Consider the following 71,926-nt stretch of genomic DNA (forward strand, 5'->3'; position numbering starts at 1 on the left):
CCAAAAGTGCATGCATTTTGCATCACGTGTCGTATATTGCGTCAAGCTATGCAGAGAGCAATGGGCTCATTGGAAAACTTGCCTCTTTTTACAAAACTCCAAAAATGTTACTAGCCTATACAAACAGTTCACTGCAGTACCCAGCCGAAATTATCACTAGAGGAGGTGAAATTGCAACAACCTTTATTCCTTTTCACAAAGATTTTGATTACAGGGGCAGATTATTAATTAATAAAGACTTGTGGTTTCTTACATAGTATTATGTTATCACTTCAAAACATCTATAGCCTTCCATAATTCATGATTTGTAAACTAACACATTTTGATATTTTCACCACAACCTTCATTCCTTTTCACAAAGATTTTGATTACAGGGGCAGATTATCGATTAATAAAGACTTGTGGTTTCTTACATAGTATTATGTTATCTCTTCAAAACATCTATAGCCTTCCATAATTCATGATTTGTAAACTAACACATTTTGATATTTTCACCACATAGTAAACTTGCTTGGTAGCTTACAGCATTCAATAAGCTCTCTAGTTATGGTAAAAGAGATCAAGATTTTGTAGAAGCAAGCTAAAATTGCATGGTTGCTTCAGCAATTGTGTTTGTGTCTTGCATTTGTTAATGCTGGTTGCAATCTGAAAGCACGTTTAGCGCCACTCAGTGGACATTTCACTTTGAAAGTGCCTCAAAACAAGCAAGAATCATTGTAATATTGCTTAAAGGCACACGCTGTAAGTCCCCAAGTCAAAAATTTCAAGTGACCGATAACATCTAAATTTTTCAATTAGTCTGACGTATTATTTCTCATTGAGCCAATGTTAACAGACTATTGCAACAAGAATTTCACTTGGGCCAATTGAAAAATTTAGATGTTATCGGTCACGTGAAATTTTTGATTTGGGAGGGTTAGAAATTTTTTACAGTGCACTATGCAGTTTCCGTTTTTCTCAAACAGCGACCCCTAGAGTCATTGTGGAGTACTTGTATTTAACGTTACTGTCGTAAATACCACTCGCGCAGAGCCGTCTCTGCACTCTTCCGACCGCGCTTTCTTCGTTTTCTTCGTCGACTCTGCCATGATTCACGTCTGAAACGCGTGCTAGTGTCTTCCATAGAGGCTGTTCATATGTTGTTGATGTATGTGACGTCGTGCCGTAAAGCTAGTTGATGATTCTCGCGAGATTTGCCTCTCAAACTTGCATTGCTGGTTTCGAAGCTGTTATATTAAGGTACAAATCTTGCATAGTGTGCCTTTAACAGAAGTGTCGGCGCACACACACTTTTCCAGTGAGCCTGGGCTGCAGCAGAGATTGGCAGATGGTTCCCGACTTTTGTTTTCAGTCTTATACGTTTCATTTTCAAGGTAGAAAGAACTTAAAGGTTTAGACCTGGAGATAACTTCACATTTCAGTGTACATGACCAACTATTTATGGGGTTTTGAGTCATTCTGTATCTCTCTTTTCTCTTTATTATAAATGGCTTGAGGTAAAAAATGACAAAAAAGTTAATTCTCTTAATGAGATTTACAAAGCTATTAATCTAAGAGAGGGTCTCTGGCATTTTGTTCTGTGAGTGTCTGTGTATTGTGTTTCTGCTTTAGAACATAAAAAGGGTTCAGAAGACTTTATGAACACTCAGAACTCCACATGGACCAACAGTGCCATCTACTGGTGTGATGATAGACTATAAATTGTAGATAAAAAGAACTTTCTGCTGCACAATTGTATTTTGCTTATTTTGTGGTTTTACCCCTATTGCATCATCTATTTGTAAAAGAGATTTGTTTTGCTTTCTTTTTATTCACCTCTCACTTGTCTCTCTGTTCTTTACTGTAGAGCCCAGTAATGAAACACTTATTGTCCAGTGTGAAGAAAGACACTGTCCTCAACTTTATAAATAACATGCACAGAGGGGGAAAACAAGAGGACTTTTTTTTTGCAAACAAATGATTGCCTATACTGAACATGAATAAGATCAAATATCGAAAATCTTTGAGGTGTAAGATTAGTTAGTTAAACAGACCACTGAGTTATTACAGAAATGACTGGATCCTCATGCTGATCACCAAATTGTAATGTCTGTACCTGCACTATGCACTATGTCACTACTATGCATGTTCAGATGGCCCTCGTTTCATTGAAGCACTCAGAACGAGCACTTGAAATTCGACAAATGCTGCACTTAGTCTCATTATACAAACCAGTCATAATGAGATTTTATAATGGAATTGTCAACTGGAGAAAGAAAGTAAAATGGCCCACTTGAGTTATGCCAGATATCAGGTCAAGCGCATGGAAGCTCTTAAGTTTATAATCACAGCATGCTGCATGGACTCATGCACATTTGTTGAGTGTTTCCTTTTTTCTTTAATCAGGAAAGAGTGATTGTGTGCATGAACGATGGAGCAAGAATGCAAGAGGAAGAGATACAGCAAACAAGGGGACACATGGACGTTGAGGATAAGAACAGTGTTTAAATGTGAGTGAGAGATCTTCAGAAACTGTGGTAAAAATAAGTGGATCAGAAGTTGAAAGGCAAAATAGAAGGCTTATCAGCAAGCGACTCTCAACATGAGGTAGATCAGGGGAAGGAAAAGTGTAGATGGAGGACACAGGAGGGGGTTTGTTGGGGTTGAGATTAAAGCTCTGTAAAGCTCTTCCCATATTTGCCATACTTTTACTTTCTGATGGACAGAGAGAGAGACACTTGTCACCTTTGAACCCAGCATGTGAAGCTAAGACTATCTAAACCATGAGAGTGACTCTTGTATACCAGAATTGAAACACATACACACACACACAGGATTGCCACTGTCCCTTTCTTCACTTTTTCAGCCAATCATCGTAAGCGTGTAATTTATTTTCTTCTCTGTTTTTTTATGGATTACACATATATTTATATATTTCTTCACACACACACATACAGAGGGAGGGAGATATTTCTACACACAAACACACACACACACACACACACACACATATATATATATATATATATATATATATATATATATATATATATATTTGATTTCTGGAGGGTCATGTGACACTGAAGACTGGAGTAATGATGCTGAAAATTCAGTGTTGCCGTCACAGGGATAAAGCATATTTTAAAATATATTTTTTTAAAAATAGAAAACAGTTATTTTAAAAATATTTCACAATATTACTATTCTTTCTGTATTTTTTATCCAATAAATGCATCCTTGGTGAGCATGAGACACAATTTTGATTTGTTATATTTAACAAAAGTGTGTCCAGATGTAGCACATACAGAAGCATCCAACATTTTATGTTTCACTTATGTTAACGTGATAAACAGTGTATTTTGATAAGAGCATTTTCTGTCTGGCTGGACTTTTGCTTTTAAACATGCACAGACACACACTGCAGAGATTTCAATCTTCAAGTCTCTCTTATCTGCGCTTCAAATATCTTAACCTGATTTAGCCTGCGTTCCCTCTCTTCTCTCTGTCTCAAGTCGAGAAACGTGATGCTTAGATGTTTTTTTTTTTTTTACAAATGCATGCATCATTGTGGTAGAGAACATTTCATGCCATCTCATGCCATCAATCAGTTGCGTACTTTTAAAAATGACAGCGGGTCCTGTCACAACCACAGCCAGGACTGCTCATTCTCTACATTACACAACATTAGCTCACAAAGCCCAGGTAGAAAGATGCCTTTGTCTGGGGATTTTCGTCTCTGTGATCCAAGGTTTCTCTCAGGTGGTCTTGGTGGGAACTCTGTCAATATTTACCAATGCTGTGACAATTGGGATCAGTCTGCAATCAAACCCAAGGTTTTAAATGCCTTCAAACAGCTCAAATGATTGTGTTCACCTGCTAGTTTTGACATCATCTTTTCAATGTGTCTATGCGCTGTATTGCGGCAGAGTTTCAATCGAACATGTCAGGAGAGCAGACAATTCCTTTCACCGAATGTCTAGTCAGCCTTGTGTGATTTGTGTTACTGAAAAACCTCTGCAAAGCATTTTATACACCATTGTAGGCCTAACTGTGAAAACACCAGACAATCAAATATAACGTGTTTATAAGGTGCTGAGCCATGCAAGCACTTGCTGAGAGTCGTAAAACTCCAAAGCTCCAAACTTTTAGGCGATCCAAAAAGCAAGAGGAGAAAACAGCATGAGACCAGAGAGGAAATGAGCCAGACTCTCCTATGGCTACAAAGCACGTTAAATCACCTCCCACCATCAGACTCCAGAGTGGGTGGATGCTGAGGACATCTTCATCCCAGATATCTGAGCAGGACTGCCAGGGGGCCACGGGGGTGGTGGGAGACCTATGTGAGGTTCCTCATCCAGTGCCAGATCGCTCTGGGAATCCGCATCATGTGCAAGGAGGAGAAGAAACCGTAAGCCCCCCAGGAGTTTCTGCACACCACAGAATCTCATTTTTGATTCATGAAGAGGTTGCAGTGACATCAAATTGCACAGCTACGGAGATAGAAATGGAGCGAACCAGTTGAAAATAACAGTTCTTGAAAAGTAAGCCACAGTTGTGTATTTCTTCAGTCAGTGGAACATAAAAGAAGACATTTTTGAGAATTTTAAAATACATCTAGCTATTAGGACACCCCAGGAACCTGAAATTTAATGTCTTTTGATGGGAAGGGAATTCTGATGGAGATTAGAGAAATCAAACATACTTAGAGTACCATCTAGTGGCTGAGAGGTGTAATAAACTGGAAACCAAGCCTACTCTGCCTCAGAAAATATTTAAGAGGTGGAGATTCGTGCGTTAGGCTGCATCCGTTAGGCATACTTCCTTACTATACTGTAGTAGGTGACCTACTGTGCACGTGATGGACACTTTACTATCCCATGAGGCCACGAGAGCGATGTCACTGACGCTGGTGGATCACATGATAATGACAACATGGTGAATGTAGTACGTCCAGATTACATTCATACTACACACATGCATACTATATAAAACATACTTTTTAGCAGCCGTGAAGTAATTACTTTTTCCAATTAAGTACCTACTCAAGACAAGAGAGTATGCGATTTCAGATACAGCCATAGTGTTAGGTTTGAACAAGTAGGCCAAGAGGGTCAAAGGTCAGATAGTAAAAAAAAATCTGAAATAAAATAATTATTAAACTGAGATATATATATAGAGAGAGAGAGAGAGAGAGAGAGAGAGAGATTCTAATGAGCCTTTTGACCCTTCACCAGGGTTTACCTTTAAATATGTATAAATAGTAAGTTTAAGATGTTTTATACATGTTTAAAATGCAACAGATAATTTAAACCATCGAAGTAGTATAAAATTACGTTTTTTTTTATTAGAGCACAACCTTGAACCATTACTTCTTGCTACTTGATTGCAGGTGGTATTAGGGTGTGGGACCTTCATTCAAAAGAAAAAGAAAAAGAAAAAAGAAAAATAGGTAGTGCAGCTTTTATATTTATTTGTTTGTTTGTTGTATTCAATTATTTGGTAAAACTTAGAAAATATGTTGCATAATTATCTGTAATCCTCTGAGTTCTGCATAATCCTCTATAAATTGTTAACGGATTAGTATGTTTTCTAGTCTGATGAATATTAATTGCCATGGCTATGCCTTCTCTACAGGTTGTTGTGGAGTTGCGTTGTATCTGTTCGCATACAGGGGGCGCTCGAGTGTAATTTCTGCTGGTCTCCAGCTGTTGGGCTCGTAGGAGCGCTGCTGTGATTCACAGCTGTAGAGCTTCAGTTCTCTCCACGGTCAGGGATGCTGACGGGTCATGTCAAGAGAAGAGGCGAGTGGAACCTAACTATTCCTGAACTTTTCTTCTCCTGGACAATATATTAATACATCTGAAGTCATTTCAAAGAAGACCTTGCTGCTCAAGAGTGTTCGTCTCATCTTTCTATAAGAAACTGATTCATTCGCAATATTAAATCCCTTTCGGCGGACATGTAAGTAGTTAATTACAGTAACACTGCTTGTACAGATTAGCTGTCTACTTTATTAGGCTATAGGCTAATTGAACCACATTTACTCTGCAAACGAACGCCATGACACGACGCGACCATTATTATTAGGAAAAGTTGCTGTTGAGTTTTAGACTAATTTGTCGCGTTGGGTTGCTGGCAGTGTGTATGTTGTGTAAAACTTAGAATCGTTTTGATTCTCATTGTTTCTTTTAGTGGCGTGTCATCATAAAATGTTTCCAAAGAGAGGAAGCTTGACTTTTCTCACTGGGATTTTGATCGTGGCGCTGTCATGTGAAGCGAGAGGTGAGTCGTGTTGTCTTTTATTCATTCATTAGGGCATAATTAGAGAGCTTTTCCTTTGACGATACAAAAAAATAGTTAGCCGTCTTTTATATTATTGGCTCATAAATAACAGCTTGAACCTTTGTTCATCTAAATTTAGAAAGAAATTCAAGGATAAATGTTCAAAACCAATTATCACAAATAAATAAATGCTTTTTATGAATTGTGGGTGTATTTTACCAAAATCACTTAGTTTAATTGCTGCCTTAATGTAATATATATATATAAATTAAAGTGATAACAGTGAGAAGTTCAGTGCATTTTTTCCTTTTTCAGCCTCTTTGAATTTAATTGCAGAGTTAAATGTTTATGCTGAAATTACTAAAGCTACTGTTTCAATTTAATCTTACAAGCTCAAAGATGATGTTATAGCATAACTACAAGAAAAGTGTTACTGTGGTACTGAACCTATTTTAGTTTGTTAGCCTATAAGGTTAACATTAACATTAAAAAGCAACATTTTGCAGCCCAGTATGTTTATTGACTGCTTTAAGCACATTAGGGAACGGCCCGGCCATGTGCCGTGTTTACTGACACAGCAGACTAACCGCACACACACATAAAGTCATTCTTTTGAAGTCCTACATCTATATCTGCGCTGGGGTGTCTCAGACCAAACAAGAGGTCCCTGTTCCTTGAACTGTAACAGAAATTTAGAGGTACATAATTCAGTGTTCCCTGCCAAGTTGAAAAGCAATTTACATAACTCAAACTAATGACACCTACTGTGCTGGAGATTGTGTATCGGAGAGTTGAGTCAGAAAGGTGTTTAACTTCTCCACATGGGCCATCTCCCTGCTGTGAGCCCAAAGGACATTTTTCTGTCTCCCAGAGGAAATAAATGAATGTGTTTGCAAGATAAAGCCATTTCTAGGTAATGCTATAGATTCATCTTTTATTATCCTTGGTTAAAAGTCTTTTAAACTGAATACATTAATTATAGAACTCATGCTGGGAAACCAGACTTTTTTATCCTTTATGATGGCTTAGCCATTTATGGTCTATTATGGTCTGTAGATATGGCCATTTATGTCACTGTTATCTAAAACAACATTATTGGGTCTAGCATAATAAATCTGGATGAGTTAACTCCGGTATTTACTCTGTTCAAGGTGATTACTGATTACTATTATTGCGCCCATAAGAATGCCAGGTTAACCCACAAGTCAGAGCCTGACCTCTACTAAGTAAACAATCCATTGTCTTCTCTGTTTATTGGTCCATTTGTTGACTCTATTCCTCATTGTGTGCTATAAGCCCTTCTTGAGGAGGGGTTCCCAATTCATGTTGTCCTTGGATTGCTCTTTTTTCCCCCTGTCAGCCATTCTTGGAATGCTGGATCCTTGTTCTCCCACTATCTGTGTGTTAAAAGCAGGGAATGAGGAAACAGGAGTGCGATATATGGCGTGTGTGTAAACAGCTTCTCAGTAACATCCACTTTGGTTCTGACCAACAAAGGGGAAAAAAGCATTGCAGTAAATCGCGCTGATTAAATCTAACGATCACTTATCATATCACGTCAAACCGTGCAAATTATACTTTGTTCTCAAATTGTTAATATTAACAACATCAGCATTGCATGACTACATTTAATGCCTTTCCGATATTTATCCGTGTTTTCACATGGGACAGGTTGCAGTCTCTTTTTTTCTGTAGCCACTCCGAAGTCCGAAGTCTTTTGCATTTTTACAATGGGTGAATCTCTAGTTGTCACTGGTGATTGTCGTTTGAACCTTTCTGGATCCGCCATCAAATTGATAAGTTTAATTATATCAAGTGCTGTGAGAAAAGGCTATAAATCTCCACCTTCAACATCCTCACACGCAATATAGCCTACTAGCCGGGACTCCTTCTTTATGTGTACAGATGTGACGTAATGACGCAAAGCCATGCTCGAATTTCCCGCGTAAATCCACCTGTACCGCTGGAATTAAAAACATTATTACAACTTACCATTTTGAATTGAGCTAAGGCAAGTAGATAGTTTTGAACACTGGCTGGTTATGTATTTGCTCAAAAATGTATTTTGGATAATTTTTAACCCAAAAAAGTTACGGACTGCAGCTTTAAATAAACAATAGGGAAATTGCTTTTCTGAAATTGGTTCAATAGATTGTGTCAGACACAAGTGCACTTGGTTCATTTAACAGGGTTCATTGTTGGGTGAAGTGACTATTATGTTGTAGAGCAATACGATATGGAGCTTAAGGCAAGACAGTTACTGGATGTGTTTCCAATGAGACTTAGGTACAATGCGTCAAGAGCATTACTCTGTGACACAAACACTTGTTTCCCTAGAATTCTGGAAGAGCAGGGGCGTGACTTCACTGTAGAGAAGAAACTAGATTGATCAGAGCAGGTCTTTCTTGATTACATTCAACTTTTAATATACTTTATTTGCCAGTTTTCTTTTACTTTTCCAAAGTTTCAATAAAAGTTTGAGAAATTTAGAATTTAAGCATCAACTCTAGCATCCTCACCTAGAATTAATGTGGATTTTCTTCATCAATTTTATTTTATTTCGGTCAGACTATCATTCTGTGTATTAAAGAGATAGTTCATCCAAAAAAAATGTATTCTGTCATCATTTCTTTCACCCTTGTGTCACTACAAATCCATAGGACTTTTGTTCACTTTGGAACATATGATATTTTTCATAAAAATCTTAGAGATTTCTGTCTTTCCATTGAAAGTATATTCACCCAAAACTCTGATGCTGCAAAACATTCATAAAGGGATCATAAAATAAATCCATATGAATCAGATGATTTTATCCAAGTCTTCGGAAGAGACACAATCACTTTATATGATGAAAAGATTTAATTTAGGCTTTTATTCAAATATAAACATTGATGCCTGTACACTAAGTGTAGGCTACTTGTTTAAATCTCATTATCTCATTAGTTTCTATGAGTATGGACAGCTTAGGTTAGCATGACACTCCTCCAGCAAGCAACCCGTGCCTTACACACATAAACCCACTAGTCATCTCAGACAAAGTGTGAACACAGCAGTCCGAGAAATGCTCTTGCTTTCCTATTCTCTTGTGGTCAGATATTTCCTGTTTCTCACTAACCTTGCTGGTGGAAAGAAGCTGACTGCTTTCGCCCAAGAAAAAGTTTAGGTTCCTGTGGCACCAGGCCTGGCCGTTATGAGCAGCGCAGCTTAATGTTTGGCTGGTTTTTTTATGTTTGTTCTGATCTGGCAGATGACTGCCGCTGCAGAGCGTGTACTTGAAGTTTAAGCGAAACAAACTGTATCCATGCTAATAAATATAGCTCTGTGATTTATGCATTCTACCGGTTGTAGAATTTGATGAAAGACAGAAATGTGTATCCAACAGTCATGGCAGTTACCAGCTGTTTAGAGTGGCACATGCATCAAAGGCCTGGGTTATGCTCTTTAAAGAGGTCAGATACGGTAACACGTGGTATATTTTTTGTTTTCAGCCACAGGAAAAGACTTTCGCTCTTTCTTTTAAGGGTTTCTTTTTTCCTCTCCTCAGATATTTAAATCAGTTCCAGATTCTGGGTTGTAAGCAGGAGATGTTGGCCCTCATGCTCCATTTACCTCAATGATCTACCTTTTAAAGTAGAAATAGCTTTGATAAGAACAGGGAAAACAGGCTTCAGTTATGCAGCGCTCCCTTCAGCTGGCTTCTCAGCAGGTGTCAGGATCTCTGGGTTTATTAGACAGATAATGCAGCTCTGCAGGCAGGCCCTGCTTATCAAACAAATGATAATGGAGCAGCTCTGTTGGAGCCATGCTGTGTCTGTGATCTGCCTCTGCAGGACAACGGTAATGCAGGCGTCAGTCTCTGGCCGCTTTGGCCAAGTTAGAGAGAAGCCAAATGCAATGGAAAAGCATTGGCTGCTTCATATACTAAGCTTTGGATGATTAGTAGGCATGTGCCTATATTATAATGGAGAGTTCTAATGGATATCATTTGCAAAGTTCTACAAATCCCCTGCAACTTATGTGTTTGCTTGTGAAATATTGGGTTAATTTGATCTATCTGTCAGTTACTAATGCGAGTAAGAGCATAGTACTCTCAACTCTTAAAAAACTTAAAACTTTAAAAAGTGTGAAAGTTGTTGCAAACCTGTATGACTATATTCTTGAATAGTAGTTTCAGACACAAGAGGGTCTTTGGGACACCGCTTGGTTGGGACTTACTTATTGAGATACTTGTCCATCTTTCTTTCTTTTTTTTTTTCTTTTTCCTTTTTTACAGATTCTTGGTTGAGCTGTTGTATAACAGCCTGCTATTTTTTCTAAACAAAAAATATCCCTGTGTGTAATTCATATAATTATAAAATATGGAAAGAAGCTTTGATATAGCTTTTGATTTTCTGTCATTATTCTGTCATTGTCATTTCTGTCATTAACTAAATTGTGAAAATGCACAAATTTACATAGAATATTTCATTTAACCGAGAATTTTGCTTTAATGACTTCATTTAAAAATGGTATCAGACTTATTTTATATTCAGCAAATATTTAAAGGTACACTGCATGCATTTTGCGGAAGAACATTATTTTGGTTGTGCTTTCGCTTTGTGCCTGAATATGGTTTTCCTACTGCTCATAAAACATTTATGCTGAAGAGTTATAACCAGTTTAGAGGGAAATGATTTTAAGCTGACTAGCTGAAGACATTACTGTATCTATACTCTTTAGTAGACACAATACAAACTTGAAAATAATTCCATCACAGCGCTACAACAACCACAATGAAATGACTCTTCACAGTATAATGCTTTACAATGAACTATGTTAGAGAGCTACAATAAAATACCTTACTCACCTGTTGAGTGATAAAAGCGGCATCAGGCCACGTCATATTTTTTTTTGATATTTCACCTAAAATTGATCACTGATCAATTTCTTCATGTTGTTCAAAACCTGTATAATTATTCTTTGAAAAGGAAAAGTTTAGCAGAATATGAATGGCGACCAGAGACTGCCAAGCGCAAAAGAAATGACAAAAAGCACTATAATAGTCAATATAACTTGTTTGCATTGTTCCAAGCCTTCTGAAGCCATAAGATATTAGGAAGAGAGCAAAGTTTAATTCTTGTAAACCAGACATCATGGCCTGTGCTTATGGGTCTTGTAACCAGTCTTAGTGTGTCAAATTTAAATGTGTGAATATTAAAATTGAATATATAAGATTTGAAAGATAAAGGGATAGTTCGCCCAAAATTAAAATGTGGTCATCATTTACTCACCCTTAAGTTGTTCCAAACATGTATGAATTTCTTTGTTATGTGGAACATAAAAGAAGATAGTTTGAAGAATGTTTGTAACCAAACAGTTGACGATAGCCATTGACTTCCATAGTATTTTTTTCCCATACTATGGAAGTCAATGGGGCCCCACATTCTGTTTGGTTACCCATATTCTTTAAAATATCTTATTTTGTGTTCAGCAGAAGAAACAAACTCATACAGGTTTGGAACCACTTGAGGATGAGTAAATGATGACGAAATTTTCATTTTGAAGTGAACTATCCCTTTAAGATTTGAGGACAGAATTTTCCCACCTGCTGCCTGCGACGCTGGGATAGTTACAGCATTGTGGAAGTTTTTCAGCAAAAAAACAAAGTTGGGTCTGCTCTTCACACATATATTGTGTATCTTTAGAAGACAAGGAATAAAGATTACTTATTTGTTATACCTAATGATGGTGTTTTTTGTCTATTCTGGAGCTTGACAGTCCCTGGTCACCATTAAAATGTATTGTATGAAAAAGAGCTGTGAAGAACTTTATTTGCATGTACTATAAGATGCAAATTTATGCAGTTTCAATGAGCTACACTTATCATTGAACTCTGCATCTAACATGTCCTGTGTTAGAGAAATTATGTACCTGGCACGGAGTTGAAAATGCCTAAGGATACAAACAGCTGTAACCAGAGCTGTTCTTATCTGCCTGTCTGTCTGCATGCACTGGAGACAGAGTTATTGTCTGCCTGTCTGTCTGAAAGAGCTGCAAACTGTATCTGCTAAATGCACCACTCTCGTTGAAGAGATCTATCTGGAAATGTCAGTATGTAGTTCACAGACAGGGTGATGCTTTTGAGAGGAACATTTTGTTACATGTGTGTGTTAGCATGCATGTGTACATGTGTTTCTAATTTGGCTGGGATTCAAAGATAGTTATGTTGACGGCGGTGATTTCACTATTAACACATTTTCTTGCTGAACTTTGTCTTGCCACAGGAAGTGTGAGTCGTTTAAGTGTACCTATGTGGCAGTTGAGTTTTCAAAAAATAATTATTTAGCAAATACCTCTATTTGCGTGTGTGCGCACATGTGCGTGTGTTCCTTGGCACTGTAAATGCTGAGCAAGTTATCCAGCACATTTCAATGGGAAATAGTGCAGTTGTTAAATCTGAACATGATGTTCGTAATATCAGGTCCTGCAGTGAGTCCAAACACACATGCACACGCTAGAACATTAATGTCAGGGCAGCATGAACCCAGCCTGGCAAAAACGAATGCTGTATTTTACCCCATATTTTTAATCCCAGATGAAAACCAGAACCATTAGCCCATTATTCTCCTCTGAAGTCTGAGGGCTTTTCTTTGTAGTTTGTGATCTATGTTAAACGTGTGCTCACATCACAAATGCCGTCGGTTTTGTGGGTGAAAAGTCAGTTTACGTAAACAAAGCAGCTAATGAGCTGCATTTGTCGGTGCTGTATTGCGTCGACGCGGCTCTTTAAGTGTCGGTATTTATAGAGGAGGTATTAAAACTCAAAGGAAGCACGCCAAGCCTTTGAACATTTTTTTATAATCTGAGCTTAGTTAAAAGTTTCAGCGCTTGAATAGTTCTCAGAGTTCAACCATGTTTCATCCCCTGCTTGTCTAGGTACCTGTGACATGCCGAGTTGGAGTGTTTGCACAGGTGGGAGAGGGCAACACTGAGAGAGACTGAATGAGAGATTGAGACCTGCAATACCACTTTTGTTCTCTCCATTCCAGTGGACTGAGCTTGTCAGAGCAGTGTCCTCATGCAAGACCAGGCCAATGCGTTTGTCATGTGCAATTTGCTGTGAATGGGAGGTTCCCTGTTTCAATATAGGAGGCTTCTTGGGTGTTTCTTTATCCTCTGTTTAAAAGAAGGATTAGCTTGTGTTTCACAGGATTACAGGTGTCTAACACAGCCAGGATCAACCTCTCATTGTCAGCTGTGAGAGATGCACTTCACTGTCGCAAAGTGAATCCAACATCCCATTTTGTGTGCTCTATAGCATTCTAGGAATTTAAAACCTGGATGGAAGGGCCTCTTTTCTCACCTTTATTGGTAACTCAGGTCCACTTTTCCTAGGGTCGTTGCAATAGGTCAAATGCCATGGATAGAAAAAGCACAGAGAGAAGGATTATAAACAAGGATCGGTGTCATAAAACAGGCCTTAAGCTTATTTCTGCATCTGAGAAAGAAAAGGGAAGATAAAAGTAAATGGGTGAACTCTTCGTGTTCTTGGTGTAACATAGGGTCAAAAGTGATTAATAGCATCAGTTTGGCAAATGCGTTTTGTGCAGTCTTGTCTTTTTGCGAACAGCTGTGCCTGCTCTGGCACGCGATTCTGCCAGTGTCATTGCTACAGCAGTAGCTCACGCTGCAAGGCATAACTCAATAAGTAAACACTCATGAGAAAGAAAGAAGAGAGAGAAATAGATTAAAAAAAAGAAGCAGCAAAAAGAGAGCCAAAGCAGGATTAGAGGCCTTGCGTGTGATGGCTGTCGGCTGGGATTTTTGACACAAAGGCCGAGTTTAATAGGCAGGTGCTCATTACAGTGCTGGAGACCAGGTTACTCAACATTACCCCCGAAACCATGCAGAGCTGCTGGTCTATTTACGAGGGCGGGTTTGGCGCACTGCAGTGCCCTTTCCCTGTGGTCTAAATTGCTGGTGGTCCATATGAGGAAACAAATAGGGAATGCTGTCCTACACTGAAGAAATTGGAGATGATGTCCTACATTGGGTTTCTGAGGTTGTTAGATCACAACCTCACTTTGGGGGGTCTGGAATACTGAATAAAAAAGCAGAAAACCATCATAATTTCCAACAGCATGAGCGAGATAAATCTCAGATATGCTTATGATGAATCGTAATGTATACTGGTTCCCTGTAATTACAGTCGACAATGAAACACCAGTCATACTTGAATAGGGCCTTCTATGTATATGCCTTTGCAATCCGCAGTTTGAAACCATTAGCTAATATAACATATCCTCCATTTTAGATCATTTCGTTGAACTTCGGACTGGAGAACCATGGCAGCTTGATGACAGACAGGGACACTTTGTGCATTTACTGCAATGTAATACAGCAATTTTTGTGCATTTAGAGCAATGGAAGCTACTTGTATCTCATCTCAAGCTCTCAAAATATCTCTATCGGGGTGAGGGTTGGGCGAGGTTGATGAAGCTGGACACGTTGAACCAAATGCCCCAGCTGGCAGTTTAAATGTCAGGGGTTCATCTGAAATCCTTGGCATCATCCCTTCTTTAGCAAGTGGGGTTAACATGATTATTAATGTAAGCTAAAGTAAAGCTATCATTAAGTTAAAGGAGAAGTTCACTTTCAAAAAAACTTTTGCTGATAATTTACTCACCCCCATGTCATCCAAGATGTCCATGTCTTTCTTTCTTCAGTCGCAAAGAAATTAAGGTTTTTGATGAAAACATTCCAGGATTTCCCCCCATGTAATGGATTCTATTGGGACCCAAACGGTAGAAGGTCCAAATGACAGTTTAAGTGCAGCTTCAAAGGGCTTTAAACGATACCAGACGATGAATAAGGGTCTTATCTAGCGAAACGATCGGTCATTTCCAAAATAAATAAAAAAGTTTAAGTTTTATAAGCACAAACGCTCGCCTTGCTCTGTTCTGTGATGCGCGTTGAAGACGTCACGTAATACGCAATTACGTTGAAAAGGTCACGCTTGACGCGTTTACAAATGTGCGGAAGGAGGACCATATACACATTTTCAAATGTATTTGTGTCAGTTTATCGTTTAAAATGCCCATTTCGTGTGCGTATCCTGGGTGTTTTAATATTAAAAAGCCAAAAAGAACATTTTCTTCAGGACAGAAATTTTTCAAGCGTGACCTTTTCAACGTAATTGCGTATTACGTGACGTCACGAACGCGCATCACAGAACAGAGCAAGGCGAGCGTTTGTGCTTATAAAACTTAAACTTTTTTATTTATTTTGGAAATGACCGATCGTTTCGCTAGATAAGACCCTTATTCATCGTCTGGTATCGTTTAAAGCCCTTTGAAGCTGCACTTAAACTGTCATTTGGACCTTCTACCGTTTGGGTCCCAATAGAATCCATTACATGGGGGGAAATCCTGGAATGTTTTCATCAAAAACCTTAATTTCTTTGCGACTGAAGAAAGAAAGACATGGACATCTTGGATGACATGGGGGTGAGTAAATTATCAGCAAAAGTTTTTTTGAAAGTGAACTTCTCCTTTAACTGAACTAAAAGCAGTCATACTGTTTATTATATTATATTATATTATATTATATTATATTATATTATATTATATTATATTATATTATATTATATTATATTAAATGACAAATAGGAAACCACAAGACCACAAGTGCAGATGAAGTGCGCCATGTGGGACATGGCTTATGTCCCTTTTTTGCACCCTTCCCTCGCTAACTTCCCTCTTTCTCATTCACTCGGATGTACGTCATTGCTTACGTTGCATGAGTGCCCACTACTGGTTGAACCCTTGCAATGTGTTTAAATGGAACAATCTAAGCCCTTGATCACTTGGAATCTGCTATAGTGCTGAGTTATTATTTACAGGGGTTTTTTTCCTTATTAATTTTTTTTTTTTACGTACCATTCTATAGGATATGTATGCTTGAGATGTTGGAGAAAATATAAAAAATTTCACAAAATGAAAATGATAACAATACAATAAACTATAACTCAGTAAGCTAAAGGTAGCTACAAGTATTATGCAGTTAAATGTTAAAATAACTGAAATATCACACACTACAGTTGTGTGGTGTGGGGGTAAATTAAGTTTGATCTGCTGTGACGTCACACTCATGTTGTATTGTGGTCTGTGGATCTGCCTGAAGTGTACGTATTCAGTAGACTCGCCCCCTCGGTCAAAATCGAGGGGTCGAGGGTCTGTCCAAATAAACTTACCTCGTCCACTTGATGAAGTTGAACGCACTTCAAAATGGCGGCGGGGATTCCCCTGAGGGGATGTGTATGTGTTAAGCGTTGTGCACACTAGGTCGATTATCGCACGTGCTTTTGACGCATCTTTGTGTTCATGCCCAAGCGATTTTCACTGGTGATACGCTGAGTGAACGTGCAAATTCACTCCCTGAAAGTAGGTGGCACTTATGGATGGTATTTTTAAGTAGAAATACCCCGGTACACAAGGTGGCACTGCGCAACTTTACGCTTCTGACACTCACTTGTCACACAGAAGAAGAAGAGAATTTACATGCTTGCCAAAACCATTCACACACTTTTTGCAACAGATTTTTGTAGTCGCTGTGGCATTTGTCATAAAGTTCTTTGTGTTCAGACACCAGCAGCTCTACATTCATCTTGCCTCGTTACATCTTCTTCTTCGTATACTTACTTCCTCTTCGTTGTCTTCTTCTATCAATGTGTGCTCGGCAAGACCAAGTACTGTAACTTCAGCAGCTCCAGGCACGTGAACAAAAGCGGCAATCTCATTGGTCGGCCAGTTTTTAACGCGGCGCGTCAAACCAAAAAAACTAACCTGAGTTGTATTTAAAAAAAATTACGCATTTACGCCTGCCGTTTTGCTCGTCGGTCAGAAAATAACCATATCGTTTTCAAAAATTTGCACTTTGAAACCCGTTTTCAAAAGTTCACATTTTCTGGCTGATTTTTCCAATCTTCACCTATGTCTTGTTTAGTTCCTTTGTATATAATGCCCTTAGTTTCCTTAGTTCATTGTCGGCTATTGTCTTTACTTTTATGTAAAGTTGTCATATTTACGATTGTTTTGGATTTGTAAAATAAATGAAAAGTGCTGGATTTAGATCTACTTCTCCTCTCCTTGCCTGCCTTATTAGTTTATATCTTTAGTTTATAATATATTCATATTATTTATATAATAAATAAATAAATATATAAAAAAACAAATCAATGTTTTCTTAACCATCAAGCATTCATAATATGATGTACAGGTAGTCTGATTTGTTTGTCTGTTTGGTTTTGCCAGAAGACGTCATCTGCAGATGCCATTTGACGCAAGTAAGATTGCTGGTACTGATTTAAAGTTCATCTAGCTGGTTTTGCGGCAGTCTTACTGCAGTTTTTATACACATTCATATTTTACATTTTATTTTCTGTTTGACCTACTCAATGCATTTAAATAGCCTTAAAAGTCATTGTAAACCCACTTTTGTCTTATATATGCCAGACATGCCTTTTGTGAAAGCTTTGTGAAGATTTAGCCTATTTGATTCCTTAACTATATTAAATCCACAATTTAGTAATTTTCAACATTAATAATAAGAAATATTTCTTTAGCATAATAGAAAGAATATTAGAATGATTTCTGATTTTGTCATATGACATATGACAAAATGACATTTTAAATGGCAATATTTCACAATATTACACAATAAATAAATAAGACTTCTTTGAAAAACATTTCAAAATATTAGTGACCCAAAACTTTTGAGCGGAAGTGTACATTTGAGGTTTGAATGTAGCTTTCAAATAAAACAGGAATTTCCTGGTGCTTAATTTGGTAAGATGTAGTACATGTACAAGAATGTCGTCAAGATTAAGACAAAATGAGACAAGGCAGCCTGGGCCTTGCTGTGTTTAATTGAATTAATGGGTCATTGGATGATAGGCAGCTGCTCTGCATCCTCTTCAGGGCACAAAGAGCAGCAGAAAACCCACAAGGAAGTCTGTGTGGAACCGCACACATGATGTCAGACTTCAGCAGTGCCTTATTGAGTTAGCTTGGCTCCAGAGGCAGCAGTTGGTCGAGTACAAAGTCTGGCTCCAGATCTGATTACACACAGTAGAGAGACAGCTGTGAGCAGTGGTGGTGACAGAACCACAACTCTGTGTTCAGATTACCAGAATTAAAAGTGAGGGAAGGTGTAAGTGAACCTGTTTACCTAGTTGCCTCTGTTTGTGTCGGTGTAGGAGGCTCTGTGCAAACAGAATCAGGCCTCAATCTCTGCCATTATCTCTCTCCCTGATAAAAGTCACATTCCATCGCCAAGACCAGCACTGCAGTGTTTAGTCTATCTGTTTCTATCACTGATCACATGCTGAGTCCTATAGCAGCTCTCCTCCGCTTTTTCAGGAGATTCAACATACTGTAGAAGATAAAGCTACTGTCTAGATCACATGGCAGTGGTAGATCAAACTCTAGATGACCTGGCAGAAGCTGCCATCTGATTGGCTGCCAGTGCTATTTTTATTTCTCATAGAGGGGTGTGTTGTATCAGAACTTCTAGATGCATCATGCATTATTTGAAGGCTTCTGCTTTGTTTATTTTTAAATTAATAATTGGTAGTACTTAAGAATAAAGTTCAATTCATTAAAGGGATAGTTAACCCAAAAATTAAAATTGTCATCACTTATTTACCCTCATGTTGTTCCAAACCTTTCTTATGTACTTTCTCCTATATTTTGTGAAGTTTGTCCATACATTGAAAGTCATTGGGATAAAATTCTTCAACATTCTTCAAAATACCTTCTTTTGTGTTCCATAGAAGAAAGTCAGAACGATGTAACGAGAAAAGGATGTCAGAATTTTAAATTTTTAGTGGACTACTGTATCTCTTTAAAATTAGTCAATGCATTATATATTAATCAAATGTGAAAAACAGTATCATATAAAAATTTGGAAAAAAACAATATATTTAAAAAAGTTTAAATAATCAGTAATTTGTCTTATGTGTTCATAAAATATTAACTAATTTATACAATTTGAAATGCAAAAAATATATTAGTATATATAGATTTATGTTCAGAAGTTTGGGGTCAGGGGTCACTTAATACTTTTATTGTTCACATAAATGCTGTCTTGGTGTACATAAGAGACTTCTTTTAAAAACAGTAAAGAATCTTACAGATCCCAAACTATTGAACGCAAGTGTAGGTATTGCATAACATTAGTTTAGATTAAATGCTGTAAAAGCATTGTTCATTTTTAGTTCTTCGTGCCTAATGCATTAACTAATATTAACAACTTAAACTTTATTATAAAGTCCCTGGGAATCAAACCCATGACCTTAATGTTAGTAGCATCAAGTTAAGCTACAGGAACTAAAATGCTGTTACATGTTTTGTTCAATTCCTACCAAACAGTTTTTAATATACAGTCATAAGCTATCTTGAGCAGATTTGTAAAAGGGGCAGGAGATTTACAGCTAAATAATTGCCCGGAACGCTGACAGAAATGTGCAGCGCAGGCTCTTGATCTCACTATGGGCTGGACTGTTTTGGATGTTGTGTACACGTGTCTTTTGACAGCACCAGTAAGTTAATTGGCTGCCATGCCTGGACTCTTCAGTGTTACTCCTGCACCTTCTTCTCTTACACATTGCACTCTCTTTCTCTCTCTTTCCATCTCTCTGGGCCTTTGATGGTCATGTCACTTCCTCCATTCTAATCATTTATCCATGCAGCATGCTGTCAAGGTCCGTTTGAAGCTTTTCCTGTGACACCAGTGATGTTCATCTAAAGCTGTGGAGGCTGCCGTGGCTTCAAAGTACTTGCACTGCGGTCTGTAAGACCTGTTCATAAATCCTTTGAGGATTCAAAAAACCATATCAAGATGTCTGAGACAAAACGGGCCAGTGAAGAAGTGGATGCTTGGTAGCTTGTGATCCATATAGTTAGAATTTCTTTTTGACAGTAGAGATTTAACGGGTCATGTGTCTAGTCCATATAGCTATAGACAGTAATTAGTCCAGTGATTTATGCAATTGTAGTCATTTATTGTACAGTTATGGTGGCAATAAATGTGTATGAACTTTATGGAGCATCAATCCATTGATCTTGTCTTTAACATTGTCTCGAATGTGCTGAGGGTGTTTCCTGGGAGGTCTGTCAAAAACTCATTGCATGCGATGCCTGCACATGGACGCAAGATGATGTGTCTCTTTTTCTTTGTTTCTGTTTTTGTCTTGCTCTCATTTTCTTTGTCTAGAGGCTATAGTTTGACATGCACATTAATGTCACTAAACTAAATCTATAGGCACTAAAATATTTTGCAACCTCAAATATTGGGTAAAAGAGTTTAGTTTTAATTAGGTGTAACTATTTTTGGCAATACTTTTTTTTTTTTTTGTATAATGAAATATAACTATATTTATAATAGCTCTCAACTCTGTCCGGCATATTTTTTGTTTATTTGTTTGTTTGATGAAATAATTCTCAGACTGTCTAAATCATGAAAGAAACATCTGATATAGCTTAAAATTTAGCCAAAATGAAGTATTTTTCAAAAGTAAGGTTGGTAAGATTTTATAATATTTTTGAAAGAAGATTTTATGCTCACCAAGCATTTATATTTGATCAAAAATACTGTAAAACACAGAAATATTATTAGTTTATAATAGCTATATTTTAAAATGATTTTTTAATTAACTTTCCACAGCCATTACTCCAGTGTTTAGTGTCACATGATCATTATACATTTTTCAGGATTTTATTGTTGGACAGCCTTTATTTAAAGGTCCCGTTCTTCGTGATCCCATGTTTCAAACTTTAGTTAGTGTGTAATGTTGTTGTTAGAGTATAAATAATATCTGTAAAATTATAAAGCTCAAAGTTCAATGCCAAGCGAGATATTTTATTTAACAGAAGTCGCCTACATTGAACGGCCCGTTTGGACTACATCCCTCTACTTCCTTCTTTAATGACGTCACTAGAACCGTTTTTTGACTAACCTCCATCCACAGGAATGCTCCCTCAACTCTACCGAAATTCGTTTATGTACTTGCGCACTTCTTATAACTTACTGTGTTTACTCAGCTCTTACGGTGATTTTCTGAAGTAAAACTGACGCTTCATCTTTTGTGTGACGTACAATAAACTTAATTAAACTCATCAGTATATGTTTGATCATCATTCAGACAGCAGACTTGTAGGCTATTAATAAATAATGGATACATACAAGCAGATGACAAATACGTTATAATAACCGTAATTAAACTACTAAACTATACCTGTTCCATCTCTATACAGCACTCTGACTCTGTAGGCATTATTTTCCGACTCGAAATGAACACCGTTACTGAGAGTTTCTGATATTATCATCTTTCCGTGAGATGAAATTGTCCTGAGACTGAGCGTGAGCTCATGAAGCTCCGCCCCTTGGGTCGTCCAGCAGCAGCTTATTTGCATTTAAAGGGCACAAACTAAAACAGCGCATTTTTCTGAGCCCCCAAAAAATGACAATTTAAACATGCTGTAAAAAATGATCTGTTGGGTATTTTGAGCTGAAACTTCACATACACACTCTGGGGACATCAGAGACTTATTTTACATCTTGTGAAAAGGGGCATAATACGGGACCTTTAAAAAGAGAGAGTTTACTGTCACACTTGAACTAGTAGTTGATAGTTCATCCAGATTTAAAAAATAGTAAGCTTTAATATTATTTTTTAACTGTGGTGCTGCAAAGGTATTGCATTTAGAGACATTTTACCTAACATTTTAGGTATACCAATATACAGTCTACTGTCAGCATGCTAAACAACAAATCCTTACCTTAACCGAAAATTCTTCATTCTCTGCCTAAACATCTGCCTTTGAGGTAAACTCTGATTCTCAGCACACAGTGATGTTATTTCCATCTCAGATAGGAGATTTCTTTTGCCACCCTGTCTGCCATCAGCTTGAACCATACATGTTTTTGATGTATGGGGCGTGTGTGGCGCCTGTCATCTTTTGTCTTTTCCACTGTTATGGGCAATATTTGTCTGTCAGCACACATGACGCCTCCCTCAGCCTCACATCAAAGCTTTTCAGTCAGCATAGACACAGCTCTGTGACAAATATGTAAGAGCACAATGTAAGGAAGTCTCAAGCATTCTTTCCTTGAATCTCTCTGAGTCACATTTTTCTTCTAACACATTCTTTATCATGTGTGTGATGTGTGCCGTGTGTAAAGCGTGGCCCGTTAGCGGAAAGGGAATGAGCTATTTCAGCTTCTGCTCTATGGTATTCACTAGGTTGTTTTAATATTCTTAAGCAAACACTCAAGAGATCCCCTCTTCTTTTTCATTCATTCAGCCACCAGGTTCATAAGATCTATCTCACATGGTCCGTGCAATACCCCTTATCTCTTCTCCGCTAGTGAAAAGACCCATTGTTTGTTCGAGGATCCCACCAATTACATGAAATCTTCATTATAAACACACAACTGTTTTCCTTTCCAATGCCTCCCGAATGTTTATGAACTCACCAATTGTTTTATTCACTTGCATTTGTGAATTAGTTGTGTGATTCATTTAACATAGACTTCTCTCCAGCTGTGATCTCCAGCACCTTTTTTTCTGCTCTATTTCCAGAGAGGAATTTTTCTGCCCTTCTTAGTCTAACATTCTGGAATTTACTGTAATTTAATTCCAGCACCAAAACAACCTTTTCTTTTCCCTCCAGTCTTTTGTCATGGCACTTTCCTGGATGGCAACCAGCAACTTCAGGTGAAAACACTTCACTCCAGCAGAGAGACTTGAAGGAAAAAAAGAGAGGAAAAAAGTACATTTTAGGGCTAGTGTCATTTTTCAATTTATAATCTTGGTGGTTCTCACAGCAGCTGCTAGAGCAGTAACAGGATGTGACAGTACCAGGCATGAATGAGAGGTGCCTTCCAACGTACACAGAAGCCAGTATGAAGGAAATGGAAAGCAAGTGCTCATGGGAGTCTTCACAAGCTGTAAGGAGGGGATGAAAAGGACCTTGTGCATGCAAGGAAAGAAATTCCCCATAAAATGCTTGTGCCTAACCTCCCCACTTATAAAATGTCTTTGTGGGACATGGTGTATTAGGAGCTGGAGAAAAATATTTTCTTCATGTCAGAGTTTTTTTTTTTTTTTTGCCCATGACATTTTTGGCAGTGTTGACTTTGCGCTTCTTGTGCCCTAATGCCAGCAAAGGAACATTTCAGTCCACAAGGCATATCTTATAATAGTATTATAACAAAATGAATTATAAAAGCAAAATGCACCATATTATTTGAATCATAATAATATTATTATTATTTGTTTTGATACAATTAAATTGATTGTTTTAATACATTTATTAAAATTGTTAATGTATTAATAATTATTAAAGAAAATGCACCACAAACAATCATTAAAAATATAAAAAAATAAAAACTTTTATTATTAAAGAATGTATTATATTTATATTATATTTATTATATTTATATATTATATAAAACATATTTTATATATATGTATATGTTCAAATATATATATGAAACAAAAATGCACATTCAAATAAAAAAATTGTGTTTTAGTGTGTATATATATATATATATGTGTGTGTATATATATGCACTAAAACACAATATATGTTTTTTTTTTTTAAATAGCATTTTTGTTTCATATGTTATGTGTGATGGTTATTATTTATGTAAATTGAACAAATGCTGTTCTGTTACTTAAGAATTTTTATTTTATTTTTTTTGCACCAGGTCCTCCATGGGTGAGTCGTAAAGTAGAGGACAGACAGACTGCAAAACTGGGCCACACGGTTCGTCTTCCATGCCCTGTGGAGGGTGACCCCCCTCCGCTGGTCCTGTGGGTGAAGGATGGGCGGAACGTGAACCCAGGCTGGAGCCGCTACAAGGTTCTGAAGAAGAGTCTGAAGATCAAAGAAGTGGAACTGGAGGATGCCGGAGAGTACATCTGCCGCGTCACCAATGGATTTGGCAGCCTCGCCCTCAACTTCACACTCATTGTAATTGGTAAAGACTGCCTCCCACGCCATACACCACAACCCTTTATATCTCAGTTCTTTATACTTTTGCACACCCAGAGCATTTGTAGGCCACATCAGTCATCCAGGCTTAATCAAAACCTGCACCGTTGCACACACACTACTGTTTGAGGTAGTCTTTTAAGGGGATAGTGCCCTAACTAGACAGATGGCATCTCAAAACAGCAGAACTATAGCATTAGTTTTCAACTGAAATCAAAAAAGAGCAGAGGATATTTTAGATGCCCTCACAAAAAGCTAATGGGTGCACAGGAAGGCAGTCGGGCTCATATAGCTGCTCCTAAATCATATTTGACTAAACTGACGTGACTGGCTAGGTACTTTAAAGCAAGCGTGGTTTCATGTACATAACATTAACTGGAAAAGCACAAGAGAGCATTGTACTGATTGAAATGTATGACTTGTTAGCATTTGTTGGAGCATATGGCACTGATGCCATTTTGCATTATCAAATCTAGAGAACAAAGGATGGCTTCATGTCATCCGTCATACAATACCTGCAGTTGTTTATGTAGGCCGTAATTTAATTCCATGTTCGTACTTTTACCCAGGTAGTTGAGACTTTTTTTTCCACTAGAACCTGACAGGCAAGGAAATTAATACACACCTTTTTGGATGGATGGATGGATGGATGGATGAAAGGAGAAAGAAAATGAGGTGTAGAGAGTCATGTAGCTGTTGTGAGACTGGTTGGAGCAATGGGGGGTTTGTGCTGGACCGTTGCAGCTCGGAGCGTGTGGTTCTCCTGATGACTGCTGAGGGACTATGGGGCAGGCATTTCCAGCCAAACGTTCTGTACAGGGAGAGGAGACAGGAGACAGGCCTGCCGCCTTCTCTGCCATAAATCTGAACTGGTCCAGCAAAGTTGAGAGGCCTTGGAGACCCAGAAGCCCTCGGCTCTTCCTGTACAGCTTGCCACGTTTGGGGAGGCTACCGAGGCAACTAGTGTGCGGATGTAAAGGATGATTATTCTGCTGAGCGAGGCAGCTGCTTAATTGGCCGAGCCAGTGTTTTCAGGTTCCCTCCCCTTCATGTCTTTGCTCTGGGCCTCCTGTATGGGGAGTGATGGCGGCCTGCTGTTTTCCTGTTTCGTCCCCAAGAGCTCTTTGGAACTCAGAGTTATGGTGCATTGGACTGCTTCACTCCCTTTGGAATATAGTTGTAGAGTTTACTGAAGTCATTAACTGCAATGACCAACAGCCCCAAAACAAAAGGCCCATTAGACCCTCCTGTTGCAGTGTTTGAGTGTTTAAAGCTGTGACTTTTGCTGGAGGGAATGCCACTATTAATTAACTGAAGAATGGTTAAGAAGCGCCATTGTTTTTCAGTAAAGATTAGTGGGCCTTGCCTCAGAAGAGTTTAAGGTATAGTTCATTCAAAAATGAAGATTTTTAAGTCACGCTCATGTTGTTTCAAACCTGTATGACTTTTTTTCTTCTGTGGAACACAAAATAAGATATTTTGAAGAGTGTTTCCACAGCAGAAAGTCATACAAGTTACAAATAAAAAAAAAATCATTTTTAATTTTCAAAAGAAGCATTTATTAAACTAATTGTCTTTCAAGCAAAATACATTTTTGCTGTGTATTGAGCTCTTGTGTGCAGTTGTGAAGGACATGAATGAGAATCAATGAATTGATTGCTGTGCATAGTTACTAAAGCATCATCACTACTCTCTTCAGAACATGATTTGCATGTAAATGTCAATGTGAATGAATCTCTGATGAAAGTAGTAATAAAATTGTTTAAGAAAGGTTTTGCCAATTTTACATAAATTTGAGAGCATAGCAAATTACAGAATTAAGTGGTTTTTTTCGGGGATCCTCCTCTGAAGCAGCTACTTAATGTAGATTAATGTACTGTACACCAAAAACACAACAGGGAAACTCCAGCCAGGGCTGATTGTATCAGGACTGAGGAATTTGGTGACATTAAATAGCACCTGTTGTCATCAGAGCGGATCTAATTTGCACCAGGATTTGCACTCACGGCAAGCATGGGCAGAACCGTGCCCTCATATTTTAATGTCTGTGCAATCTATACCCCACATAATTCCTCATGAAAGTGTAATTTTAGCTTTTAGTTGATATTGTGCCCCTATCAAACCAGACAGCTGATGGCTTGGTGTAATCAGTTGGCAATAAACCTAAGCTGAGGTAACGGCTATAATTTAAGCTTTCGGTTTTTCCTGACCACAGTCACCGAAAAGTCTTTGTGCTTTTCACATGTGTAAATAGAAACACATTTTTTTTCAAAATCATGTCTGCAATTGTACATGAGAACAACAACTCAAGTTTTAAATATAGACGGAGATTAGCGCAGCTTTACAGCTTTAAGGCATTTTAATAGGATCGTTAACTTGCTTTCCAATGTTGCTCACATATTCAGTACTTTTTTGCAATCTGGCACGAGGAACTCTGGGAATGTGGGTTTGTAAGAATGGCATATTGGGTTTTAAAGGTCAGAGTAAAGGTGTTGTTTACCAGAGGGTGTCGGAAGCTGTTGAAGAAATGCTTCACCATCATCTCACGCTGACCATTCCCACATTCACTGACGTGTCATGGAGTCAAATAAATCAGTCTCCGTGTCATAAAGCGCTGCACTTTAAAATGTCCCACAGCTCCTGGGCCTCTCCCTCTTTCCCCCGCGGTGGTCCCAGACCCTGCACCCCTGCTGTTTCTAAAGTGCAACACACACTGCCAGCATTGTTTTCTCCCAGCGCTGCTTTGCAGGAGTCCAGAGCGAGGGATCTGAGGCTTTTCTCCACAACCTAATTGTCTATATTGTGAGAGTTTAAATTTATGTTGGATATATGTCTCCGTGAGTGGATTTGAAGATCTCAAGTTTGCCTCCAACAGTAACAGAGTCTACACACAATTGCGCTGTTGTAGAGTCCTGGTTCCCTGGCATTGGATCCCTCTTGTCTGCATTTCTCACCTATATCGTATAGGAGGCCATACTGTGTACGGACGCAGTGGGGAGAGAGTGTGGCTTCTACTCAGACGGTGGTTTGGGCTGCCTGTTTTATTAGGGGACTGGTGGAGAGCTTCCAGCAGTGGCCTTTTGTTCTTTGTTTGCAGGCCACGGGTTACATGTGTTGCAGTTTAGCCAGCGTCCTCCTCACCTAAATGGATAATTGTATCAAAATTACACTCATAAGCCAACCCAAGACTGCGGAGGGACGTGGTAGGTGGGATAAGGGAGGGGCAGAATGTTTGGGACAGCATGGATATGCCTTCCAGTCTTTGGGTCATGTTACTGTGGCAACCCGGAGGTGAAATTAGAAGATAATTTGCCAACTACGCCACTCAGGGAGTTACACCCAGAGAATTTAGTGTCTTTTAAAAGGACACGCAAGTTCGTTTCATCAATAATCGCTCAGAGACATGGAATACAAAATGGTTGATTTTATTTAGTGACACAAGCACTTTAAAGCAGTCCTTAAAATGTATCAGACCTCAATCAAGCACAGCTCATCATAAAGGTCTTGACTCTAAAAAGAAAAGGTCACCGGTACACCAGCTAACTGGGGCTTACCAGCAGGGTCAGGCTCTCGGAGTTTATGCTGCTTATAGCAGAAAAATCATTCCTTTCACTGGTGCACACAAACACACGCACTCACACCATACTCCACGGATGGACCCGGCACACTGTGAATCAAACCTCAAAATGTACCCATGTCTCTGCCACAATATTAAGATGATATCCTGCCGACTACACCAGAATGTGGCAACCCGGAGGTGAAATTAGAGGATAATTTGCCAACTACGCCACTCAGGGAGTTACACCCAGAGAATTTAGTGTCTTTTAAAAGGACACGCAAGTTCGTTTCATCAATAATCGCTCAGAGACATGGAATACAAAATGGTTGATTTTATTTAGTGACACAAGCACTTTAAAGCAGTCATTAAAATGTATCAGACCTCAATCAAGCACAGCTCATCATAAAGGTCTTGACTCTAAAAAGAAAAGGTCACCGGGACACCAGCTAACTGGGGCTTACCAGCAGGGTCAGGCTCTCGGAGTTTATGCTGCTTATAGCAGAAAAATCATTCCTTTCACTGGTGCACACAAGCACACGCACTCACACCATACTCCACGGATGGACCCGGCACACTGTGAATCAAACCTCAAAATGTACCCATGTCTCTGCCACAATATTAAGATGATATCCTGCCGACTACACCAGAATGTGGCAACCCGGAGGTGAAATTAGAGGATAATTTGCCAACTACGCCACTCAGGGAGTTACACCCAGAGAATTTAGTGTCTTTTAAAAGGACACGCAAGTTCGTTTCATCAATAATCGCTCAGAGACATGGAATACAAAATGGTTGATTTTATTTAGTGACACAAGCACTTTAAAGCAGTCATTAAAATGTATCAGACCTCAATCAAGCACAGCTCATCATAAAGGTCTTGACTCTAAAAAGAAAAGGTCACCGGGACACCAGCTAACTGGGGCTTACCAGCAGGGTCAGGCTCTCGGAGTTTATGCTGCTTATAGCAGAAAAATCATTCCTTTCACTGGTGCACACAAACACACGCACTCACACCATACTCCACGGATGGACCCGGCACACTGTGAATCAAACCTCAAAATGTACCCATGTCTCTGCCACAATATTAAGATGATATCCTGCCGACTACACCAGAATGTGGCAACCCGGAGGTGAAATTAGAGGATAATTTGCCAACTACGCCACTCAGGGAGTTACACCCAGAGAATTTAGTGTCTTTTAAAAGGACACGCAAGTTCGTTTCATCAATAATCGCTCAGAGACATGGAATACAAAATGGTTGATTTTATTTAGTGACACAAGCACTTTAAAGCAGTCATTAAAATGTATCAGACCTCAATCAAGCACAGCTCATCATAAAGGTCTTGACTCTAAAAAGAAAAGGTCACCGGGACACCAGCTAACTGGGGCTTACCAGCAGGGTCAGGCTCTCGGAGTTTATGCTGCTTATTACCTTGACCAGGTTTGGCTTGAGTGGGAATTACAGCACTGACGTTCATTCATTCGAGATAATTTGCTCATAACCTTTCCCGCTGCTAAACTACACAAGCTCTTTTCCATTCCAATAGACATGCGTTTACTCGTTTGCCTTGGCTGGCCTGAGAGCAGAACAGCCTCACTGCTGCAGTATTTATGTTTAGTCTGATTTACACCTATTTTCCACGACAGCTCCTCTTTTGGGAAATGCTTCTTTCCTATTTGAACAGTCCAAGGGGGAAGAACCATGAACTGGGTCATTTTATAAAAATATTCCAGTTAAATATTTTGATTATTTTAAATTGTAATAATTCGCAATATTTTTTATCAAATAAATGCAGCCTTGATGAGCATTAGAGCATATAAAATATTTTACATAGACACCAAACTTTTGAATAATGTATACAATTTTATTGTATACAGCTCAGAACTTTGGACTATATACAGGTTTAGGCGTGAACTGGTAATCTAAAAAAAAAATTATGTAAGTAAAGGAATGATGGAATTTGATCAATATTATAATATCAGAATTTTATTTTATTAACATTAAATCAGCAGAAACCATTTCCTCAGCCTACATTTACATCATAATTTAAATTTGTTTTTCTGCCCTTCTGCTGAAGTTACAGACTGTTTTTTTCTCAGTTATGCTTCTCACTTCCCAGCCTGAACTCACTCTTATATGCCATTGCAAACTCTGTATGTCTCTCTCTGTTCAGCTTAATTTCATGTGAGTCCAGACTGGTTTCAATTCCATCAAGCATCCTTTCATCTTTCCCTTTTTCATGTCTTTTCTTCTGCTATTCACAAGCATGAATTCATTTGTGTCCATATGTGTTTGTGCTTTGAACTTGCCCAAGCTTATTTCCCTACAATGAAAGAAATGAAACAAACACGCTCTTGAGAGCTCAAGTTGTGAAGCTCCGTGTCATATTACAAGTAATCATAATTACGGATTACATCAGTATTAGAGTGACGCATGATCAAAGGGGGGCTTTAAGAGCATTTTCCAGTGCTTGTGACGGTTCTTATGATGTGTTTGACATCAAACAAATAAATACTACTATATTACAGTCTATTCTTTAGATACTAATAGTCATTCTACAAACGGGTGCCATTTGTGTTTTATATACATTTGTGTACAAAAAAATTATTTCACCTTGTAACAGCATTTTTTTTATGCAAGATGGAAAACAATACATGAATATAAAAGGTAGCGTTTAGTCAAAATCTCTCTTTATTTCCAACTTGGTTATCCGTCAACCCTGTTACATCATATTTTCACTTTTTTTAGGTAATTATAAAAATCTATAAATAATATTTTAAAAAAAAAACACCATCCTTTCAAGAAGTGATCTCTTAATTGATTATTGAAAAGTGGAAATCAGCATTAAATTCCAACTTTTTAAGGAGCACCTTTTTGAAGTTATAATATTATGTAAGGGCACATACACTATACTGAAAAGTTTGGAGTAATTAAGATTTTTTTTTTTTTTTTGTAACGACAGTCTGTAACTTCAGCAGCAGAAAGCCAGAAAAGATTTAATGTTAATATAATTCTATTTTGATATAATAATATTGATCGTATTTCATCATTCCTTTACTTGGATGAAACATTTGTAGATTAGCTGTTCATGCCTATAGTGGAGTCTAAAGTTCTGAATCCACTGGAGAGGACTTCAAGGAGCCTGGATTACCACAAGGCGCACTGGAACGACAAAACTTTTAAACAGTTCCTCTAGACCAGGATGGGCCTATTGGGGGAGGATCACCGTCCTTTCATAGAGTTCATTGATTATGCCTTATGGGTGTGCAGATCTTCCCTCAACATGGGACGACGACACCATTAACTCCGACTCCCCAGGACTATCAACACCTCCAGCAGCTATCTCTCTGACTACTTAAGAAAGGACACATCATCCCAGCCCGGAGTGTCCCAGTAAAGCAGAGAGATCCCCCACGATAGACCCAGAGACAAAGCCAATTCCCGCCATGGAACCAGAGCCCGAGCCTGCCGCGGACCACGAGCTTGAGCCCCCTCCATCCTCGGAGACAGACCCAGCCACAGTGTCCTCCCCGGAGCCAGAGACATTCACCTGATCCGTCCCAAGGCTGGAGCCCATTAATGGGTCCACTGAGGAGTTAGCGCCAGTAAGACAGCCCATCGTTGAACCAGTAGAGGAGCGCTGGCTTATCAATTTTACCACTGGGCCAGCTCCCATTCATGTCCTCACCCCTGAGCACGTCCATTCCCAGCCCACCACACTCTGCATCATGGATGACCCTGTGCCACCGAATGTCCTGCCCAGCCCAATGTCACCATCCTCACCACAGGCCTGTCTAATTTCCTGTAATTACCTGCCCCGCTGATGCCTCGCAGTTCCTCTGCTCTTCCCGCTCCGCTGACTCATTCCAGCTCGTCAGCATCGCCTCAGACCCCCTCACCACCAACGCGACGCTGTGAGTTGGATCCCGTCTTCACCCCCCGCCTCCAGTCCCATTGCTCCACCTCGGCCTGTCAGACCTTCGTCTCTGCCTCGGCTCTACGCTCCCTCAGCTCCACCGTGGTCAGCCATCACTAAGTGCTCCACCGGGCTCCCTAGTCCCTCCGGCTCCACCATTACCCAGGTCTCTCATTACCCAGGTTTCACTGCGGACCGAGGCCCGGAAGTCCGCCCCCCCCCGGAAGAGGCCAAACCTAATAATCCACCCCTTTGGCTCCACAGGGCTCCTCCTTCCTTCCGATTCCAGTCCTCACTCCCCCGGTGTCACCCCCTTCTTTCTCACCCCATCGTCGCCTCATCCACTCAAGCTGGAGGCATCGTCTGGGACTTTCTGATCCAAGATGTCGCACTGGACCCTTCAGTTCCACAGGGGTCTCCAAGGTTGACAGCACCATTTCCATTGGTCAGCCCCAAGGTTCCACCCAAGAGGTCCGTCAGGGCTCAACCTTGGCTCCTCCCTCCCTCATGTCTGCTCCACATCTTCCTCGTCCTTCTCCAATATTTCTACATTTTTTTAGACCCCACTTTTTTAAAATTATAGCATCCAGTAAATGCACTAAATATTTTGACTCCAGTATTTCCCTGATGCATCTCATGCCCACCCTGTTTTTTCTTCGATGTGCAATTCAAACCAGAACCTAATCACATCATGGCTTTGGTTTCATGGCATACAACTGAGCCTTCTTTGAGCTGCAGGGGTAGCAAAGGTTTTAATTAAACTAAAGGGATGCAAATTACCCACCTTCATCAGAGAGCCACATTAAAGGGCCTTTCATCCACCTCATTAGAGGGGCCAGAGGCTGGGCCGGGTCCTCTGCAGGATGCTCCGGGCCCACTCCACTCACAACAGAAGAAAAGAACACGGGCACATTAGGTTTGGCCAATTTCCTCCCGAGTCGCCATATGACTGTTGCAGCAAACCACTTATGGCTCTATAAAAGATACAAGGAGACTTCTAATTACCCTTTCTCCTCTGCTTCTCTCTGTCTTTGCCTGCTGTGAATGTACCAACAGTCTCTAATTTGCCTCCAGTCAGCACTTATAGAGATATGCCATGCCAAATATACAGATGGAAATGAGGTGTATTTGTAAAGCTAACAAATCATATTGTTTAAAAGCATGAAAGCTTATCTACATTACCCATCTGATTTCATTTTTTTTGTTTTGATTTTATTGGCAGGAATAAGCACTTGCTTTTATAACAGCTGTCTATTCCTTTGTGTTTCCCTCTCATCTCTCTCCAGTTTTTTTTAATACATTTGAATACATGAAAACACATAACCGCGCTTCTTTCAAGGGAGATTAGAACTCTGTAATGTTTTCATCTAGAACAAAATTATTGGAAGAGCTCAAAAGGGCTGGCAAGCACTCCAAAGTGCTATTGTACTAAAAAATATATATATATATATATGTTGTACTATTTCATACCTAGTATTATAATCTGACTATGGTAAACGGCATTGGCTGTGTTTTCTTTTGATTTACTGGAACAGACATGGTTTCAGTTAGGGATAGGCTATTACCTTAAAAACACTGCATCACTCAGTCAAACGACTCAGTGAGTTTCTACACCATCTTCAATCTTCATTACGACCTTAATAGAAAAAAGGTAACAAGACCGTTTTTTTCCTTTGATGTTTATTTTATTTAGATGTCGCCCTTGTCGGTCAAAATCACTAGAAATGTTTCACCCTACTTTCTATTCAATGTTTGTTTTGCTTAGATTTTTTTTTAAGTATGGTGAGCTCTATATGACAGATCTAAAGGATTGTATGTTTGCGCACAGGTATGAATGGAGAATTAACCTTTTTGAAGGCTTTGCTTTCAACTTCATCCCAGTTGGAAAAAATAATATGTGAGCCTTATTAACACTGAGTCCTCATGAAGATAATTTGAAAGCTGAGCTGTGGGGCTGCCTTTGGACCTTGACCAAGCCCACCTTCTTTGGGCACCACCTCTCTATATGTATCTCTATAGGGCTGCAGAGGAAAAGGACCTGCCTGTCCTTCAGAGCTTCAGAGCTCCTTTACCAATTTTTTCCTGCCTCACCAGTGCAAAAACATCACTGAGAGTAAGTCAACTGTGAATTCACTCCATTAGAAACATGCATAGTAATACTCACAATGCCATACAGCTCTAGAATGCTGTGTCATGAAGACATCTGTCTTTTTGGACACCTGTTTAGAGAACTCGCCCTTCACAATCCAGAGAACTAGAGTCTGGAGTTGGGCTCTCAGTAAGACCACTTGAGCCCACATAAAGCTCCTCTTATTCCACTCTGCTGGTGCTGAATAGAGCGCCAATGGTTTACTTTTGCTCCTACACCCCAGGGCCAAAGGTAACAATGGACTGAAGGCTGGTGAAAACACTTCTGCTAGCTTTGGCTTGAATGTCTGTGTTGAACATGCAAGGCCTGTGCTTGGCATAGAGGGGTTAGCAGGGACAAAGGTGCAGTGCGCTCTCCACAGCAGCTACACACACAGCCTCGGGACAGCATGAACTAAAGAAAAACAGAGAGCTTGAAGGCTTTCCTAGCTGAAGAGACACAACCTTTCATCATCATGTTCAGTAATGTGAAAATACACTACCATTCAAAAGTTTGGGGCCAGTAAGGATTTTTAAAAGAAATACTTCTATTCATTAATAAAATAATTTGAAGCAATAATGAATTATTAAAACTTTTATTTATTAATAATTTCATGCATTGAGCATTGATAAATTGATCTAAAGTCACAGCAAAGACTTTTACATTGTTAAAATTATTTGTATTAATGCTGTTATTTAGAACTTTCTATTCATCAAAGAATACTTAAAAAAATAATCACAGTTTCCAACTCTTTATCAACTGTTTTCAACATTGATAATGAAAATAAATGTTTCTTAAGCAGCAAATCAGCATATTAGAATGACTTCTGAAGAATCATGTAACACTGAAGACTGGAGTAATGATGCTGAAAATTCAGCTTTGTCATCACAGGAATACATTACATATTAAAATAGAAAACAGTTATATTTCACAATATTACTGCTTTGCTATATTTTTAATAAAAAATAAATGCAGCCTTGATGAGCATAAGAGACTTTTTTCAAAAACATTAAAAATTACTGACCCCAAACTTTAAAGCGTGCATATACACTAACAGTCAAAGGTTTTATTATTATTATTATTATTATTATTACATACGTTTTTAAAGAAATTAAAAACATATATAGAAGTTATTTTCTTTACATCAAAAGATTTTTAAGATCATGGGGAACATTTCAGTCATCTGTGCTTAAACTTATGACTGCATAACTTTTATGCACTTAAAAGAAAAGATTGTTTTTCTTTTTGTTTACAAAGAAATGTATAACATTTAAATAAATCATTGGTTTTACTTTTTTTACCATTTATTGCTTATTTTACAATATTTAGTCCACCAAACAGTATATATGGTATCCAAACTGGTACCAGAATCATAGTGAATTATGTGTCATGGAGGGGGGAAAGTAACATAATAATATTTGGTTTCACTTTTTCTTCTTAAGTGAAGTACTAGCTGTACCAACCACTGATGACGCTGACTGAACAGAACTATGGAAAGTATTCAGAAGGCATTTTATTAAGTAGTTTCATCACCTTCCCATGTGAGAACCATTTGTTGCCACAGTGTTGATTTGTGGCTTGTTTATTTGGGATTGCCCAGAATAAGTAATGTGTACTTAAAGATGTTGTGCTCGGCTCATGTACACACTTGTGTGTGTGTGTGTGTGTGTGTGTGTGTGTGTTGACGATCAGTTTGCTGTGGATTCAGGGGAGTAAGAGGGTTCTCTGTGCATTCCTGTGAACCAAGCCAGAGAAATTCATCCCAAACAAAGCAGCGCTCTCAGCTCTGTCTGCACAGTTTAGGTTAAAGCCAGTTAATTGGTTTCCTGTCCAGGGTTAAGTCAACACAGTGTTGTGTCTTAAACAGTGTGGAAACCGGAGAGAAGAAACAATATAACAGTGTTTGCTCACCCCCTGCGCACAAACCCCTCCAAAATAATAAGTTGGTTCGACCTGGTTATCGTTCCCATGGAGTTCTTAAATGTCAACGGTTCTGAAAACACACAATCCTTTACACACCTCACAGTCCACTGATTTCCAAGCAAAATCATTGATTTTTGGGGGTTTTTTGTTCTTGTTTTTTTTTTTTTTTTTTTTTTTTTTGCACAGAGGGGTTCTGTTGGCTCTCAAAGCACTACAAATAAATCTCACCAAGTGTTGGCCTTTGCATTGACCCGCTCATTCAACATGATTTACATTACACCAATTGCAGACATTAATAGTGGGTATGAAGATGAAAGAGCTCATATTGCTAGAGCAACATCTGACTGCTGATTTATGGACCAATATCTAAACTATCCCTTAAAGTATGCCTGAGAACTTGAGGATTTTTTAGATCCATTGTGTTAGACTGTGGTTCTTAAACAAGATTTTAATACTTTAACTTAGGCTATGCTTTAAAAAAATTAAATAGTTTCATTCTGAATTTAATCCACGGATACTGAAACAAGCTGACATTTAAATTGCTCTCTGAGTAGCAGAGATTTGCTTGAAATCATTTGTAAGTAAATCCTATTTTATAAGAAAGTGTTTTTATTAAAAATGTCAAAGTATATGTCACTTGAAAACAAATTATGCTAAACCTTTCCTCAGAAATACAAAATTCTGTCATGAAACTCTATGACACAGGCTAATAGGTCCTCGACTCAAACGCTTGCAATCATATCATTCTCTATAGGGCACAGATGATTGGTTTCTGCTGTATCAGTAGCCAATGAGCTTGCGTGCTCAACCTTCAAATACTCGGTCAGCATTTGCCTTAGCAGTGCAGCACTCTTTCAGAAACCCTCCTACTTCCCCAGCTCCACCTGTATAGATCTGCTACATGTAATTCATGTACGCTATATTGTACAGCAACAGCATGTCTTACTTGCTTACAGCAGCGTGTCTGTGAATGTATTGGCAAGTCCTGTACTTGCTGTGCAGCAGCAATAACCAACAGCAGCAGCAACGTAGCAGATCTATTCCGCCAAGACCAAATAACAACATTGTCATAACCATTACCATGCCAAACACCCCAAGAGTTGACATGACAGAACTACACTCTTAGACATTTTGTTTACTTCTAACTGGACCAAAGGTTTTTTTAGTTTGAAGTCAGTTCACATGGACGTTCTAGCAAAATCTTATTAACTCTGCAACAAAGTATGAAAGTGTCCAAATATTTGTCTTAATTTTGCGGCTATTGTTTTAGCATTTTTAACCAATTTTTTTATTTTATTTTCTGAAAATTGTTTGTGCTAATTAAATATAAAGATATAATATTTTATAATAATTGCCATATTTTTATATTTTGTTATCTAATGCAAGATATTTATGCATTTTTGTTTAGATGTGACTTGTGCGTGTGACTATTTGTCTTATTTTTAAATAATATATCTATTGAACAATACATAATTTGAAACTTATTATTTGTGAGAATTTTTTTTCCCCCTCTCTAATTGCCAATTTGTTCAGTATTTGGCATCTAATGCAGATACTTTTTTACGTGTGGCTTAAGTGTCCAAATGCTTTAAGGACCACTGGGTATTTTAATGTTATAATAAGGTTTTATAGAAATGCACAATGATTCATACTGAGAAATCTCTTTCCTCCTCTCTGTCACGGTTGGCTGTATGAAGCGCACGACTAACGACATTAATAACAAAAACAGTCTTTAATAAAATAAACAAGGAATACTCAGGAGATCGTAGGAGAACTAACAAACACAGCCATGTTAACATAGACTATTCCAGACAAAGAAACACAGGACATTCGTGAATTAAATACTCAGGGATAAATAACATAATTAGGGAGAACAGAAACAGGTGTGTAGAAATTAATTAACAGCCAGGGACACTAACTAGGGAACTAAGGCAAATGGGAACACAGAAGCTAAAAAAAAAAAAAAGAGCATACAGTACATGTGACACACTCTTCCTACTGATTATTTGAATCTGCATGTTTAGAATACTGAAGTGAAGCATGGATGAAACAGTAAAGATTTCTCATGCTTCATCACTCTGGACTGTGTCTTTCAGACGATGCAGCTGTGACACATAACCAGACTCCGCCAGACGAGGCAGAACCTAACGCAGATCTCACCCTGCAGGACCCCACCGGAGAGCCATGGGGTGAGCAGCTGATACACACCCTCGTCACCTTTCACTCAGTGTTACTCAACAGCATGGACCTTGTTTGTGCCAGCATCCTGAAAGAGCTTAAGAGAGATCATTTCATCACTGATGTGTGACTATCTAACAGAATATGTTTTGTCATCCAGCCATAACCTCATGCTGTAAATGTTTTATTTCCTCCGCAGTGAAGCCATGCTTCAGTCAGCCCACAAAGATGCGCAGGCGTGTGCTAGAGCAGCCTGTTGGCAGCTCGGTGCGTCTCAAGTGTCTGGCCAGTGGCAATCCAACACCGGTCATTACATGGTGGAAAGACCAGAGCCAGATGCCCAGCCCTCAGCAGAGTAAACGGCCACAGTGGACGCTGACTCTGAAGAACCTGCAGCCTCAGGACAGTGCCAAATACACCTGCCACGTCTCCAATGCAGCTGGACACATCAATGCCACCTACAAAGTGGATGTAATTGGTGAGTTTGGTAGCCAAAGTTGACTGTTAGCAGCAATATTATCTATTTGTTGGTAATATATACAGTAAATATTTAATTTTATAATATATAATAGCTTAATGATTAAATAATAATATATCTTATTTTATAATAATTGCAACTTTGTTTTTGTTATCCAGTGCAAAGGTATTAATGGATTTTTGTTACATGTGACTTATTTAACTAAATTTTTGTGTCTTAAATTTGAATAATATAGCTATATTGATTTTTGTGAAATCTTTTAAAAACTAATATTTTAAATAATTATACATATAATATTTATATATATATACAGTGAGGAAAATAAGTATTTGAACACCCTGCTATTTTGCAAGTTCTCCCACTTGGAAATCATGGAGGGGTCTGAAATTGTCATCGTAGGTGCATGTCCACTGTGAGAGACATAATCGAAAAAAAAAAATCCAGAAATCACAATGTATGATTTTTTAACTATTTATTTGTATGATACAGCTGCAAATAAGTATTTGACCACCTGAGAAAATCAATGTTAATATTTGGTACAGTAGCCTTTGTTTGCAATTACAGAGGTCAAACGTTTCCTGTAGTTTTTCACCAGGTTTGCACACACTGCAGGAGGGATTTTGGCCCACTCCTCCACACAGATCTTCTCTAGATCAGTCAGGTTTCTGGGCTGTCACTGAGAAACACGGAGTTTGAGCTTCCTCCAAAGATTCTCTATTGGGTTTAGGTCTGGAGACTGGCTAGGCCACGCCAGAACCTTGATATGCTTCTTACAGAGCCACTCCTTGGTTATCCTGGCTGTGTGCTTCGGGTCATTGTCATGTTGGAAGACCCAGCCTCGACCCATCTTCAATGCTCTAACTGAGGGAAGGAGGTTGTTCCCCAAAATCTCGCAATACATGGCCCCGGTCATCCTCTCCTTAATACAGTGCAGTCGCCCTGTCCCATGTGCAGAAAAACACCCCCAAAGCATGATGCTACCACCCCCATGCTTCACAGTAGGGATGGTGTTCTTGGGATGGTACTCATCATTCTTCTTCCTCCAAACACCTTTAGTGGAATTATGACCAAAAAGTTCTATTTTGGTCTCATCTGACCACATGACTTTCTCCCATGACTCCTCTGGATCATCTAAATGGTCATTGGCAAACTTAAGACGGGCCTTGACATGTGCTGGTTTAAGCAGGGGAACCTTCCGTGCCATGCATGATTTCAAACCATGACGTCTTAGTGTATTACCAACAGTAACCTTGGAAACGGTGGTCCCAGCTCTTTTCAGGTCATTGACCAGCTCCTCCCGTGTAGTTCTGGGCTGATTTCTCACCTTTCTTAGGATCATTGAGACCCCACGAGGTGAGATCTTGCATGGAGCCCCAGTCCGAGGGAGATTGACAGTCATGTTTAGCTTCTTCCATTTTCTAATGATTGCTCCAACAGTGGACCTTTTTTCACCAAGCTGCTTGGCAATTTCCCCGTAGCCCTTTCCAGCCTTGTGGAGGTGTACAATTTTGTCTCTAGTGTCTTTGGACAGCTCTTTGGTCTTGGCCATGTTAGTAGTTGGATTCTTACTGATTGTATGGGGTGGACAGGTGTCTTTATGCAGCTAACGACCTGAAACAGGTGCATCTAATTTAGGATAATAAATGGAGTGGAGGTGGACATTTTAAAGGCAGACTAACAGGTCTTTGAGGGTCAGAATTCTAGCTGATAGACAGGTGTTCAAATACTTATTTGCAGCTGTATCATACAAATAAATAGTTAAAAAATCATACATTGTGATTTCAGGATTTTTTTTTTTCGATTATGTCTCTCACAGTGGACATGCACCTACGATGACAATTTCAGACCCCTCCATGATTTCCAAGTGGGAGAACTTGCAAAATAGCAGGGTGTTCAAATACTTATTTTCCTCACTGTATATTACTAATTTCAAAATACATAAAATATATTTAATAATAAATAATGAGTTGTAATATCTAAACGGAATGTTAGCATAGCGTGGAATATATTTGTTAAAATATATATATAAATATTTATTTATAAATGTTTCATAAAAATATATAAATATTTTAAATCATATATATAAATATATATTTTTCATTATAAAATATGTATTAATACTTTTTGCCAGTTTTATTGATATGGATAGTTCAGAGTTGACTGAAAATTATTGGTAGAACAGGTACTTATGTTATGCATTAGCACCACAGCTCAATAGCTAACTGCTATCCCATAGTTCCGAACGCTGTTTCTGTTTACCATTACACTATACTCAATTGCAAATGTGCAAAGTGATTTAATGGTAGTTTAGACTGAATATTCAAGTTACTTTAAGTTTTTATCGGTTTTCTCTACAGAGCGCACCAACTCCAAACCCATTCTGACTGGTACCCATCCTGTCAACACAACTGTGGAGTTTGGTGGAACAGCCTCATTCCAATGTAAAGTCCACAGTGACGTGAAGCCTGTAATCCAGTGGCTGAAGCGCGTGGATCAAGGCACAGAGGGTCGCTATAACTCCACGCTGGAGGTTGGAGGCCAGCACTTTGTGGTGCTGCCCACTGGAGACGTGTGGTCCAGACCTGATGGTTCATACCTCAACAAGCTGGCCATCGTCAAGGCACGCGACGAGGATGCTGGAATGTATATCTGTCTAGGGGCTAACACCATGGGCTACAGCTTCCGCAGTGCCTACCTCACCGTTCTCTCAGGTCAGCACTAATATTGCAGTGAATAAGTTAGGGTTGTACAGTATTGGAAAAAAAAAACTGACTGCAATATTTTGGCTTTGTTTGATATATATAGCTATATGAAGGAAAAAAAATACAGAAAGTTTCACCAAATTATTTGAATCACTCTATTTGGAAAGAATGAATAGTTCTAGAGAGCAGAGACATTACTTTTTACTGAATAGGCTGAATAATTTAGGAAAGACTTGAAAAATGTAGGTGTTCATATTCATACTTGGGTTTACTCTTTACAAGAACCAACTTAAAAAATCTCTTTCCACTTGAATTTTCATAGGTCACATTCACACTGTTTTTTACCAGTTCAATATGACTATATCAACCTTTTAAACTTCAATGCCCCTCCATTGTCCACTACAATATTTAAATCGCACTAAGCCATATTGTGATATCAGTTTTATTTCAATATGTTGTGCAGTCCTAGAATAAATGCTAGTGTTTGTTTACAGATCCCAAGGTGGAAAAAGATGTGATTCCACGCCACATCAGCCCCGGTCTTCCCTGGCCGCTTATCATTGGGATCCCAGCTGCTGCCCTGCTCATCGTAGGCACCATCGTGCTCTGGTTGTGCCACAGCCGCAGACGCCAGAGCGCTTTGCCACCCCGACCGACGACCTATCGAGACCATCACATTCCTGACAAGGAGCCCAGCATGCAAAGCTCCGTCAACCCTGACCTGCCCAACCAGAGACTTATGGCAATGGGGCCCCCAGCTCTCAGCAGTCCACCAAAGATTTATACCAAGGTCTACACAGATATGCACACCCACACACACTCCCATGCACACATGGAGGGAAAAGTACACCAGCATTTCCATTATCAGTGTTAACAGGTTACCATCAGGTGACCAATGCTGCTGCCTCTGTTCTCATGAGCTAAGGGCCACCACTTGAGGACCACGACCGTACTGTAGGACTGCGCGAGTTCTGATGGAGCCCGTTTACCTTGAAATGTCTCAGGTCAAGGAAAATGCCTCGCACTCAGTAGAGCTGCAGTGGACCTCAGTTTTCCTTTAGGTTCTTTGGAGTTCAAAATCCAATAACAGTGAATCAAAGCAACCCGAGCAAGTGCTAACAGTCCAAGAAAAATACTTGGACCTTTTTGCTATTCCAAAGCCAAGCATTACACAGGAAGTAGAGTGGAGATGTTTTATTTTTGGAGAAACTGTGATGTGTGTTAAGAATACTGGTGGCCCTGTTTACAATGTGTTCTGAACATTAATGTCAGTAATTTAGCTCAAATGTGGTGTTTTCTTTTTTTGTTTTGTTTTGCAACATTTTAATTGTGAAGAAATTATGCAAGGAAATGTCAGGGACACCAGATGGATGACTAAACGGAAAGGGGGCAAGGCCTTCTATTGTATTACCATTAAAAAGGTACTTTGTATATGTATTCAGCTCAACTTTCTGATAATTACAGTATTATGTAACGTACCCTCTCTATGTCAATGCAATCTCACTGTTTGCTAGTTACAATCGAAACTATTTTATTTCCAACGCATTGTATACCATTGCAATTTATAGATGAGCAGTTAACATGGCGTTATGATAGGCTAATATATTTTCAGATTCAAACAAAAGCTATTCAGTTCTGCAGGTCTTTAGAAACCCCTTGTGAGCCAATATACAAATCTCTTAATCTATAAATGTGAGAATATGTTTATCTGAGATAGGCTACTGCATGCTGCGTGTTTCACTTTGGTGCTCATGTAAGTGTATTTTAATATTTTTGTAATAAATAAATAATTTTCTACAGTTTGACCCTCAAAAGCTCGCGTATTTTCGGTGGGAATTGAAAATTGGATGCCACTGCAGTGGCTGTTGACTCTCGGCGCCCTCCCTAACACGGCCTCAGACCACTGTTAGTTCAACGGGCTGAGGAATGCAATGAGAAAATCAAGTTATTCTTTTCGACACCAGGAAAGTAGGGAAATATTCCCAGAAGGATTTGATGGGTATTAATATTCGGATAGGGTTACAAAGAGGGGCTACAGTTCTTAAGGCTGTTTCCTCTGTGCTCCCTGTGGATGACAAAGGCGAGAAAAACTCTCCACTAACACCAAATGCACCAGAGGTGAGCGCTGACTGAGCAATTGACATTTGAACGTTTACTAGAAAAAAGAAAAAGATTTGGACTGTTTAAATGTACTGGAAAAGCTGCATGGATGGAGAAACTGTCAGTACCTGCCAAACCAATTGCACGGTTAATATAGACAAGAAAGGTTAAGGTGCCATCTAGAGGCCATAATTGCTATTACCACTCCATGTGCAATGCCCGTTTCAAAACACCATGAAATCAAAATGATTAAAAAATGAAAACATTTAGTCGTTTTATGGAATGTTGCAGTATTTATTATAAATTAATTATTCGGGCACATCATTATTTGTTAAAATTCGTGTGCCCTCGTAATCTTTAATCAAAACTAGATGTACCGCATGGCGGTACAAAATATGTCCGCCGCTCAGGCCTGCACTGGCTTTCCACAAAAAGAAATGACGTGGAGCAATTTGGCTGTATTGCGTGTTTATGTATATACCTAAAAAAAGTAGTAGTATGTGCATGTCTGTCTGTATGTGTGTGTGTTTGTGTCTGTGTGTGTGTGTGTGTGTCTGTGCGTGTATGTATGCGTGCGTACATGTGTGTGCGCGTGTGTGTCTGTGCGTGTGGATTTGTATGTGTGTGTGGATGTCAGTGTGTGTGCATGCTTGCGTTTGTTTGTATTCCTGCATGTGTGTGTGTGACAGTTAGGGTTGCCAACTTCAGAAAAGGAAAATGCGGGACAATCGTGGTTATTTATAGGAAAATGAGGGACACTCAAAATATTTGTACTGTATCACACACTGTACGTCATTTCAGTGTCTGCAGTTAAGTTTGTGTTTAAAAGGTTATCAGACATAAACACATTTGTATTGCTTAACCTATTTATGTATTTAATTCTAAAAATAATTTTAATGTCATACATGAAAAAAGTCACATTACAAACAAACCATAGTTCAAAATAACAGCATTTATCTAAAATAGAAAGCTTTTTAACATTATACACTAGGCTTACAGTTCAAAAGTTTGGGGTTAGTAAGATTATTTTTTGGGGAAAAAAATAAAGAAAGTAATTGCCTACTTTTATTCAGCAAGGATGCATTACATTAATCAAAAGTGACAGTTAAGATAATGTTACAAAAGCTTTCTATGTACTTTCTAAAAGCTTTAAAACATTAATAATAATGAGAAATGTTTTTTGAGCATATTATTCCCTCAGGTAGATTACATGTTTTCTTGCGTGGCTGGATGTTAGACTCATGAACAATAATCACGTTGTTTGCATTCGCCAAAATTGATTAGCCGAAATCAAAACGTGGACAGTGAAAGGAAATTACCGTTAGCGCGAGACGAGTCCGGCTTGAAGCGGAAGCGACCAGACGGCAGAGGATGTTCGCAAATCAAACAATGATTTGTCTCAAAACAGTGATTAAAAAAAGCTGTGATTGGATGATGACAGGTGTCGGTGATCATTCTCAAGTGTCGTGGTCAGCACTGCTGCTGTTGCTGTTGTATCAGTCAGTGGTTTATCAGCTTGTCAAAAAACGGGACACGGGAGGTCACGCAAGGGACAAATAAATTAGGCCCAAAATGCGGGACGTCCCGCCTAATTCGGGACAGTTGGCAACCTTAGTGACAGTATCATCCTAAACCAGCAACCCTTCGCTCAACACCACCATCTACAGGCCGATGAGTGTACAGTCACTAAATGTGCACATAAATGAATTTATTTTATACCCCCCCATGGATGAAATTCTACGAAACTTAGCATACCCCCAGAGGATGTCAAGTTAATCATACACATGAAATATGGTGCAGTTCTGAACATCTCAACTGAAGATAGGGGCGATTAAAGCAGAATAATATTGCATTTTCATTTTTTATGGGAGGGGCGCAAATCACAAATGAGTGATTATGGGCTAGGTTGATGTGGGCCCTTAAGAGCAACATACCATAAAAATGTCTTCATCCTCGGTGCCACGGTTCAGGTAGTTATTTAGGAAAAACTGCATTTTTTGGGTTTGGGGGGGCCCAGCGCGGGGGGGGAGTGGCCCCCGGGGACCAAACGAAATTTTTCCGTAAAAGTCTAGTGGGGCTACATGCCCACCAAATTTCATGTTCCCCGGTGTTTCGGTGTCCCTGGTATCGTTGACGAAAAATTCAGTAGATGACAAAAAAAAAAAAAAAAAAAACTTTGACAATCCCTATATGACCGCTTTCGCTAGCTACGCTAGCGGCGGTCATAATAACTTCTCCTTTTGCAATCTCTTCTCTGATGATGTCAACCTGTCACTCGCATTAGATCAGAGCAGAGTGTGAATTACCCCACCATAATTGGGGGGTACTGCTCCTTCACTTCTTCTATGACCATCATGGTCCACTACCATATCAATCCCCACCGTGATCGCCAAGTGCAACATGTGTTGTGCAACACACATACAAGGTCTAAACATGCGACAAACTGATAATCAGTAGGCTACAGAATATCTCATTGTTATTATATATCCAAAAGAGAACTGTTTTGATCAACTCCCAAAAGTTAGAAGTTAAGTGCACTGAAATACTATTCTAATTACTAGTAAAAGTAATACCTTTACAAGAAGCCTATTGCCTATTTCAGTTTTTTTCCTGGCTCAAAATGAGGCGGAGGTGGTAAAATCATAATAATGTATTTTAATAATAATTAAATGTGTATTTTTTTGTAGATCATCATATAGCCTAATGTGTTTCCCACATTTTTTTGTTGGTGGAGCTTGGTATCTCTAGGGGCGTCCGGGGGCATGCCCCCCCCCCCCCGGAAGAAAATTTTGTACATTTTAGAGATAAATTCATTAATCTGGTGCACTTTGAGTCACCCGAATCCACTGTTAAAAATAAATAATTTAAAATGAACATTTATTTAAAATAAAAGTTCTTCTTTTGGCAAAATTACATTTCCTTAATAGCCTAAACAGAGGCTTTACTCCCTTCAAGCTTAAATTGTCAATGTTTCATTACATCACTGTTTGAAAACACTCAGAATAATTTTTGTACCTTTATAAAGGGCATTTTCCCCTAATTTTATTAAATGTATGCTCCATCTTTCATTTCAAATTCTTAAATTTGATAAATATATTAAATTAAAATAATTAGACACTAGGCTGTTACCAATAAAATTAAATAATTTACATCGAAAAATTATAACTGTATTAAATTAGATTATTTTAAATATTTTTGAATATACAAATAAGGAATGTTGAAAAGAATGATACTTTATGAAACTAGCGTTTTGTCATTCAAGGTTGACACTTGCTTGAGAAGTTGAAGTCATTCTCTACTCCGTTGCTTCTAGCCACGGTGGTTAAAAATGGTACGGTCCACAATAGGGGTGTCTGAAATCGCTTTACATTAAAATGTTCCTACAGTGAAAATAGGAGTTGACTTGTATTGTAACTGTAATTATATTTTTTCACAATATCAGAAAAATGATCTGACCCCCCCAAAGCTGATATTTCTGTCCCTTTAGGGGATATTTCTGCCCCTGTAATTCGAACTATGGATCAGAGCAATAGCAAACCACAACCAAAAATATATAGAGACCTGTAATGTGATATTTAAAATATGTGGAGAGAGAGGCAGATAGATCAGTATCTTGCATCTTTTCAAGCTTTTGATCTTGAAAACATGCAACAGGAACAGCTTGTGTTATTTGTGACTATGTGAATATGTACACAGCACCCACAGCACATAAAAAGTGCTATTAAGATGCTTTCAGTTGCAGATCTCTATTTTATTTGTGTATTTGATTTGGCATTTAAAGACAGATGTCTAAACATTGCGTCTAAACATGTACGCCTATGGTTTTTATGGTCATCGCATTTCAGACAGGATTAAAAAAAAAAAAAAAAAAATACTGGTTAAAAGTAATATACAGATACCAACAATTGAGAGTAATAAGAACAATAAACAAACAAAAAAATCCAGAGACATAGGAATGAGTTTAGAGCTTTTCATTTATTTAGAGCTGCAAAAGAGCAAACAAATGAGTGGTCTCAAATGGAGCGCATGTACATCTAAAAATAAAATGCATTTTGTGGTTTTAGGTTATAGGTGATCATACAGAACATCCTTTTTGTGGTTTTGATCAGTCCTTTGTCAAAGTGACCATTGAAAACATGCCTTTTTGAACAACAAGCATGTTGAACAGTGACATGTTGGTATGATACGAATAATTTATTTTTGTACAGTCTGATACAACTAATAGTCACATGATGCCATGAAACATTTCATATAAATTGGAGTGGAAAAGGGAGGGGCTTCAAGTTTTATCTTACATTTGGACACCAACGCAACGCGTCTTAAAAATGAGACCCTTCTATGTTCTTCTACTTTTGAGCTTTTTTTGTAAGTATCATTTTTGAATGTTTTAGACTAGAGCCTAAATAAATAACAGTGTTTAGGCCTACTTATGTAATGAGGTACTTATAAAGATTTACTGGTTATCAAAATACATTGTTATGATTTTGTGAGGGGAAAAAATGTGCATGAGAAATTACTTTGCTGAAAAGAAAATTTGTTTCTTTTCAGGCTCCCAGACCAAAGGAATTCCTAATTCCAGTAATTCCTGCGAAAGTAAGGAACTTTTTAACTCTAAAATATTTGTTAAAACATCTACACTGTAAAAAAAATCCCCGTAAAAAAACGGTAATAGGCCTATTCCGGCAGCTTGGGTGCCAGAAAAAAACCCCGTAAAATTACAGAAATTTACATGACATTTACATGTTTTTCATGTAATTTTACACAGGTAATGTACATTTGCAGTCTATTTCTGTAATTTGAAGATTTTTTTACCACATTTCAAAAATACATGAAAAATCTGTAAAATAAAACAGTACATTTCCGTAAAACTACAGTGTATAGTATCTATCTGCATGTCTGTGTGTCTGTCTATCTTGACAAACGTGTTTTGTTGTAGATTGTGAGACAGGTGGGGAATGTCAAAAAGGTATTTTTCATTATTATTATTATTCAGTTTATTTGACAGATTCAAATAACATAGATAAGCTTAACAGTCATCTGATGTATGTATCATAGTGTTTTTAGCTAAAGCTAATTCACGACACTTGTCCCTAGAAGGGCTTTTTGATAAAAAATACAGTTTAACAATATTAAAAATAATCTATCTTGATGACGTGTAAGAATATTACAGTAATTTCGCTGTGGATGTAATAAGGTTATTTTTGATTGTGTGAAACTAACTGATTTTTTTTTTTTTACATCTCTCAGGTTATGATAGAGACATAATGATTCCTGTCACCGTGATCCTCTGTGAAGCCTTGCTGCTTTCTGTTGCTGTAAATGTCTACTTCATTTGCATGACGAGATATCGAGAGCCGTGCCAGAACTTTTACAGTAGGACATTTTTATTTCATTACCACTACATAATAAATGTCATTAGTGCTAAAATGTTATGTAATAAAATGACTATGTATCATATGAATTTTGTCGTCTTCTTTTTATTCAGCAGATTATATTGCTTTCGGGTGTAGCTGTGGCCCACAAAAACAGCCTGAGCAATCAGATGACCAGGTACAATTTTAACAGATGCAAAGATTTGTATCATAATATATACTTAAATGTATATAATATATACTTAAATATACTTGATGTGATTGATGAATGTGAAATATACAAGGTATAAATTGAAAGTATATGCAGCCATATACCACTGAGTCTGATTTCTTTATGCATTAGCCTATAGGCTGTTTACACCTGGCCACTTCATGCGTTTTCTCAGATCGGATAGCTATCTGATTTATCAAAACGATTCCATTTACACCTGGTCACTTAAATGTGTTTTTGCTAAACGGATTTAAATCCGATCTTCAATTCCCGCGCTATATGCAGATTTAATGGAGTGCACGTCACCGAAAGCAACAGATGATATGAGCTGCATTTTATTGATCATCAGCTAAAATTTCAAAATCAAAGACTGCAATAAGAGCGGCAATAGCCCTGGTAAGATCATTTCGTTTCTTTACTTTTAATGATGATAATTGTGAGTTAAGCGTCTGCGACTTACTTTCACTTTGATGTGCGATAGTTTGCATGTTGGCTTAATGAATATATGCTCAGCTTCTCATCTGCGGTGATGCGTGTTCCAGTAGCGTCGTCATATCTGGCTATAACATCACATATAGCCTATAACACGCTCTCACGCGTTTATTTTTAGCATTTTTGGGAGGAGTACAATTTACATATGTGGTTTCAACCACCAGATGTATTTACACTTGTCCAGTTTTGTCTGGAATGCGGCCCAGACCACCTCCTGAAGCGGGTTGAGTGATCGGATTCAAATCCGTCTCGAATGCGTTTCGGAGGGCATTTACACCTAGTCTTTTCACGATCGGATAGCTATCCGATCTGAGAAAACGCATGAAGTGGCCAGGTGTAAACAGCCCCTAAAAAAGCCTCACACTGCTGAACAGATTTTATGTTTACTTGTAGGTTCAACATGACATACAATACTCTGCGATAAGTCATTTCAGTGAGAACAGGGAGCATGAGGGACAATCAGAAGAGAGCCCCATTGAGTGTATGTACTCTAATGTGAAACACTCCGGAACAGAGACCTCATCATAAACATATGCTAAAATTGCTGATATATTCTGCTTCTTTTTTTTTTCTCCTGTCTTTGTTTTGCATTTTAGTTTTAATTTAAATGTTTTAATGTGTTGTTAAGCGGGTCATTAAATATTTTAAAGATTATGTTGATTGGTTTTCTGAATATTTCTGAATATTTTAAAGTTTGGCAGTTCAGGAAAAAACAAAAGCGTTTTGATTACAGGGCAATGTTTTTATACAGTGTTGGGTGTAATTAATTACTACGTAATCTAATTACTGTAATTTAATTACAGTAAAGTAAGTAAGGGATTACTCCTAATTTTTCTGTAATTTAATTACAGTTCGTTCTTCTTTTTTTTGGTCCGCCACCACCCCCCCTCTTCGGAGGACAGCTTTATTTTTTATAAAGCAAAATATATACACAATATGTTACAATACAGACAACAGATTTATATACAGTGTGTAACCATTCACCCAGTTTAGTGAGACCCTGGGTACATAAGGGGAGGGGGAATTATAGCACCACGTACAGTGTAACACGTAACATATACTGTAAGACACGACAAGGTGACAGACAGACAACAGAGGGACAGTTGACAAACACAAGAACGTATTATTATTGATTGAATAGAATGATCTTGAGCAAATTCTATTTGTTGATCTGAGATTTACATTAGTTGGTCACGGTGTTTGAGGGGAAATGGGTTTGGAAACATGTTATGCATGAGTGTGGATAGTGTATGCCTATGTGTATGTATGAAGTGATAGCTGCAGGGGCAAAAGGGAAAAGAAAAAGAAAATATATAAACTTACATAACGGAAGGGGGGAGGTATGTGTCTAGTAATGTACACGGCTTGTAGTTATGTTTGTGTGGTATTAAGAAATGTCAAAAATTACAGTTACTTCTGATGTAATTACATTCATTTGCATCTTATAGACAACAATTCTATATAAAACAATAGTGGATTTTTTTGGTTTTAATGTAACTTTACACACTTTGATATGTTCAAGAATAATTTGTAATAATTTATGCAATGTATATTGTTTATTTGAAATAATTAAAAGTGTAGTTTTGTGTCTGTTCTTGTACTGTTCAACTTGTTGAGGTTGATGGCATTTATAAAGTAATTAGTAATAAGTAATCCAATACTTTTTAGAGAGAGTATTTAGTACAGTAATCTAATTACACTGTTGAAGATGTAATTAGTAACTACTAGCTAGTAATTAATTACTTTTTTAGAGTAACTTACCCAACACTGTTAAAAAAAAATGTAGCCTACCTTTAAAAGTTGATGCTTTTTGAACTTCTGTCCCAGCATCAAGAGTCAAACGGCTGATGTCTATTGTTTAACTATACACTGGTGGTTTACCAATTTTGGGCAGATAGTGATAGTTATTGGTTTTTAAGTAGTGTATCCTATTAGTAGTGCAGTAGTTTCTATTTCCTGGCTAAACTCAAGTTAGTTGTTTCCACATTTCTGTGCACTATTTTAGGCTATTGCATACCTCAAAGAAAGGGTTTGCTGTCAGAAGTTCAAAACATAGCTTGTGAATTTTACCTTTGAAGCAGGATTTCTAATGTGATTTGGTCTTTTCTGTGATGTAGGCTCTGTCTCTGTGATGTAGGTTTGTTTTCACACCATACTTCTGTGAAAATTGAAATGAGTTCAGGCCTTCACAGAGTGTAATGTCAAATGATGATGTTTATATGAATTACCATTTAACAGTTCTATTTAAAGCGCTTTAAAACTAAAACCTCTACTGACTCAAATGCTCCCGTTTTTGTACACAGTCGTATCTTGTAGATGTTGGGAATTATTCGCATATCACCGGTTCATTGGTTTCTCATTACCTGCAATCTCAGAGTTCACCTTATGAGGGCAGCAAAACTTACAAAATGAAAACGATTGGGAAAATATATACTGTATATATTTAATAAAATGTGCAAAATTAGACAATAATTTAAATTGTAGGCTATTCCTACAATATGATTATGTTAGACAATAATTTAAATTGTAGGCTAGTCCTACAATATGATTATGTGAAAGTTTATTTAAAATGTTCATGTATTACACTGGAGATTGCATGGGCAAAATGGTAAAAAGATATAGGAGATGCAAAAATGCATTTAACAGTTTCTGCACTTAATAATATTTCCAGAGCATTTTCAGATGAATAATGAAGCTATTTTTCCAGTGAAAGATCTGCCACACCAGATAAACATCACAACCTGCTGAACCTCCCTGGCTCAGACGGCAGCTTCTCATCCACATGAGTGTGTCCTTTGAGGCCGCTGGATGACTCAGGGTTTGCATGCTTGACCCCAGAGATGCCCTTAACATGACAAATGGTGTTAGCGTTTGCATTACCAGCAGTCAACACCAGACAAAGGGCCTCTCTAGTTTTACTTTTTATTTTGCTTTTTATTTATGGACACCCTGAAATTTGTGCAGATATATCAGTTCTAAAAATAACCATTGCTAAACATATAATGGCCTACAACACATTCAACTTTTTCTTTCTTTCTTTTTTTTTTTATTTTAACAAAGATTATGTTTTAATATGTGGTGGTATTAAAGCTTTTGTTTTTTCTCAGTGAGGTAACTGAGTTCTATTTCATTTTAACTTCATACATTAACTTCATATTTCAGTCCAAGGTTGAATTGTAAGGAAAACGCATGGCCTTTATATTTAATAATGTGCAATGGAAACTTGTGGTTTCCATTGAACACCTCCATCACACTTTGATCAGAGACCAATGGCTGCAAAGATGTTTCACAGGTCAAACAGGAAGCCTACAGCAGCAAATGAGGTGTTATATGTCTCATGTTTCGTTATATGAATGAATGTATGATGTTTTTCCAGATTATCCAGGCGGTTGTGGTGCTATATCTTAATATGTGTAAGTGTTGTTTTACTATTTAACGTATTTCAGCAGCAGTAGACTGTGAAACCTGAAAAAAGTGGCATTATGAATTTTATCTCTGCACTGTAAAACATTTTATGATCAATAAGTTATGACATGTTTTTACATTGCTTTAACTCATCAAAATAAGTTTATTCAATGTTCAACTTTTTTTATATTATACAAGATTCAACAGATTTTTTTTTTTTTTTAAGTCGGTTTAATGTAATTTAAGTTTAAATGACTTAAACATCCAAGTTTGTTGTATTTGAGTGATTTTTTTTTTTTTTACAGTGTTCGGCTTCATTTTTAAAGGTACTGAATGTATACTAATGCTTGTAAAGCTTGTTTTTTAATTTGTTTGTTTCAGATTTTACGCACTGCACGGTTCTCCATCAGCCAGACTCTGTTATCACAGTTGAATCTGGTGCCAATGTGACTCTGCAATGCTTTTTCACTGAAAACTACACTATCTATGATATGTTTTGGTACAAGCAAATCAAGGGCCAGCGGCCATGTGCTGTCGTTATGGCGAGAGCAGTTGCTGATCCCATTTTTTATGAAGGATATACAAACACACGCTTCAATATCAGCAGATCAAAGAAAAGACTTTCTCTTAGTATCATTAACACTAGTCATTGGGACGAGGGGGTCTATTACTGTGGAGTGGAGATTTTCTTTGATATTGAGTTTGGAAATGGAGTATTTTTGGCATTTAATGTATCATCCTTTCACTCTACAGGTGAGTTCTTGTTCTTTATCTGAAATTAAATCATTTCTGATTTTTAAACAAGAACATAAATTGACTGTTTGTACTGAACTTGTCAGTTGATTAAAATGAAAACAAAATCTATATTTACTAGGAGTGTAACAATATATCATGTCACAATATATCGCAGTACAAAAATGCAACAATATGTATCGTGGATAGTGACAATATGTATAGTTCACCCAAAATAAATTTCTGTGTGAGGAAAAAATTCAAGTTCTCAGAGTTTAGTGTCAGTATACATACATATCAGTTGAATATAATGTATAATAATGCAATGGGGGGATATTTGTCTGTCCTGATAATGCCAAATGTCTTCTGTTACCAGTAAAAAGTGGCTTACATTATTTTAAATATATCTAGTGAGTGACAGCATATTCGTCTATAATAATTCAGTATTTTCAGCTTCAGAATCATGAATATTTTTATTCTGGTGTCACCATTGTCCTGTGCATTCAGTTATCAGCACCAAGTCCAAGCCTATTCATTTACACCCACAATGTAATATAAAATGTATCATTTTAATCAACAGTACATTTTATGTTAACCTTCTACTATGTCAATAATATCGTATTATGAGTTCAGTATCGTGATATGTATCGAATTGTGACATGAGGGTATCGTTACACCCCCAATATTTACATTGATTAAGTAATTCAGTGTGCATGTAAGAGTGATTTTAGTCAGAAAATGAATAAAAATCATAACTGCACTGTTCTGTTTGTTTTTCAGCTGTAAGTCCAACAGAGAGTTGGATTGCAGTTGTCATCTTTCAGTGCAACATTATTGGAATATGTGCTGTGTGGATCATATGTCTCTGCATCAGGATTAGACAAGAAAAGAGTCTGTATTGCAATATTTTGTATTATACATATGTGAAATAACTTTTCAATACTATTCTGTACTCCTATAACCTCAAATAATACATCTGTAAATATAGACCATATTTTGACATATGATGTATGAACAGCAAAGAAATATAACAAGTAAAACATCATGCATATTAGACATTGTTTGGCACTATCTTTTGCTATATTCTGCAGAAAGTGTAATGTCATTTGATTATCTTAAACATGATGTTTACAGTAAAAGTATGAGTAATGCTTTCAAGAAATACCTTTCAAAATAGGAGTAATCGTTAAATTTTATACAAAAAAAAAAAAAACCTGAAAGGTAAGTGCTTTAACTACATAACTGTTCCTTTATAATGGGTAAAAAAGCAGACCTGGCTGTCCTTAATCACTGATAAACAAAAAATGATTCATATCTTTGTCTATTTATAGCTTTATCTTCCATTCCAAGCCGGCCTCATAGAAAACACATGTCCATCCATATTGAAATTCCTGATGCAGAGGTAAAGTAAACTTTTTGTACTTATCAAATCTCTGTTTGAAAGACCTTTTCAAAATACAAAATTTTCTCATTTCTAGAAACAAATGTTTCGGAGAAGCTTGTCATTTGAACCTGTCAATAACATCACAAAAACTGCTGCTTATGTACTTCAGTATTTTTTTAATCACTGTAAAATCACACCATAATGAGAGCTTTCATTTTAACAGATTTGAAAATGTGTCCAATAAAACAGTAATTCCCAATTTTGCACTAATTTATTGTATCTATTTATTTGTTTTACAGAGTCATACATCCAGTTTTTGAAGCTAATCAAGATCAAATCCTTAGGGGACAGAGATGCCTAATAAAAGACAATCATTCTCAAATGAAACATCCTGGTCCAAAAAAAAGGAAAAAATGGCCATATTCTACAATTCTACAACTCTACAAATATAGAATCTACTTGTCAACTGTGCTTGTGTAATGATTGTAATAGCAAAAAAATATAACGTTTTAATGATAACAATTGTGTGAATTTAAATATGTTGAGTGTACAAATTTTTACAAAATAAGATACAGTAATAGAATTTGTGAAAAGTAAGACACTGCTTAGTAAATGAATTACAAAAAAAGTGTAGCGCAACTTAAATTTGCAGTCTAATAAATTCTAGGTATTTGTGTACTCAACTATAGTATGGTCAGTGGGGTTATTGATTTGGTTGAAAAAACTCTCTTGAGGTGTTTCCCCCTTCCTTCGGACTCTTCTGTTTTTTCCCTCCTTAAATTTCAATGCAGCATAACTCAATTCCACTGCATCATGGTCCTATGAGAGCCATAGAAAGAAAGATTCGATTAAAGGAATGAAAAAGTGTGTGTGTGTGTGTGTGTGTGTGTGTGTGCGTGCGTGCGTGCGTGCGTGCGTGTGTGTGAACATGTTTTTCTATTCCGGTGTGGTGTGTGTGTGAACATGTTTTTCTATTCCGGTGTGGACTTCACCCTGAATGCACACAGACTCATGTGTCACCGTGGAGACCTAAATTGAGGTCCCCATGAGGAAACAAGCTTATAAATCATACAGAATGATGTTTTTTTTGAAAATGTAAAAATGCAGAAAGTTCCATTTCAAAAGCTACTCTCAATGCTGTGCTTGATTTTAAGCTCTATGGGGGAAAACGTCTTTCTTTGACCGGTTGTGAACATGTAGCAAACAAATTTGCCTTAACTTCTGATGATGATGTCATCGGAATGCACACGTCAGAGGCTATAAATAGACGTTCAGCCTAGCCTTCCATTCAGCCTAGCCTTATCACCCCGCATATACACAAAATGCATGGATGCTGCTTTGGCTCCATTGCGAAGCCAGGACATCCCCATTTTAAATTACATAGACGACTGGTTGATTTTGTCCCATAATCAAAAGCTTGCACTCCAACATTGGATGTCGTCTCATCTTGTGTATCTGGGGTTGAGACTCAACGCCAAGAAAAGCCAAGAAAGTTCGATTCAGAAAAGATTTTACGAAGCAGAGGTGGACCTCTTCGCTTCACAAGAAACAGCGCACTGTCCCCTGTACTTCTCGCTGACTCCTCCAGCCCGCCTGGGTCTGGAAGGCATGGCCCATGCCCAGGAAGTGTCTAAACACATTTCCACTGATCGCTCTGCTCCCTAGAGTCTTGGCTCAGGTCCATCAACAAGGGTCATGCCTATTGCTGATATCGCCTCGTTGGCCGACCAGAGTCTGGCTCTCAGAAATAATATCTCTTCTTGACAGCTTGCTGTGGGCGATACCGAACAGGAGGGATCTCCTGTCTCAGGCACAGAGGACGATTTTCCATCCCCGGCCCGACTCCCGAGTTATGGAATCTTCATGTTTGGCCCCTGAGGGGTAATAGAGACCATTCCGAGTGCTAGGGCTCCCTCCACTAGAAGAATGTACGACCCTTAAGTGACGTGTCTTTGAAAGGTGATGTACTATACGGTCAAGCTTTGCCTCTAGGCGTTAGGGCTCATTCTACCAGGGGGGTTGCATCCTCCAGAGCTTTAGCAAGAGGCGTCCCCTTGCAGCAAGTATGTGATGCGGCAGGCTGGTCCTCTATGCACACATTTATTAGATTCTATAGTTTGGATGTTTACGTACTATGGGCTCTCATGTCCTTGAGTAGATATCCCAGGCTCATGTCTGAGGCCGTTCTCGTGTTTGTGCGCACACACAACACACGTGTTCACAACCGGTCAAACGAAGAAGTTTTTCCTTTATAGCAATTAAAATCAAGCGCAGCATCTCATTCCCGCTTTTTTAGGTAACAGGGTTACAGTCAAGTAACCCGAGATATTTTCTGTGATGGGTAGGTTCAGGGGTAGGGTTAGTGTAAAAGGATAGAATATACAGTTTGTACAGTATAACAACCATTACATCTAAAACGGGGAAAGTCCCCGTAAAACATGAAAACCCAACGTATGTAATGTAATGTACAATTTGTACAAAATTAAATTAAAATTAAATTAGAAAATTAAAATTCAATAATTGCATAAGAAATTATCGGTAACACTTTACAATAAGGTTCCATTTGTTAACATAGTTAACTATAAAAATACTTCTAAATTATTTATTAATCTTAGTTTATATTAAATTGTATCTGTTAATATTATTTAATAGACCTGAGCTAACAATAACAAGGAACAGTTGTCCTTTTATTAACAAACGTTAACAAATATTTAAAAAAATACTGTAACAAATTTATTGCTAATTTTTAATGTCAGTTAATGTTTATTTTTCAATGTCAGTTAATGCATTAACTAACATTAATTAATGGAACCTTATTGTAAAATGTTACCATATTATCTTATTAAATACATGAAAATTAATCAAAATTAATTTATGATGCACACCTGACTGTTGGGGTGTTCTTTTTCAGTGTCTTTTAGCCCATTTTCTGGTTGAAAGACAAAAAAAAAACATATGTTATAATGGAAGCCTGTGGTATAAAAAAAAGATTTGGCCAGATATTAAAAAAACAAAACGTTGCGCCATGTGGTAATATCTAAATAAAGATTTTAATAGGTCAGATCAAGGAAAAAAACTTCCAACAATTGTGTTTTACTAGTCATTATTACTAATCATTTTAAGAGACAAATTAAATCAAAATGCTCACCTTTGTTGCAGTAATATTTTTCCTTTTTATGACTTAAAATAGCTTGTGCAGTGATCACAACCACACAAACACCCAATAACACACCCAAGATCATCACCAGAGGATCCACTGGCTTTACTGTAGGACAGTAAGACAAAACACATTGTGATGTGATGTGGAGATGTACATTTATCATTTATATTATATATTTAAAAGACTTGCATGAATATAATATTACATGCATTTAAATATAACGCTTGCTTTTTGGTATACACAGACATTCCCCATATTTTGTTAATTGCCATAGAGATGCTCTCTATTTTGTCTGTTTTCCTCATCAAAAAGCATGTGCAAAAATAATATTATTTAAAAAGAGCAACTCAACCATTTATTATGAAACTAAATATTATAATGTTTCTTACAAAATAGTAAAATGCCTGAAAAGAGAATAATTAGGCACTTACCCATATTTAATTTTGTCCCATTTCCAAACAGAATTTTTCCACAAGTGACTACAGCACAGTAATAAGTGCCAGTGTCCACTTGACTGACTATGTCCTTGGACAGACTGAATGTGCAGTTCTGAGCAGAATCAGTCTCACTCTTATTCTGAGTGTAGAGGATTTCTGATTTTCCGGATTCAGATCTGAACCAGAACATTCTGATATCTGCAGTGTTGTATTCAGACAGCACAGAGCACATCAGGGTCACGGTGTCTCCAGAGTGGACCGTCTCTGATTCGGGATGCTGAAGAACAGACACGTTGGATTTATATTGGTTGTTTTGTGACCCTAAATAGACATGGAGACATTTTATGCAGAGGACTATATCTGAAATATACAGTCACATGTCAAATCAAAGGTCTTATTTTTCTGATGATTTTAGAATATAAAATAATTTAGAATATAATATTGCAAATAATCATATGTAACAAATAATCTCTCAAATAGACTATTCACAGTGTCCAAATTTATTTGTTTACTGTGGATTTTTTTTTTCTTAAAATAATGGTTGTAAGAAATACAATTTTAAAAGTTGACTACATCACATTTGAATCTTCAATAAATTTACTCGAGGATAAAAACACAAACCTTTTAAAGCTAAATATGTGCCTTTAGCAAAAATAGTTTCATACTTTCTCCAGCCACAGTAATACATTGCTTCATCAGATGAAGTGACATTTGAAATCGTTAAATGACATTTGCTTGAGTCTGTCTCAATGCTAAAACGTGAGGATTCAGAAGTGTTGAAAAAATGAGGGTTTTTGGCAAACATCTGAACCATTGCAACTACTTGTGGTTGGTGTCCAGAATTTTGCTTGTACCAAGAAATTGGATCACTGTGAGCTTTCAGAATAAAGCAACGCAGAGTAACATTGTCCCCAATAGAGACCAACATTACTCGATCCGGTTGAGAAACAACGTCTGAATGTGTTGAGTCTATAGGAAGAAAAAGAGTAAATAAGAAAATAATGTTAATTCATCTGTATGAGAAAGCTTTACATATTAGTCTCACTTCAGAAAACCATGTCATTGTGAAAACATGTATTCCATCTTAAATTTCAATTTAAAGTATTTTTAAGTGTATAAAGCCCCAAAAGACTTAAACTATGGAATTAATTTATGAGATGCTTAACATTTAAGTTAAGTTTTTCAATAGGCAAATAAATACAATATGCAAAACAAAGAAAATTGTTTAAGGTAATAAATTATTTGAATAAAATCACTGCGGATGACAAAATGATTATGTAGAAAAGTTCTATGCAGGGATAAAATAGCATTTAAATAAGTATCTGAAAATTGGAGGTGACTTAACATTGTCTATTAAAGAAAATCATTGACAATCAAGTAGATACAGTATTCTACACTTACACATCTCACTTAGAAGCATGACAGAAATCCAAATAATCATCATCGTCTCCGCAGTCTTTGAGTGATTGGCTTGCCTTGATAAACTACTGCAAGATTATACTGTACACCTCTGTGTCTTTCTTTTTGTGACATCACAGACTTCCTGTAACCTTTTCTAGAAAAAATGTACATAGACCACAACAATTGCACAGCACAATTTAATAATAAAATATGGATAACTGCTAAATTAAGAGATACAAACATTGTGAAAGTCAACTAAATCACTTTGATTTCGTGAGAATTGCAAGTGTTTATTTAAAAAAAAAAAAATGGTTACACTTTATTTAAGATGTCCTTGTTTCAGTGTAATTATACATTTAAGTACTGAGTAGGCTAATATTAATTAACTTGTACTTACTATAGGATTACGGTAAGGATTAGAGTTCGGTTTAGGGTTTGTTGCATGTATTTGCGTAATTTAATAATAACTATATTAAAGTAACTACATGTAAGAGGGACACTTTAAAATAAAATGTTAGCAAAAAAAATTCAAGACGAAGCCTAATGTTTGGAGATTACATGCGCTCACTTTCCCTTTTTTCTTGCAAACTCTTTTTGGTCGACACCATCCACATCCGTTTTATTTTCTTTATATTCCTTTATATGACGTAAACACGCATGGACGAGTGGCAAAGGTTTGCAGTTTCCCACAAAATCCGTCCTGTAAGAAAAAAAATATGTGGACGTCGAAGATCTCAAAAATGAAGTTTATTACAGCGCATAGCAGTGGCAAAGTACACGAGGCACTTTGGGTTTCACTGGCGTCAGAATGAACACAGATAACAATCTCTGCTCAAACATTTGATCACATCCGTCTTCCCTCTCAACATGTAAATGAAGCTCTGTCTGAGTCTTAAATGGAAACTGAGGATAACAATGAAAGTGATAGCCTTCTGTTCCCACATCTTCGATATTCTTTCAAATACGAACAGCCATGTTGAGGTGATAAGATATAACCACACTCATACAGCCCCTGTTGTATGAATAATTCTAATATTTAAATTAGTTGTATGCCTGAGATTTAAATGAAAACCACAAAAACATGCAATTTGGTTAAAATTCTTTTCCTAATATCTGCTTCTCTTACCTCCCTAAAATGGTTTAGTCCGATCTAAAGTATTTATTAATTATTCAGTCAGTGACAAACATCAGATGGACCCAATAAAATTGTAAGTTCTACCCCAGCTCGTGAACAGAACCAATCAGAGTTGAGGCGGCAGTGCCTGAAGTTAACGATGAAGTTGGTGGAAGAGCAGGAGATTGGCTGACTGAAAATTTCGGGGAAAAGAAAACATAAATCAGGGTACCAGAAACGCCATGAAAAGAAGGAGAGGGAGGCCAGGAGAGTTGTTGTATCCCATTCGATCAATACGTTCTTAAAGACAGGTTGCATTGTTATTTCGTTGGGAATAAGAAAACACGAATACAACACACTGCACTTGGATGAATACATTTATTAGCTTATTTAATAATATTACCAGTTCCATATTGTCTTTGTTAAAAAATAAGACAATAAATGATTTTATTTTTTAAATTTGACTGCATTCTTGTCAATTTCTAAATGTTTACTTTTGGATTTATGAATTATAACAGACTGATGGGGGGGAAAAAAAACATTATTTTGCTGTTACATTTTTAGAATTGGTTTTATTATTATTTAACAATTTCTTGCTTTTTGTTAGTTTTTATTAGTTGCAATTTTATATAAACATTTAACTTTTAAAATAAAGTAAAATAAAAAATTTACAACAACATCACCATCTTCTGTTATATGCGGGCCTCCATGCTCATCTATCGTACAGTAAATTATATTGGTGGAGGCCCACATCAATATATTTTCAGGGGGCCCCGAATCCTCTAGCTACGGCCCCACTTCGGTGATACTATTTAAATATTACTGAGATCAGAAGGAATTGCCTCTATGATAAATAAGCTCTTTTTAGGGAATGAGCATATTTAAATCATATATATATATATATATATAGGAGTGAAAGTTGGATCAGAGCAGACTATAAATTTCTTACAGTCTCAACATCTAATTATAAATAATTATTTTAGGCTTACCATGGTGATTTAGGGTAAGGTAGAAACACAGGTTGAAAGATGGTTTAAAAAAAAAAAAAAAAAAAAGTGTAGTGTAGCAAACATCATGTAAATGTGAACCTTACGCCATAAGAGAAAGTTGTTTATGACTTGAGTTTCTGCCAGAGAACACTGCTTGTTGTGACATTAAATGCATAAGCAACCTTTATAAGGGAGTGCACATGTGGGAAAACGTTGGGGAACAAATAGGGTGCTTCTCAAACGGAACCGGCTGCATCCTAATACATTATTGGCAGTTGTCACAGGACAGCAACTCGTACGATAAAGGAGACTGAGGAAATAATAATCTTTAATAAATGAATACAACTCGGGAGAACACAACCACAACACACATTGACGACACAGGACAAGGAACTAAGGATAACTCAGGGCTTATAAACACAAGAGGTAATCGGGGCAGAAACAGAACATGTGTTGGGAACTATGACAACCAACGGGACTAATTAGTGAACTAAGGCAAACAAAATAACAGAAACTGAGCATACATGTCACACAGTTTAGTTAAGTAATACATTTTTTCATCAAAACAAAAGATAACATGTATGCCTTCATCTCTAAAAAAAAATATATTATTTTTGTCTTACATTTCATGATGATCTCAAACAAGCTTGGTGCCAACCTGTTTTCTGTCAGTTCTTTTTCGTGAATTGGAATCTGTCAATCCTTCAAATTAAGACGACCTTCGACGAGATATGCAGCCTTACTAGGAAACAGCCTTCCATTTCAGAAGCACCCTATAGGCTAACGCAGTGGTTCCCAATCCTGGTCCTGGAGTACCCCTAACACTGCACATTTTTGATATCTTTCATATCTAACACACATATTTGAGGTCTTGGAGTCTTTACTAATGAGCTGATGAGTTGAATCAGGTGTGTTTGATTAGGGAGATCTCTAAAATGTGCAGTGCTGGGGGTACTCAGGGTTGGGGAACACTGGGCTAACGCAAAAGTGTGGAGAAAGTTGCTTATACTGACAACACATGCGTGTATACGAGATTTAAAATGTGCCGCTTAAAGAGTGTATAGGCTACTTAAACAGATTCTGTGCAACAACAAAAAAAGGTATTCTGGTGGTCTGCATGTAAACAGATCATATATATTTCTCTCTCTCTCTCTGGCAAAACTCTATCTCTCAAAACAAGCCAGCATGTGACACCACACTCAGACACAGCTTTACTGTGAAAATAAATTCTCACTTTGCACAGCTGTGATTATGATGCAACTGGGAGTGATATTTTAACTGCATGTCATCTTAATATATTGCTACTAGCTAATTCTGCACAGTCCGCCCTAAAAGTAAAATGAAATCATTTAAAGTAATCATCATTTTAAAGGGTGGCTTGCCCGCTTCAGGTTGGTGGAGAGTTCCTGTCATAAGTGGAGGAGTTCAAGTATCTTGGGGTCTTGTTCACGAGTGAGGGAATGATGGAACGGGAGATTGACAGACAGATCGGTGCAGCTTCTGCAGTAATGCGGTCGATGTACCGGTCTGTCGTGGTGAAGAAGGAGCTGAGCTGCAAGGCGAAGCTGTCAGTTTACCCGTCAATCTATGTTCCTACTCTCACCTATGGTCATGAGCTGTGGGTCATGACCGAAAGGACAAGATCCCGGATACAGGCGGCCGAAATGAGCTTTCTCCGCAGGGTGGCTGGGCGATCCCTTAGAGATAGGGTGAGAAGCTCGGTCACTCGGGAGGAGCTCAGAGTAGAGCCGCTGCTCCTCCACATTGAGAGGGGCCAGCTGAGGTGGCTCGGGCATCTGTTCCGGATGCCTCCTGGACGCCTTCCCGGGGAGGTGTTCCGGGCACGTCCCACCGGGAGGAGACCCCGGGGAAGACCTAGGACACGCTGGAGGGATTATGTCTCCCAGCTGGCCTGGGAACGCCTCGGTATCCCCCCGGAAGAGCTGGAGGAAGTGTCTAGGGAGAGGGAAGTTGGGCGTCTCTGCTTAGACATCTGCCCCCGCGACCCGGCCCCGGATAAGCGGAAGAAGATGATGATGATCATTTTAAAGTAACCTATAAAGAAAAAAAAATGAATGCATTTATTTATTTATTTTATTGTCTACTGTCACAACGTTGTGGGTAAACAGATCTTTGTTTTATATATCAAAAGATAACTGGTGAGGTGAGGAGGACAGACCTTTTTTTTTTTTAAGTATCTCAACCAATGGTGATTAATCTGGTTTCCGGGGTGGTAAGTACAGGAAGTATATAAGGAACTTCTTCTTTGCAAGAAAACTATTCCCTGTTTGAAAAAGTAAATGGACAGCAGAAAAATTGTTACAGTAATTTTACAATGATTCATTGGCCATTTGTTACTGTTTGTATATTGCGTAAGTCATGTTTAATTTTTTACTTATTTAAACCTCTCTTATGAAATGTTTATTTTAAATGATTGCTGAGATTTATTTTACATTTTTGTGATCGATTTGCATAGATAGTGCAAACAATTGTTTGATTAATAATTTATTTATACTGCATATCCAGTAGTGTGGACATTTCATGTCTTAACCTGTGGGCATTATCAGTTTTTTCAGGCACTGCACATCATGATATTCATCAGCCAAATAAAGTCATAACTGTGGCACTTGGCAACACCGTGACTCTGCAGTGTTATGCACGTGGAGATAACATAATTTGGTATAAGCAAATTGCTGGACAACAACCTCAAGTCATATCAGTATTTCTGAAATTGTCGGAACCCATATTTTACAAAGAATTCAAAAATGATCGATTCTGGGGCAAGAGATTGAGCAACAACTGTAATCTGACAATTTCAGGCATCACTCAGTCAGATGAAGCAGTGTACTATTGTGGATTAAGAACATCGTATATTGAGTTTGGAAGTGGAACACATCTGATAATTAAAGGTAAAACAACTTATTAACAAATTAAATGATCACAATGACTTAATTCAAAAAACAATGTATGCATTATAATTATTTCATTTGAATTTAGTCTATCATGTACATCTGTAAAATAAGAAATATTTATGCATTTCTAAAACAATGAGTTAAAAAAAATTGTTTAACCCTTTGGGTGTTTGATTGTAGGTCAACAAAATTTAGCATCAAATATTTCAACGTCTGATCATCTAAATGACTACATGGAGTGTCAACAAAAATGCTATGAAAACAGTACAAATCAAGTCAAGAGCGGTAAATAGATTTTATTGCTTTCATTCAATAACTTTGTGACAGAAATGTATTTATTATACCAATCTCTTGTATTCATAATAAACATTTAGTGTGCATATTTCAGAAGAAAAGCTCTATCCAGCAGTGCTCGGGTTGGCATGTGCTTTAGGATTTTGTGGAGTTCTAGTTTTTGCTCTCGTGGCTTTCATATTTACGATAGGTAAGCCCGGAGAAGGTTTTGTTCTTTATTTTTGCATTTGTCTTTGAAAATGCTTATGGTTGTTTCTGCATCTTTTTCATACAGTGCGAGGCTCTGGACAAGACAACCAAGTTAGAGGGCAGTCAAATGCTCTGGTAAGAGGATGATTTGCTATCTGTAATAAAGCGGAATCTATAGTTTTAGTAATGCAGCAGTTTAGTTTAGTTTAGTTTAGTTTAGTTTGTAGCAGAACAGACACTTAAACAGGTCCCTTCACAGATCACATTAAGTGCTAAACTAGGCAGGGTGTGTTTTGTTCAGCACCAACAAAATGTTTTAATTAATTAGTAGTTTTCTACTATCATGTTGCTTCTATAAATTAATAATGGCCTTTAATAGTGTTTTTTATTTTATTTGTTATTGTTATTTGTCATTTTTAATGGTTTGCTTTAATCTTATAAATGTGTTGAATTAGCTTGCAAGAAGTCAGTTTTATACATTTGGTAACTTTTTCTCTTCAGGACACTGATGATGAGAATTTGACATATGCAGCCTTGCGATTCAGTCGGAACAAAAGAAGAATGAAATCTGGGGAAAAGAGTGAAAAATCTCAGCAGTCTTAGTGTGTACATATCTAATTCTTTAAATGTTCAGCTATTATCTGTTCTGTTGTGCTGTATAAGATGTAAAATGATGAGTTAAATAAATACATAGTGTTATTCCATTGTGATTTAGTCAGCATGAAGAGTATTTTTATTCATCACTTACATTGGTCCTGTCTATTCATTTTCCCTCCACAATATTTTAAGTCTCATTAGCAAAAAAAAAAAAGATTATATATATATATATATAAGCATTGATAATAAATGATATGCCTTTATATATAAGCATTGATAATAAATGATATGCCTTTATAAGTCCTATTACTACTGTTAACGGGAGGGCTAAGAAATAAATGTCATTGTTGTTTAATCTAAAAATACATTTAAAAGATTATCTTAAGGTAAACTAAATATAAATCTAATTGAAACAATACACTTGAAAGAATAAGAGGGCTAACCAACTACAAATCAATTTCATGCATGTTTGTTGATAAGATGCACAAATACTTCATATACTCTTCGCACTCAGACTCAGCAGCTGATAGCAGTGAATGGATTTTTTCTTCTGCCCTGTAAAAGCAATGCTAGCATGAAGGTGTTGTTGTGCACAAATGTGTGATCGCTGCTCTGATGATTGTGTGGTAATGGTGTGTTCCGTTGTAGATGAAAACTGGAATAAACTCTAGTTTGCTAAGTTTTCATGTGGGCTTGTCTAGGTCAAGTTGATGACCATCAGAAGGAAAGGGGATCAATCAATCTAATATGGCTACTTAAAAGTGAGTGAATTAGTCGCACATCAAAATTGTAAATGGATTATAAAAACAGAACACCACAATGACTTTAATTTAGTATTCTGGAACAGGACAGCTTTGCAAACTGTTTTTCTAGCTTTTGACAGTTAATAGTCAAATATTCCCTAGCGACCACAGGTTAACTTTTTATTATTCTCTTTCTTTTTGCACTTGTAAGATAGTATTATTATTATTAAAAATAAAAAAAAGTATATGTCTTATACCTGTTGGTAACACTTTTATAGCGAGTTCCAATTTCGTAATTAAAAATAATATTGGTAACACTTTACAATAAGGTTCATTAGTTAACATAAGTCAATGTATGAACTAACATGAACTAACAATGAGCAATACATTTGTTACAGTATTTATTCATCTTTGTCAGTGTTAGTTAAAAAATATAGCTGTTCGTTGTTTGTTCATGTTAGTTCACAGTGCATTAACTAATGTTAACAAATGTTGAAATTAATATTAACTAAGATTAATGAATGCTAAAGAAGTATTGTTCATTCTTAGTTCATATTAACTAAGGAGGTTAACTAATGTTAACCAATGAACCTTATTGTAAAGTGTTACCATAATATTTAAGTATGTTACGTGTTACATGCTGCTTACAGTTAAGATTTGATTTATTTAATTGTTTGGAACATTTTCTTCCACAAAATTAGGAATTAAGAATGTTTCCTTGCCTTGTAACCTGAAATAAATAAAGCTTAGAGCTTAAAGCTTTCATCTTTTACAATTTTTTGACAAATACTTGTATTTACATGTAGTGTATACACAATACACCTCCTATGAGAACTTGTGATTATGTGAGGGAGGGTCAAAATTCAGTCTTGACTTAGGCTCCGCCTCCACCACTGTGCATGGCTGAAGCACCAATCTTGGTTTCTAGTGTTTCAAAGTCTGCTATTTGTTAAGTGTATTAGCCTGACCTCAGTTTCTCAGACAGGCCGTTAGTATTTGTCATTTTCAAGGGAGAAATAAAAACATTAATATATAAATATATTATATAAAGTGTTGGTAAAAAGTCCATCCTGTTGTATGAATGTCACATGTTCTGATCCCAAAACACACAAATAAGAGAGGAGCAAAACAAGATTTTGTGTCTCTTGGGACCATAATGTCAATTTCAGGAATGCATGCATATTTTTAAATATCAACTTGTGTTTGGGGTGCGCTGTTGAAGTGGCCTTGCATGTGTGAATGATTGTTTTTATGTGCATGGGCTTCTATCTGTGCAGGAGTGCATCTGTGCTTATACGTGTAAGTGTGAGGTGGTGCAGATCATGAGACGTGTTTTAAGCGGTTTCATTGTACCGCTCCTGTCCTCCTGTCACCCATACCCACACTTTCCCATGACCACTCATCTCTACTGACTTACACCATCCTCAGTGGGTTTCTCAGTAAACAACTCACTTGCCGCAACAACATTTAAAGTTTCCACAGGATGTACAGCTATTTTTGTCACAGTTAAAGTTAGTAGTGCTCAGATGCATGCTGTCATTTAAAGGAATAGTCTACTTATAAAAAGTAATCTCTTAGAAACACTCTTTATACTTTTATATTAATTAATTTTAAATTAGGGTATTAGTTAACTAGAGTAGGTTTAGCGTTAGTTGACATGTACTTAAAAAGTTACTTATAGTCAGTAGTAGAATGTCTGTTGGGGGACCATCAAAATAAAATAAAATAAATAAAATAGCAGATATTAAGCAGACAGTCTAATACTCTAATGAGAGTTAGTTGACATGTACTGTAGGTGCAACTTATAGTAAACAGAATGTGTTGAAAATAAGAGAAAATAAATTTTTACCATTATTATTTGTCATTTGCATGTTGCTGATTAGTCTCAGCCTCAGACGTCACGCCCACGGAACGTTGGCTAAACGTCTGATGCATATGGTACACTTAACTGGAAACACTTCAGGAATGTCGAAGTCGTCATCTGATTGGTTGAATTTTATCGGATTTCCGGGGGGCGCGAGTGTCGCGCTTATTTTCGGTCCGCCTGGAAACAAAGCGCAGACGTGTAATTGCGTTTCCTACTGATTTACTCGGTGTTTTGATCAGATGTGGTAATGCAGACGCAATTGTTGTTATACGTGGACAAACAGATCAATGACTTACTGCTTGTTTTCTTCTCCTTCTTTGATTTTCTATGCTGACTGACTTGTTGCAGTCTATGGTTGCACGCCGATCTGTTGTTGTGGGGACATTTCCACGCAACGAAACGTGACACTGAACGAAACGAACTGTAATTGGTTGTTTGACATGTCGGTCAAACGGCCTTATGGGCGGGCCTTGGCCAAAGAAAGCTGCTATGAATTCCAGACCTTCAGCCGTCAGTCTGAAGGTCTGGCTACGCGAGACTAGTTGCTGATCATCCGGAAGGCAGCTCGTGAGACCTTATACCTTTCAGTGCTAAAACCACAATGATGCTTAAGTTTCCAAACCATGGCCACTATGTGCAGAGACAAGTACTGCTACTCAATAATGTAATGCAAAACAAAGGCCAAACAACCGCACCATCATACCAGATTTTGTGTCACTAGTTGGCACACATGGAATTTGTCACATTATTTAACTTCAACTAATTTTAAGGGTATTTTTCCTAGATGTAGAGTTGAGGCAAGTTTTCACCTTTTCGTGTTATTTTAAATGAAATAAATGAATACAATTGTTTCATTGTGCAGTCATCGTGGCAGTTAAAGGGATAGTTCACCCAAAAAAATTTATTTGGTCATCATTTACTCACCCTCAAGTTGTTCCAAATCTGTATGAGTTTCTTTCTTTTGTTGAACACAAAAGAAGATATTTTAAAGAATGTTGGTAACCAGACAGTTGACTGTAGCCATTGACTTCCATAGTATGTTTTTCCTACTGTGGAAGTCAATGGCTACAGTCGACATTCTAGTCTAGAAATCTCTAGCGCCATCTTTTGGTGAAATGTGTTTTATTTGTCCGGACAACACGGATTTTAATTTCCATTAAGACAAACAAAAAACAACAAAATTTGATTTGGCCTCGAGGTATTTATCTGAATATTTGAGGTTTATAAAGGTAGCCTATACCTTATATATAAAGTCCATGTTTTATACCTTATAAAACATAGGCTTATATAGGCCTATGTTTTGTTTGTTTTTAAATGATGTCTTTGTGGCTTGCTCGTGTACTAAAGTTTCTTTCTCGTTGCAAATTGCACCGTCATAACATGTTGATTCTTATCTTGAACTTGATTAAACTCCCAGGAAATCATCGAGGATTAAAGGGCATGTGTTAACGTTTCCTTTGCAGGTAAACATTAACTTTCTTTACTGTACAGTACAGTTGGTCTTATCCACACCCTGAGAACATAAATCAGCCAAGGCTTATATTCGTCACATCGCCTCACCCTACGGTGATAGTTTTTCTTCTGGAGTAGATCTCTTAGCCCATTTCCAGCTCCAGAGAGGTCCACCATGTTGTTCAGTCAGTGGAGTCTCCTCCTGACCGTGTGGATGCTTCGGCCACCGCAGGTTTCGGCTTTTAACCTGGACACACAGAACGTGATGAAGAAGCGTGGAGAAGCAGACAGTTTGTTTGGGTTTTCTATGGCCATGCACCATCAGCTCAAACCTGCAGAGGAGCGCGTGTGAGAAACCTTTTTTTATTTATTTTTTAAGCGAACACGTGATAATTGTTTAAATTACGGCAGAACTTTGCAGCATTGTGTTACATCACATTTGATGTTATTATTTTTCTAAACATGTTCAGCAGCACAAACTTTGACAACGCTTTGTAGCAACCTGCATTACGTCTCTCACATGCATTCGTATAGGCTACATATAGACCTAAATGAAAGTGTCATAATTGAACAATATCTAATTACTAAACTTAATATTAGATAATGATATGCTACTACGCAATACATAAAGGTTATCTATCTATCTATCTATCTATCTAACTAACTTCTATCTATTGACATCACTTGCAATTTCAGATTGCTGATTGGAGCGCCTCATGCTAGAGCATTGCCCGTTCAAAATGCCAATATATCTGGAGGTCTGTACAAATGTAAATTCACAACACAACCTGATGACTGTGAACGCATTGCCGTTGATATAGAAGGTTGGTGTGTGGTTTACTTGATTTATGTTTTGTTTCTTTATTCCTCATTTTTTTATATTGTAATGATCAAATACTTTTTTATTATGTGTATTATTTAATAATACAAGCAGTTTAAGTATCCCTAAAAAAGCATTCTAAACTCACTTTTCTATACTGGCAGATCGTCCTAGGGAAAGGACAGGAGTAGACTATAGAGAAAACCAATGGCTAGGTGTCCGTGTCCGAAGTCAGGGCCGAGGAGGCAAAGTAGTGGTAAATTGTGCTTTTCATTTTAACTGGTTCTTATTCATTGTGAAAGTATTTTATTTAAAGTTGACACCTCAAACGTAAACATATGTGTACATATGTTATCTTAATGTTTTAATTGACGCTATGTGTAATGAATGTGTAATAAATATGCTCTGTTTTATTTAGACTTGTGCCCACAGGTACCAGGATTGGAGTTTTACCAACCAGCGGTTATTGGGCAGATGTTTTGTCTTGGAACAGGACCTTAAATTGGTGACGGATGGAGTGGGAACAAGATCATTTTGTAGTAATCGGGAAGCAGATAAGTACAAGTTTGGATACTGTCAACAGGGTCTCTCTGTAGCGTTTTCCAAAGACAGCAAATATCTTGTATATGGAGCTCCAGGAGCCTATGACTGGAAAGGTACTGCAAAGCATTTTTTTCACACTTCACACATACAGTAACAGTACAACCTATCATTTATAATGACTTCTTCTCCTTTTCACACTTAAGGCATTGTGTACATGGAGCCTGTAGATGACTTCTCTCTAGAGATCTATGAAACAGGAGATCATAACCAACAACAACACGAGCTTATTCCTGTGGACATCAGCAGCTTTTTAGGTGATCATGGTCAACCTACTACTGTGTACCAGAGGCCAATCTATCGCACAATTGTCTAGAATGCAGATCTGTTCAAAATAAAATATTACTGTAAATTTTGACTTATCTGATGCAGTAGTTAGCAATACGTTAGCAACTATAAAATGAGGAATACATTTTCTTTAAATCATACCGTAACTTCCAGAAGTTTCAAAGAGCATTTATTAAAAATAAG

At 37.5% G+C, this 71,926-nt stretch overlaps 5 protein-coding genes and 1 gene segment (V, D, J or C); 5 read left to right on the forward strand and 1 right to left on the reverse strand.

Moving 5' to 3' along the window:
• Positions 1-5,659: 5,659 nt before the first annotated feature.
• On the forward strand, positions 5,660-42,994 carry fgfrl1b (fibroblast growth factor receptor like 1b). Its single transcript, XM_084133473.1, has 7 exons — positions 5,660-5,940; positions 6,172-6,261; positions 24,013-24,285; positions 37,923-38,015; positions 38,204-38,482; positions 40,840-41,193; positions 41,679-42,994. The coding sequence occupies exons 2-7, from the start codon at positions 6,189-6,191 to the stop codon at positions 42,056-42,058; spliced, it is 1,452 nt and encodes a 483-aa protein (XP_083989599.1). The 5' UTR covers positions 5,660-5,940; positions 6,172-6,188; the 3' UTR covers positions 42,059-42,994.
• A 4,436-nt stretch (positions 42,995-47,430) lies between these two features.
• Positions 47,431-50,949, forward strand: LOC311095249 (uncharacterized protein). Of its 3 annotated transcripts, none has more exons than XM_084133703.1 (6): positions 47,431-47,649; positions 47,833-47,877; positions 48,221-48,250; positions 48,532-48,657; positions 48,770-48,834; positions 49,753-50,949. In XM_084133703.1, exons 1-6 carry the CDS (start codon positions 47,610-47,612, stop codon positions 49,885-49,887), a joined length of 441 nt encoding a protein of 146 aa, XP_083989829.1. In that variant the 5' UTR covers positions 47,431-47,609; the 3' UTR covers positions 49,888-50,949. The 3 variants fall into 3 exon arrangements, with proteins under 3 accessions (XP_083989829.1, XP_083989830.1, XP_083989831.1); XM_084133704.1 differs by having other exon boundaries at positions 47,478-47,649; positions 48,773-48,834; XM_084133705.1 differs by lacking the exon at positions 48,221-48,250 and having other exon boundaries at positions 47,478-47,649.
• A 1,690-nt stretch (positions 50,950-52,639) lies between these two features.
• Positions 52,640-55,319, forward strand: LOC311094479 (T cell receptor beta variable 29-1-like). The segment is given in 5 exons: positions 52,640-52,772; positions 53,146-53,517; positions 54,277-54,387; positions 54,828-54,898; positions 55,180-55,319.
• A 224-nt stretch (positions 55,320-55,543) lies between these two features.
• Positions 55,544-59,972, reverse strand: nitr13 (novel immune-type receptor 13; the record flags this gene model as incomplete). Its single annotated transcript, XM_084132453.1, has 6 exons — positions 59,879-59,972; positions 59,099-59,446; positions 58,472-58,798; positions 58,029-58,145; positions 57,766-57,809; positions 55,544-55,699 (listed from the first exon to the last, which is right to left on the reverse strand). The coding sequence occupies exons 1-6, from the start codon at positions 59,919-59,921 to the stop codon at positions 55,544-55,546; spliced, it is 1,035 nt and encodes a 344-aa protein (XP_083988579.1). The 5' UTR covers positions 59,922-59,972.
• A 4,150-nt stretch (positions 59,973-64,122) lies between these two features.
• LOC311094304 (uncharacterized protein) lies at positions 64,123-66,107 on the forward strand. The gene is made up of 6 exons (XM_084132185.1): positions 64,123-64,353; positions 64,549-64,890; positions 65,074-65,178; positions 65,282-65,377; positions 65,462-65,511; positions 65,878-66,107. The coding sequence occupies exons 1-6, from the start codon at positions 64,317-64,319 to the stop codon at positions 65,977-65,979; spliced, it is 732 nt and encodes a 243-aa protein (XP_083988311.1). The 5' UTR covers positions 64,123-64,316; the 3' UTR covers positions 65,980-66,107.
• Positions 66,108-69,868: 3,761 nt separating this feature from the next.
• Positions 69,869-71,926, forward strand: part of itga6l (integrin, alpha 6, like) — a 10,735-nt gene continuing 8,677 nt past the window's right edge. The window contains exons 1-5 of the mRNA XM_084132879.1: positions 69,869-70,383; positions 70,732-70,859; positions 71,020-71,111; positions 71,274-71,511; positions 71,602-71,712. Of these exons, the coding sequence (XP_083989005.1) occupies positions 70,211-70,383; positions 70,732-70,859; positions 71,020-71,111; positions 71,274-71,511; positions 71,602-71,712 (742 nt within the window). The 5' untranslated portion in view covers positions 69,869-70,210. The remainder of the gene's footprint in view (positions 70,384-70,731; positions 70,860-71,019; positions 71,112-71,273; positions 71,512-71,601; positions 71,713-71,926) is intronic.

This window comes from Abramis brama, assembly GCF_963993115.1.
Source record: "Abramis brama genome assembly, chromosome: 13".
In the NCBI taxonomy this organism is placed as follows: domain Eukaryota; kingdom Metazoa; phylum Chordata; class Actinopteri; order Cypriniformes; family Leuciscidae; genus Abramis; species Abramis brama.

Bases quoted from the DNA above. Each gene is read 5' to 3' on its own strand.
- fgfrl1b (XM_084133473.1), top strand. From the start codon at position 6,189: ATGTTTCCAAAGAGAGGAAGCTTGACTTTTCTCACTGGGATTTTGATC. The intron at 6,262-24,012 runs GTGAGTCGTGTT...TTTTTGCACCAG, and splicing joins GCTGTCATGTGAAGCGAGAG to GTCCTCCATGGGTGAGTCGT. The intron at 38,016-38,203 runs GTGAGCAGCTGA...TTTCCTCCGCAG, and splicing joins CCCCACCGGAGAGCCATGGG to TGAAGCCATGCTTCAGTCAG.
- LOC311094304 (XM_084132185.1), top strand. From the start codon at position 64,317: ATGATTCATTGGCCATTTGTTACTGTTTGTATATTGC. The intron at 64,891-65,073 runs GTAAAACAACTT...GTTTGATTGTAG, and splicing joins AACACATCTGATAATTAAAG to GTCAACAAAATTTAGCATCA. The intron at 65,512-65,877 runs GTAAGAGGATGA...TTTTCTCTTCAG, and splicing joins GAGGGCAGTCAAATGCTCTG to GACACTGATGATGAGAATTT.
- LOC311095249 (XM_084133703.1), top strand. From the start codon at position 47,610: ATGAGACCCTTCTATGTTCTTCTACTTTTGAGCTTTTTTT. The intron at 47,650-47,832 runs GTAAGTATCATT...GTTTCTTTTCAG, and splicing joins TCTACTTTTGAGCTTTTTTT to GCTCCCAGACCAAAGGAATT. The intron at 48,658-48,769 runs GTAGGACATTTT...CTTTTTATTCAG, and splicing joins GCCGTGCCAGAACTTTTACA to CAGATTATATTGCTTTCGGG.